The sequence below is a fragment of the Nelumbo lutea genome, chromosome 3, assembly GCF_056320005.1.
Source record: "Nelumbo lutea isolate HS-2025 chromosome 3, American lotus-T2T, whole genome shotgun sequence".
Lineage (NCBI taxonomy): Eukaryota > Viridiplantae > Streptophyta > Magnoliopsida > Proteales > Nelumbonaceae > Nelumbo > Nelumbo lutea.
Genome location: NC_142686.1, coordinates 4028565 through 4083412, shown reverse-complemented (window position 1 = coordinate 4083412; position 54848 = coordinate 4028565). Strand labels below are relative to the sequence as shown.

Genomic DNA, 54848 nt, shown 5'->3' with positions numbered 1-54848 from the left:
GTTAAAAAAATCTAGAACGCTGTGAAACCATAATCATTAAAAATCCAAAAATTTAAAAAAGCTTACATGAATTGCGTAATTGACTTTTCCGAAGTGGCTTAGGCAAAGCAGCTCAGTGAACGTAGACGGCCACCCGAATAGGCTCTAAACCTTGTTTACTTACACAACTCGTAAGGTGCTTGCAAACTTATTCCGGTCATTTATTCCCCATTGAGGGAAAAGCTTTTCTAGTTCTTTGTTTGTCTTTTTGGCTAAGAGAATATGGGTTGTAAATACTCTTTTACGCCACACCCATGGTAACTATTGTCATGTGTAGAAAGCTTCCAAAAGCCAAATTCTCCCCTCCCCCAACCCAATTGAGTATGCATATGTTAATTGTGATCGTGAACTCTAACTTTTTGCTTCAAACTTCAAATCCTGAGACAAGTTTTTACTAAACTGCATCTTTATTATAGGACCCATTTGATAGTGAATCTATTCGTGCAATACTGGACTCTTTTCCGTGAGCATCTTCCAAGTAATTGCCTAAGGCTCAGTTTGAGAAGAATACAAATGCAAATATATACAGTATAAGTATATACAAAATACAAGGTTTTGCTTCTATATATTTCTATTTCTACTCTTCAAACTGAGTTTAATGAAAATATACAAGAAAAGTAAGTTATAGGAAACCCTCTAATGTGGAGGTATGATACTTAGTTCCCTTTATCAACTTTTACAACACCTAGCTCCCTATACTTTGAATTCATAAGGACATGATGGTGAATGAAAAAAACACCTAATTTCCTCATATACTACTTTGTAGGGGTGTCAATGGATTGGTTTTAGGTTGGACCCGTCTAACTGAAAATCATTTTGAACGACAGATTAGATGGATCAATAAGACATATTGAATTGGACCAGTCCAAACTTAATGGTCCAAAGCATTTATTGGATTGGATTGGCCTGCTCTAGCCCAAATGGATTTATATTGAATTGGGTCACATTAAACCAATATCCAGTATTTAACTTTTGATCTTTTGATCTCAAAATAGGTATATTTAACTTGTTCAAAGTTTTAGTTTTTCTTTTGATGTTTACATGCACATTAATTTAGTCCCAAGGATATATGTGATTTAGTATGGTCATTTTCATTATTTTGATATTCTATACTCTCAATTTATCAAAATTTTTTTAAAAGGTTATTTTAATAATTTTATATTTATTTTCAAGGAGAAGGCATTACCTGCAACCAGAGTTCAGTGACATCCTAGTGAAATGGAAATACGCCATATTTGAAATAAAAAATTGCAAACTTCAGCATATTCACACCATGCACGTTGCTAGTAATGCAAGTTCATTGTTAAGAATTCAGATTTCCTACCCACAAGAATACCACCTATATGATACTACATTCAGAACAATCTTTCCATGAATAATAACATTTAAGTTATTTTCAATATATAGCTGTAGTGAGGCATGGGTAGAGTTCTTGTGGGCAGAAGATCCCAACCCCATTGTGAAGTCCATAAAAAGAGCAGGACAAAGTGTTGGAATCTGAAAATTATGGATGGATCTTTGTCATGAGACCTGATCCTCTGCCAAAAAAATGCTTCCAACATATTTCAACGTGATATGATACTGCACAGTATACATCTCAAAAGTCAAAACATAATTTTTTAGCTCCCACGGTGTGAGATGCGCGGTGTCAGATCATATTGAAATGTTGGGAGCAGATCATGAAAGTAGGGGGTTAAGTGTCATTGGCATCCAAGCCGAAGCACGGATAAATTAAACCTTCAAGTTATCATGTTCCTCGTAGTTTCTCATTTTTCGTCACTTTCCTATCAAACCTTGAAACGCAAATTTAAAAGCGTCCAACTCTACTTGTTTGGGACATTATAACGCTATCTAAGTTCCTTCTGGGCATCTCATTCTTGTCAGGGGGGGAGAGAGAGAGAGAGAGAGAGAGGAGAGTGGGAGAGATGAACTGGGGACCAGTGTTCGTGGCGGTGTTTCTGTTTATTCTGTTAACGCCGGGACTAGTTTTTCAGATACCGGCCAGGAGCCGGTTGATTGAGTTCGGCAACATGCACACGAGTGGGGCGTCCATATTCATTCATTCGCTGATCTACTTCGTCCTCATCGTCATCTTCTTGATTGCTATACGAGTCCATGTGCACCTGGGTCTGGGTGAGTCGGTTCTTGATAGTAATTGTCTTCGTCATCCACCACTATGAAGTATGAATGATGCATGCTGGAGTGGAGTGGAGTTGCGTCCTTTTCGCTTCGCTTACCGGGCTTCTGTCTGATCACTTCCGACTTTGCCTTGTTTTCATGTATTATTTAATTGTCCTTCAATTTGTAATACAGCTAGCTGAGAGAGGGAAATTAAGGTCTCTATTATATTAGGGATTGTTGGGATCATGCTTGTGATCAGGTTATTGATGTTATATGTTGAATGTATGTGTATGTGTGCGCTCGTATGCATTGCATACATATTACACAAGCAACCTGACTAATTACATCCTATACTGCTAGTTATATTTATATGATATAAAACCATTAAAATATCATCTCTATTATCGTTTTTTCCTCTGCTTGGGTTTAAGCAATTCCAAATTGCTGAAGCATGCTAATTGATAATTAATTAATTATACATGCATCCAGAGTTATTTAGTTTTTTGATAAGCATCCAGAGTTAATTATGCCTGATCATTTTGCTAAACCGGTGCTGGCATTGCTATAATACTAGTTTATTTTGTAGTTGTAGGAAAATAATTGAATTCAATATTCAATTTTGTATGGGTTTTTTTTACCTTTTCTTTCAAATTAAACACAACCTAAAGAGTTGCACTTGCATATAAGACCCATTGAGTGATATGCCTGCCTGAATCCCCCGTGGAGGCCGTTGAATAGCTTAGCACCACACTAATAACCTCCCCTATCCGTAAAAAAACGGTAATGAACCGAATCTGTTACCCGAACAAATTAGTTTATATACCAATTGAGCCACCTCTTAATATCTATTACTATATAAAATGAATATTTAGATTAAGTATGGTATAGTTTATAAAAGTTAAATCTAAATATCATATATCACATATCATTAATACTTATACGATCTAACATTAATAATTAATATTAAAGAATAAGGTTATCAATGGATTGGTTTGACCCCATCAACAGTCAAATTTGGACATCAATTAAGTTCGTTCGATTGAATTGGACTTAAAAAGTATCAGTGGATTAAAAATTGGAAAGTCTAATAACCATCGTATAATTCAAATACAACAAGAATGTTGGTGTTTTCTTTGTGATTAAACAAGTACTGCTCCTCTTGGATGCCGAACTTGCCAAGATGCAATTATTTATCCTCCTTTCTGGATCTCAAGATCCTCTGTTCGAACTTTGCGGCTGATATTTGGAATTTTTTCTTCCTCTTGCCATCACGTATCAAAGATGATTTCTCTCTCTCTCTCATATCTGCCATGATTTATTCTTCATGAATTTCAATTTTTCTGACCAAAGAAAATTAGGGGTTATATACTTTCAACATGCGCTGTATTAATGAATACATACATAAGGGGTCCTTCTCAACCTTCGAAAGCATTGCATAAGATTGAACCCAACTCCTTTTCCTTTGAAGCCCCCCGTTCAACAAATGCACAAAACTCAATTTACTAATCAGAACACGGTGTTATTGAATTCAGCTCGAAGCTAAATCTCTATTTACATTAACTCATGAAGTGCTTACAAACTTCTAATCACTTATATTCCCTACTGTGATTGTGAAATTGAACTTTTTGTTCAGGGCTTCGGATATGGTGACAAATCAATTGGCTTTTAAGTTCTTGAGTCTTAATTCTTACGAAAAGGAGTTTAAACTAAACTACTACATCCTTATCGAGAATAGGAGGACCTATTTGATGGTGGATGAGTGGATCCACTCGTCCAACTCTCAACTCTTTTGCGAGCATCTTCCAAGCAACTGCTTGAAAACAGACAATAGGAGAATCTCTAGGGTGGCGGCTTCATAACCAACCTCTTGAACCCGCCCAACCCACCCGAACCAAGGCAGAAGGTTGGATTAGAGGTGTAAAGTGGTCCATCATGGGCCGTGTCACCCTCCCTAGTAAATAGTTTGGGGGTTGGCCCGGCACGATCCACAGCCCAATTGGCCCATGACCAAGCCAAAGTTATTTTTGTCTATTTATTTAAAAAAATTGAAAAAACTTAAAATTTTAATTTTATATGAACTTTGATGTATACAATTGCTTGTATATACAACAATTAAATAAATTAGTATAATAAAATTGAAAATAATTGTTTATTTTATTAATATATTATATACTATATATTATTATATAATTATAATTTATATAATATATTATATATAATAGATATAAATAGTATATATGGGTCATGCTACGGGTTGGGCCGCGGGCGGCATGACCCGCTTGGTCGTGCCGTGCCGACCTGGGCCATAGGCCTAAAACCCTAGGCCCAACACGACATGGACCACTGTGCTGGGCCTAGCACGACCCTCGTGTCATCGTGCTGGGCTGGTTCAAAGTTAGGCCAGGCTGTGGACGACACGACCCAATTTACACCTCTATTATTAATGATACATGTATAAATTGCCTAACCATTTTCTCATTTTTTCCATTGTATTTTCATTTAAATGATTCATTAATTTCAAATTATTCATTAATTTATAGTTAATGCAATTAATTCTTAATTCATAATTAATGCATTACTTTTTTATTAATTATTAGAAATAATTATTAAATGAAACTATTAATACCTAAACATCAACTCAACATGTAATCAATTATTCTAAGTGGAATTTGGCACAAATACGATTCAATCCATATTCAACCCTAATTAGCTTGAACCCGAACCCAGTAAAATGGTTTAGTGGTCCAATTTGGTTTGGACCAGTTTAAACAACTAAGGCGGTGTTTGGCATGTCTTTTGGTTTGTAGGAAGCTCAAAAAACCAAAAAATGGTCCTTTTTTTTTTCATTTGGTATTGTGCGGACTGAAAGACCTGAAGACAAGCACGTGGATAGACTGAAAAAGCCAAAAAATTTGGGGAGCTTCAAATGAAGATTTTGGTCTTTCCATGCTAAAAATAGCCATTTTATCTGTTTTTAAAGCCTAGTAACTAGACCACAATGCGGACAAAATAGTATTTGTCTTTAAAGACAAGGCCCCAAAATCCCAATGCATCTTCTTGCTTATTGGGTTGTTGAAAGATCTACCTATAAAGACTTGCCAAACAACCCATAATTTAATTGGCTGATTCAACTATGGTTTAGTTTGGTCAATTTTTAGACTACTAACAAGCTTGGTTGGTCATTTCAACCATGGGTTGAATTTTCATTGTCCTTCCATTAAAATTCAACTGCATTAATTATAACTATTAACTTTTTTAATTACTAAGGTGCCATTTGGCAAGTCTTTTTTAAAAGATCTTCTAGCAAACCTGATAATCAAAAGACGATGTGAGCTTTTGCATTAAGATCTTAGCAACCTGAAGATACGATAAAAAAGACCGTTTGGTTAAAGTGCATCTTTCCGCATGAAGATACGATAAAAAAGACAAAAAATGTTCATTTGGAGCTTTCCGAAAATAGCCCAAAATGGGCTTCACACATATTTTGGTTACTAGATCTTTTTCCAACCAAACAGGGGGAGTTAGACCAATTTTCTTGTGATTATTTGAGAAGAACACATTCTGGTTTGTAGTAAATAAATTTTATCAAGATAAACTTTTTTGGTCCTTTACCTTGGAAAGATCTACCCTTTTCCCAGGTGGATAAATTATTTTCTAATTAGTAAGAAAAAATATTAAAATTAATTGAACTAAAATGCTCTAATAAAAAACATGGATAAATATTTGAGACAAGAATAAAAACATTAACACAGAAAAATTTCACGATAAAAAACACTGTTAAATGCACTATCGAAAAGGTATTTTGAATGAATAAATTACCAATAAATGAAAATGGTCTAAATAAAATAATAAAATATCACCCAATTAATTAGGTGATGTTTGGCATCGATGATGATTTTTCATTGGAAACAGTGACTTTTGAAAAATCATCAAAAAATTGTTGTTTGGTATCATTTATGCCATATAAATTGATTTTTGAGAAATTGGCTTTGCTACTAATTTTTAAGGGCCAATTATTTTTATATTAGAGTTTATTATTCAATGCCATGTCATTCTTAAAAAGTCAAAATCATTTAAAAATAAGGAAATCACTAAAAAAAGATGATCCCTGAAAAGGATTGATTTCAATAATCGATTTTTAACTGATTTTCTATAAATCAGCATAATCAACCAACCAAACAAGAAAATATCGCTGATTTTTCAAATTATGATGTAGATCCTAAGTGGTGCTGATTTTTGGGAAATAATCATCGATGACAAACATCACCTAAGTCTCATAAAAACTGACAACCATTGTTGAATATGGTGTTTCTTACACCCACTCCTTAAAAGAACAAAACGAACTGCAAATTGGATGGCGTATCAAACATTTTTATCATTTTATTGATCTAATGTATATTTGGAGGGGTGATATTTGGGGTCGGGCGTATTATCCTGTGAGAGTTGGGATCACCACAAAATGTATTTCGACGCCCTACCAACGTGATCCGATAACGCACATCTTACCACGAGAATGGGACCCGCCATATAAGGTATTGGAAGGGTGTTTGTACACATTTTGTTGGTAGGTGATCCGTAATCACCTGTTCCTCCTAGTTAAAAAAAAAAAAAAGTTGAGCAAAAACCCATATCACGTGTTGAAATGAAAGGATAGCAAAAATGGAGCGGAGTGGCGGGAATGAATCAAGGTGACTTGATTCCCAAACCTTACTCATTTTCCCGGTAGTTTCTCTTTTTTCGTGTCTTTCCTACCAAACGCAATTTTGGGACATTATAATGCTATCTTCCTTAGTTCTTTCCCGGGCATCTCATCCTTGTCAGAGAGAGACCGAGAGAGAGAGAGAGAGAGAGAGAGAGAGAGAGAGATGGCGGACTGGGGACCAGTCTTCATGGCGGTGTTGCTGTTTGTTCTGTTATCGCCGGGACTGCTTTTTCAGCTACCGGCCCGAGGCCGGTTCATAGAATTCGGCAACTTGCAAACGAGTGGGGCGTCCATATTCGTCCATTCTCTCATCTACTTCGTCCTCATCGCCATCTTCTTGTTAGCTGTACGAGTCCATGTGTACCTCGGTTAGTCGGTTCATGATAATCGTCATGGACCACAATGATGATGGAGTGGAGTTCGTCCGTGGTTTCTCACTTCCGACTTCGCTTTCTCATTATCTTATTTATGTACATTGTTGCTGTTTCATGTGTCTGTTCCTTGTAATACAGCCGAATACTGATTCGATTGATATGCTTCTGTACCTTAAAGAATTCTTATGATTTGCTGGGGTTTGTGAAATCTTCTTCTTTTCACATATTGTGGATACATTATTTCATATCTTAAACTTCATTTCTGGGGTTTCGATTTACAAGTTGGAACTGAGAATAAGTTGATCAAATGAAATCATCAATGTTATTTTTTTGGGATTTGCTTCTACCAGGCTTTGGTTTGAAAGTATGTATCAAACAATTGGTTCCAAAATAATGTATCAACCGGTTTATCTCAATAGTTAGTCTCAATTATACCCCATCGAAATATTAAGGGTACGCTACATGAAATTTTCTCTGCCAGGTTAATGCTGTCATCCCTTATTTTATTATTTAATGGAATGTTCTTGCAGACTTTTAGTTACTTATCTTCCATTGTATGTGTTGTTTATCATACTGATGGGTCAGAGTTGGATTGGTTGGACCTTGACATGTTAAGTCCAAAAGGGGATCTCAACCGGATCGTCATCATCACCATCATTATCAATATTATTGCTAGCTACATAGGGAGGCAAATATCCCTTTATATTTATCTATATTTGAGTAATTGTTCTTTACTATTTTTAAAATTATTTAATTTTAATTGTAAGGAGTATTGATTACCACGGCTTCAGCTATGCCTTATGATCTTGGTATTTCATGGTAGGTTGATATTTTATTTTAAGATAAACGCTGGAGCAGGTTGAATTAAAATGTGCAATAAGTTTCTTACTGCATAGATTTAACTATTAATTTATTGCCTCTATACCAACATGGAATATCAAGATTTAACAACTGTACTTACTATGAGTTATAGGTGGTATTAATGAAGGCCATAGTATATATTTTGGTGGTAGAGCATGTAATTGTTATGTTTTGAGTTTTCTGCTGTCAGAGGGAAAGGGCTCTATTAAGGGATTGTTGGGACCATGCTTATGAGGTCATTCATGTTAGGCTGATAAGTAAGTTGCATGTGTGTGTGCACTCACATGCATATATACATGGCTCAGACCCAAATCTGTAGATTTTATGAAAATCCTACTGGCGTCTTTACTGTGACTCAATTTTACAGTCCTGGTTTCTGTACGTGAAAACATTGGTTATGCATCACAAGGTAGGAGTTTCTTGATTCTTGGTAGTTGGTATGAAATTCAGTTTTTATTGCATTTCTCTTATTTTCTATTCTTACCTTTTCTCAATGGGGATTATTCCAAATTGCATTTGTAACTCAAGAGTTAAGGCATACATTCTGAGTATGTTAGTAGAGGAGCTACTAGGTACATTTTGGGTCTGATTGTAGAATTCTTTAAGTCATTCCAATGCATTCTGTATGCCAAGAAATTTGCAGAATTTGTAAAATGGAACCAATTGAAAATTACTCAATTATTTAGACTGGAGATTGGATGAATTACTAGGATTGGTGGGATAAATCTTAGTCACCAAAACTATAGAAGAGATGATGGCCCTGTTTCAAGATGCCTGTAAAATGCATTCTATATTTTTATGGGGTAGGATTTTATATTTTTATGCATCCTGGAATGCCTTCCATATACACTTTGTAAATATTAAGAGTTTAAGACAGGGTGATCCATTATTACCTTCTCTTCTTGCTAGTCTCAGAAGCCCTGGCTTTCTTCTGAGGCTAAACAAAGAGATAAAGCTATTATCTGGTATCAAGTAGCAAATGTCTTGTCATCACCCACCTTCTCATTGCAAACGATATTTACAGTTTTTCTAAAGCTCTGAGGGAGGGTGAAGCCATCTTGGATGCTCTTAAAGTTTCTGAGGTTGCTTTCAGGGAAGAGGTGAGCATGCAGAAATCAGAAATATTGTATGCCCAGCAGGCACTGAAATAAATCCAAAAGTCGGAGGATCTTCGCTTGTTTGGTTGAAAGAGTCGGTAACAAAACAAAAGGACGGGAAGGGAAATTCCTTTCCCTAGCTGGAAGGAACTACTTATTAAATTGGTGACATCTATCTGCTCTCCCAATGTATATCTCTATCTTGCTTTATGCTCATAAAATCTCACGAAAGGGATTACCAGAGCATAAAGGAAATTTCGGTTGGGGTTGACCAATCAAAGGGAGATCAAAAGTTTTTCAACTTGGCTTACATTTCGTAGACTATGATCAATTTATCTTTACATCAATGGCTAGAAAACTGGATTAAGGATCTACACTTCACAGAAGCTGAATTGAGTTTGGCATGATTGCATTGTTTATTAGCAAAAACAAGTCTTGTCTTCAATAGTTTTCCAGTTAACTTAGCAATATCATGGGCTATGTGTGCAGGTACTTGAGAAGAATGGAGAGCCTGAACAGGCCTTTAAAACTGATCTCATTCCAACTCAGACAATAAGCAATAAGCGTATGAGTCCTAAAAGTTTCCTACAATGGATTTCCTGAATTCAAATGGATGACTTCTTTATGAAGTGTTTGCATGCTGGTTATATGGGCAATTATCTGGAGTGATACTGGTTTTTTCTGTCTGCTGTTTCTCAAGAGAACGTTCCTATTATCACCGTGCAACGGCCGTTTCTCATGGGTTTGAAACTAACTGGTCTAGAATATAGGGCGTTAGAACCTTGCTTTTTTTTTTTGAAAGCTTTCACCTTCATATGTTGAATATACGATATTCCATTCACTCCCCAATCCTACATCTGAGGCATGTTGAGTGCAACTCACTACTCAAAAATAAAAAAATGTTTCAGAATTATACGTTCCTTGAGCTTCCATGCTTCCATGTCTTCAGGAGGTAGCGAAGGAGAATCTCATAACATCAATCAAATAAAGCAAGGTTCAAAGTTTTGATATGATTGTTTTTAAGAAATTGTGTCTTCTAATGATTAAAACACAAAAAATAGACTTTGAATTCAAAGTCACCCATGCTTCAATGACGAATGTATGAGGTGTATTAATATTTTGAACATTGGTACAAACTCAAGCCCAAGTTTGAGTTATAGCGTGAGACTATACTAGCATGTCCAATGTAGATGTATTTTTTTTAGTATTAACCAAGGTTTTAAAAACCGACACAAATGGAACCGTTCTAGCTACCAGTTTCTGGCTCAGCGGTTTGACTGTTCGGGTCGAATGGTTTGGACAGTTTGCATTTTGGGCAAATATTTTATGAGTTATGAAATTTGAGAAAGGAGAGAAGAGATGTTGGCTGAGAAAGAAAAAAAAAAAAGAAAGAAAGAAGGAAAGGAGAAAGGAAAAAAAGAAAAGAATAGAAAGGAAAGGAAGGAGGGAAGAAGAAGAAAGAGGAGGGTGGTTGGATGCTCACTGGTGACGGCGATGGCGAAGTGATGGCAATAGACACAGATCTGAGTTCTCAGATCTTCTTCTTCTTCTTCTTCTTCAGATATGAGTTCGTGTGTTAAGTTTCTGCAGTTTTATACTGTGAATTGCTGTTCGGGTCAAACGAGTTGACACTTTGACAGTCCAAGTCAGCGGTTTTTTACCCAGGAGTGGGTTAAGGTGAAATGGAACCGGTTGTCTGGATAGTTTTCGGGCCAAATGGTCCAACCATTCGAGTCAATAATGGTTCAAAAACATTGGTATTAACAATTTAACATTAATCCTACCAGATGAAGTTGAGAAAGTAAACACCGTGTTAAGTTTTTATCTTGTTTTTGTTTATGCTCTAATAAAAAATGACAGCTCAGTGCATGAGGTAGATGCCAATGTATGGTCGAATGTACACATATACAGGCTGTTTTCAAGATTTGAACCCTAATTGCCCAGGTTTGCAATAAGAGTAATCCAACTCTTGCACCAAGGCCCACCTTCTTAGTTTATTACAAGGCGAAATAAGTCCAGCTCAACCTAAAGATAGGAGCAGTCGAACAGGATGAGAAGCAGACGATAGAGGCAAATGTATTGCTTGGTATCTTACAAAGTGTAGTAAGAATGCATGTGCACTGTACATATTTGTATCTGCATCTTTCTAAATAATACAAAATGATACAAAATACAATGTTTTGCACTCTACTTTTTACTTCTCCCATGGGAAGAATATAAATACAAATATATACAGTATTAAAATTATACAAAATGCCAGGTTTTACACTACATATTTATATTTATACTCTTTCCATTGGAATATTTGTCTTATTTTTTCTGTTTTTATAGTTGCTTAGAACCTTACGTAGAGGGATACTTTCAACCTTGCATAGAAAAAAAATGTATTGCTTGTTGAAAATGAATATTGATACTTTGAACTTTGCGTAGAGGGAAGCCTGCAATAAAATGGAGATCAAACGGCCCGGTTTCCTGGCATTTGAAAGGTCACTTCTGACCTGATATGAAAAATTCAAACAGAGCCACGGCTAAAATTGGAGCAGCAAAGTCCTTCATTAAGTGTCTCTTATATACAACGGTAGAACAACTTTGTCGTTAGGAACAATGTGTTAGAGAGAGAGTTCCATTTAGGCCCATCTCAATTAAAGAGGCTTTGGATTTAAAACTCTACATGTTTTGAATTGGTCGATAATCAAAGTCTATCTGTTAGATTAGCTCTAACGGGTCAAGTGGGTTGGACTGGGTTCATGGTCAATGCATGCCCAACCTTAAAATTTGAGCTTAAGGATTGAGCCTGATGTCAAGTCTGATCTTCCTAACTTGAGTCCAGTCCACACTGTAATTTGACTTACTCGGTTTGGGTTCGGGCCTAGGTCAGGTTCATGTTGGTTAATGAACTAGACCTGTCCATGGGCCGGGCCGGGCTCGGGTTGGGCTTTTACTCTTCATAAACAGGATTTTGTTAGGCCCAAGCTCGAGCCCGACCCCAATAAAAAGCCCGAAGCCCGACCTAACAGAAAGATGGCAAAGAGAAAGGACTTACCACTAGTGATTGTGTTCGTTGGTGCTGAGTTTGCGTCAGAGAGAGAGAGAGAGAGAGAGAGAGAGAGAGAAGACTCATAGTCGATCCACCGGAGTTCGCTAGTTCTATCTGCCTGAGAGTGTAAGATTGTACCGGTGAGTGTTTGACTACTGAGAAGAGAGAACTAAGGTTCGGCTAGAAAGAGATGAGTGAGAAGAGGGATTAGGATATTTAGGGTTTTTGATTTAACCTAAAAGTCGGGTTGGACTAGGCTTTTTTAACAAATCCCGAGTCCGACCCGCAAAATAGTTGGGCTTGGGCTTTTAGGCCCGAGGTCAAGTCCACGGGCTCAAATCTATGTTCAAGCCCGTCTGAGGGCCGGGCTGGTCCGTCAGGCTACTCGGCCCATGAACAGATCTACAATGAACCTATTCTAAAATTATATATATATATATATATATATATATATATATATATATATATATATATATATATATATATATATATATATATATATATATATATATATATATATGCATAAATGTATATAATTGGGGCAGGCCAGATTTAGGCTATCTAAGAGGTAGATCCAGGCCTGAGCCAAAAAAATAAATGTATATACATTTATGTATGCATACATATATACATTTATGTATGCATAAATGAATGGGTTCGAGTTAAAATTAGGCCCGCCGAAGTTGCGCCCGTAGTTAATAGAAGTTTCCTATACTTACCCAAAAGAAAAGGTGGGGCAAATGATTCATCGAATTAGAACGGTTTTGACAATCTCAAGAAAAAATTTCAAATAAGAATTGAAAGAAGGAAAAAAAAAAAAAAAAAAAAACAAGTTCCAGAGGCCGGAGATGTAGAATTAAAATATTCTAGAAAAAACCACCACAACAGTCTCGAATATTGAGTGAGACCCACTAAAAAAAATTAAAATATTCTATAAAAAACAGTGAACTTGTGAGGGATACAAGAAGGGGCCATTATTATCGTTTAAAATTGCTGGTTTTACTGTTTTTCATCTCCGCCCCACAGGAGCCGCCCCACAAACGCCCCACAGCATATTTCGCCGTATATTGTGAACATCTCCCGATGATACTACTACATCATCGGGAGATGTTCACAATACACGGTGGGATGTTCTGTGGGGCGGAGATGTGATTTCGTTTTTCACTGCTAAAATCCTTTTATTCGGAACTTATCTCCAGAAGTCCCTCTTTGGTGACCGTCTTTTTCGCGTGGTCTGAAAGCCAGCCCAGACATAGTTTCGATTCTTGAAGATCGGCGGGGGAGGGGGAAAATGGCGGACTGGGCTCCCGTTCTAATCGGTGTTCTGCTATTCGTATTGCTCTCACCGGGGTTACTCTTCCAGATACCAGGAAACAACCGGCCCGTTGAGTTCGGCAGCTTCAAGACCAACGGTAAAGCTGTTTTTGTCCACACCGTTATCTTCTTCGGCGCTTTTTCCATCCTGATCTTGGCTGTTGGTGTCCATATCTACACCGGCTAGCAACCTCAGGCTCAACGTACTGCTTCTGTATGAGCTTGATGGGTAGGTTATCGCCTTATCGGGGGTTTTCATTTTCGCCTTTTTATATGAGATCAATCTTGTTGAGGAAGGACATATTTATTCTCTTATTTTTCTTTTTCGGTTTCATTCTGCTTTAATTTGTTCTGTAGAATAAATTGAATCATATGGAGGGATGATTTTACTATTTTCTTTCTTTTTCCCGATCTAGCTCATTGGATCCGATCTGGAAGATCATAATGAATAACCAGTTTCGTTGTTGGGCAGTTTCGCCCGATCAAAGTCATTTCTATATTATCGTGTGACATAGGGGTAGACAACTAGATCTCGGAGCTCCTCCTCCTCTCCCCTGCATAAGGAAGCGAGCGAGAACGAAAACGATCGAAGTGTTTTTGGAGATTTCTCCATCCCTTTGGGAATGAAAACCACGGCAACCAGAGCTACAGTCACAGAAGGCACAAATGAATGGCTTTAACTTAAATGGTAATTTAGTAGAAAAAATCAGGTTCAGGAAAAAAAATCAAATAAGAAGTAGATAAAGGAGCATTTTTGATATTTTATTTTATTTATTTATTTCTTTGTTTTTTTTTCATGATTTATTTGAGTACTTGTACATATTATTAGCTTCGTTCTGTCTACTGAAACCAGGGCTATATATGCTAAAGTTTTGGGATGTCGACTCGAATCCCAGACCCAGAGCTGGATCGGTGGAGTCGAGTCGTACATCCATGATCATTACCAAATACCCAACCGATGAATCACCACTCAGTTCTATCAACTTTACAAGTTATTCCTTTGAATCTAATCATACATACCAGTTACGATTCCGAAGAATAAATGCTATATGTTTAAAGAAGAAAAAGGAATAATCCGATCTACTTTTTTTTCTTTCTGCAATTAGGATCAGATATTGACTGACAATGAAGTGATGAACATCCGGATATAAAAAATAATAATAATGTTCATGGAAAAGGAAAAAAGACGAAATAAATTAGGACAAGAATGGAAGTAACAAGAACACACTCAGAAAAAAAAAAAAAAAACAAAAAGAAGAGACTTAAACATGCTTCAGTGACTAGTTGTCCAGAGACAGGATTTACTTGTAAAGAAGGAAAGAGAGTTGAAAGGAAAGGGTGATGGTGAGAAAGATCAACCGGCATGTATGTGGACGCCGATAGCAACGATCAAGATAGTAAGTATACAGAAGTAAATAATGGCGTGTACTAGGATGGAGATCCCACTGGTGCACATGTTTCCGAACTCCACTATCCTTGTCCTCGCCGGAAATTGGAAGAGGAGTCCCGGTGATAGCAGTATGAAAAGAATCACCGAAACAACAACTGGCCCCCAATCTGCAGCCATCTTGTTTTCTTTCTTTCTGTCTCTCTCGAATAAAAGAAACTAGGGTTTTGGATGCGACTACGTAGAATGAGTGAGAATTTCTTGGTAAAGGATAATATGCCTAAGGAGGCTTTAGATAGAACAGAATTTGTAGATTTAGTAGTGATTAAAGAGCTATAGCGGTGAGTCTATTTTCTTAATAGAGAAGAAGAGGAGGATGCCAAACTTGGACAGGAAGGAGACAGTGGTCTTAGCCTTTGCTTTTATGATAGGAAGAGTATTCAAAGCCATCTTTGCTTCTGTTTTTTTTTTCGGGTTTAGTGTGTTTTTCTTAGTCTTTTCCTAATTACTGTTGCCTACTTGCCTTTGTTCTTAATTTTTATGGGGAGCTTTTGCAAACCCACCAAAGCAAAAGGAAATGGCATCAAAAAGTTGAAAGATAATGGAGGTAAGCAATACAAATCTGCCTGTAAGGGTGGCTGGGAATGGGGTGTATTGATAAAAGGCATAAAGCAAATGCCCCCCATGGCCCAAAGGAACTTTGCCATCCATGTAAGCAATAAGCACTTTGTTGGTATTTTCTTTTTAAGTAATGCTATTGTGCTTTATTCTAAAGCTCATAATATGCTTTTTCTCCTTTCTTTTTTGCATTCTGACTGTGAAAAAAAAAACTTCTTTACTACAAATTTTGCAATGGATGGATGCTCTTGTTGCATTCAACATAATTAAAATGGAGTACTGAATGAATTGATTCATATTTGAGCTGTTGTTCTCCCCATTGTGTAAGTTACTCTTATTGATAACTGATACCAAACTGTTCACACAAGCAAAAATCTTGAACCGTTAATCTTCCCTTGGTAATTAGAATCATCTTTGCTTCGTCCTCTAATAAACGTGTTGTAGAGATTGGAATGAAATGTTTGTCAAAACAAATCAATGGTTTGCTGAAAAAGGAAAAAAAGAAAAAAATCTTGTGGACGCTCAGGCGATCAATTAAATATATACTCCAAGTACGGGGCAGCTGCCAGGTGGCGAATTATGGGAAGTAGAAAGAGTCATTGCATGTTGTCTTTAATGGAATCCTAATGAATGGGTAAGGATAACACCAAAGATTTAGCTGAGGCCACAGATTTGCCAGTCATCTATCGTTGATTGATAACACCAAAGCTGTTGAAGCAGAATTCAGTGGTTCAGTGACATGTGACTATAAGATCTTGGTTAAATAGATCTTTCTTCCTAAGAATGATAATTGCGGTGATCTTCATGTAAATTGATATGAGAGAGAGTTTAAGTGTGGGAACGAGATCTGAGCCACGAACAGAACACACACACTCTCAGACACACCACCCGTGACCCTTCCGAATTCTAATCCAAGAGACGAAAGCGTAAAACGACGTCACGTGCGTTTGGCGGTCCGTTCGGTAGCTTCGTCTCGTTTTGTGTCGATTCCAACTTTCAAGGAATTTTTTTTACCATTTCCAGAGTCCCAGATTCAGATTTCAGGAGAGTCCAAGTCAGTCCACTGCCGCTTCTGTCTTTACCCTTCAACTCCACCCTCCTGTATATACATGTTATTCGAATTAATTAATGAGAAAAGATTAAAAAAAAAGGAAAAGAAGATGAGGAATTTTGTTCCCCGTGCCGGAGAGGGGATTTTCTCCCCTCCCTTTTTGTAGTATGTTCTTCTTGTCTGCTCTTTCCGTCCATTTCGTTGTCTTTATTTTTGATCGTTAGCTGTGGTTCTCTATCGCTTGTACGAAGAAGAGAGATATTGGAGAGAGAGAGAATGGCAGATTGGGGTCCGGTGGTTGTAGCGGTGGTGTTGTTCGTGCTGTTGACGCCGGGGCTGTTGTTCCAGCTGCCGGGAAGGAACAGAATAGTAGAGTTTGGAAACATGCAAACAAGTGGTGTATCCATTCTGGTGCATGCCATCATCTATTTCGGTCTCATCACCATCTTCCTCATCGCCATCGGTGTTCACATCTACACCGGTTAACCACAACTCTTTTCTTCTTCCTCTTGATCACTCTTTAAGTTTTCCTACTTTTCTCTTTGCTTTCTTTTTGAATGCGTGTATGTTGTCGTTACTCTGCCGTTTTTTTGGTGTTGGTCGATCTGGCTCCTCCTCCCCCTCCTCCTGCAGTCCTGCTCTTCATCTTTATTTATCCTTTAGTGGATTTGCTTTTGCTTTCTCTTTCTGTTAAATTGTACTGGATTGTGATGAATATTATTGGTGCTATCTTTGGAGGTGTTTTGTGATTTTGTTTGCCAGTGCGCCTGCAACTTTTTCCATCTATATTTTATTTTTGTCTCTAAATCCCTAAATCCAGGTTCTCAATTTTCGCCGGAGAAAAATTTTGCCGTTTTATTATCCTATTCTAACTGATCAACTATACGTTGCCATCTTCCTCTGCACTTTTTTTTTTAGAGAGAGAGTTCCTTTGGAGTTTGGGCTGCGTTTGTATGAGATGGTTTAACAGATAACAATGGAATTTAAGCAGAAAATTGAGATGGTCTTGTACAGTTCACTCGATAATCACGTCTTACAGTACATAGACACTATATTTCTAGGTAGGGAGACGGAAGGATTCAATCTCCAGAGTTGGAATCGTCTTCACCCTCTCTTCTTCTTCCAACACTGTTGAGGCACACCTCACTAATAAACAACTCCTCTGTTGATCCGTCGAGGCACACCTCTGGTATATTACCATTACTAGTTGTGGATCAAACAAATCTTTATATGGTTAGAAAGGCTAAGAAGATACACTACTTCATTGTCATATTGGATTTCTCCCATTATATTAAATTGTTCGAAGGAATGCCTTTTATTGTGTTCATGGGTATGCAAAATTTTGGAGATGTATGGTGCCAGTAAAGTGTTTTTTAGTTTTTATTTGGTAAAGAAAATGTTGTTAACACTTCTTAAACTATTCTTATGGTTTAGTTAATTGAATGACCCTATCCTTACTGTTTACACATTGCTACAGTACTCTATTGTTTTTACAATTAAGTAACTCTATTCCTGTCATTAGTGGATCCAAAAACAGAGGAGAATGGGGGCAAAGGATTCAGGGGAAGAAAAAGGAGAAGGGTGTAAGGGGTTCTCTCTCCGGTTTATGGGCACCCTCTTTTCTCTCTTTATTATTCTTTCAAATTCCGACCTCCTCTACCTCCCCTTCATCAGAAAATAACATTAAATTACCCTCTCGCCACTACCGGCACTTTCAACTGCTTTGCCAGCTTGCAGGAGAGCTAACTCAAGACTTATAGGGGTGTTGCAGAAATATACCCCACCATTACCCAATGCAAGTAATGGACGGTTTAAGGAGATGGTTCTCAGCAGTGGACGGTGTATATTGAAGAGACAGCAGACGTGAACGCATTCGATGGAAAGCCGAGATAGTAGCAATCTGCTTCCTATTCTTAAAATTTTTCATCAATTAGATTTTATTTTAAAAAATTTGAAGAATAATGAAGAACAAATTAGATATTTCATTTTTTCTGTTAACACTTGGTACTTGTATCAATTGTCAGAAACAAGAGAGATATTCTAAGACCATAAGTAAAAGTAATAATAGAATTAATGAATTTAACTAAACCACAAAGGATAATGCCATTTTTTTCTTATTTATTTTTTTAGAAGAAGTATATAAAGGAAGTTTTAATGCTCCTCCATTAGTCATCACACGAATTTCAATGATGTCATATACACACGGGGAGAGATGTTATTTTGTCATTGGATTAGTACTACTTAGCAGGAAGGGTAGTAGGAACGGGTTATTAGATCTGCCAAGTCTGTGAGATTGTGACAGATGTCCCGTTACACTTGCGATTGAGGGATTCTAGTGAAAATGCCAGCTAACATGCTGCTGCTAAAGTCTCTAGCTGGTTTCAGAGGATACCTAGGAATGAGTTCCGCCTTTACCTGGGTTGAGGGTCTAGGTAAGTCTGTTATGAGATCGAACTCGGGTTGGATGTATTCAAATCTGAGTGATTCGATTACAAACAAAATTGCTTTTATCTTAATTCGATTAGAGAAATTAATTGGAATTCGAATAATCCAGTTGGATTTTCGGATTTCAGATACTTTGGTGCTCTTACAGTCACAAGGAATGAAGAATGGAAACAGGCTCAAACAGCTATAAAACGTTCTTTGATTTCTTAAAGATTAAAGAACTTTTCCCATGAATGCTTGAATGAAAAAAAAAAAAAAGGAAACAGTTTTTAGTAGTTTTTATTTGTTTCTCTTTCTAGAGAACTCTTGATGGTGATGATGAGTAAAGAGTAGGGAAGGAGACTTTCAGACCATTTATTTGATAGAAGCTTGTTTTTGCTAATTCCTGGCTGATAAAGTGTCTCGCATGGCAATTTGGAGGGTGGGGTGGGTTATGTGGTCACAATTCCTTCTCATGGCATAAAAATTTACAATGTTTTCCACCAACCAGCAATAATCGTTTGCGAAAATTAATTGATCTGAATTCTGAAGATGATGACGACCTTCACCCTCCAAGGCTTTCTTTGCCATCTGTCAACCGCATGGACTCGAAGGGGAATCTGAATCCAAACCTAAATGAGCATCAGTGCAAATCAGCCATGTAAAGAACTCTCAGTAGAGTCGTTGGAAGAAATCCTGTAATTCCGTCCCACCAAAGAAAAAGAAGTAACAGCATGGGTGTGTCTGCAATCTGCATACAAGTTTCTAAGTTTACAAGAGGTAAACAGTATAGGGAGGAAATTAGTGCTCCTGTGCTCCAACTGGATTGGGTAAATATATGAAGGGAAAATAGTTTATCAGTATCCTGTAATTTAGGGGTGGTTTCTAGGGTTAACAGTTCTTTAGTTATTTGTATCACGTGATAATATATGCCACTTAAAACTTTTAAAAATGTCAAAACTAACCTTCCCGTTTATTATTTTCTATCTTTAGACTGAACCAAAACATGAACTGAAATTTCATTCCCTCTTGGCTTGCTATAGCTTGGTATTTCAACCGGATTTCAAGGAAAAATTTTCTGTTCAAGGGAGAGCAATTAAGCTCCTCAAAAATTTTGAGGCAAATCGATCAAGTTGTTTAGGAGTTGCAGAATTCTCTTAACTTCGAGCAGGAACCCCTTTAGATCACTTTCCCTTGGACAACCAAGAACCAAGTAACCCCCATCAAAATTCTTGGTTGCCTCACACGCTTGCCCCCTCCCTCATTCCCTATCTCTCTCTTTCCTTCCCTCTTCTCTCATTCTTTGCCCTATAAAGCCACTCTTCTCTCTCACACCCTCCGCCCTTCTACTACTTTTTCTTCTTATAAGTTATTGCTATTATCTATCCATTCCATGGTGCTCTCTGGGTTTGAAGGCTTTGAGAAGCGCTTGGAACTCCATTTTTCTGATGACAACCCCCGGCGGCCCAGCGGATGATTTGCATCAGCCTTTGACAACTTGACGTCAAAGCACTAGAAGTTCTCGATGTTATGCAATGCAACGTTGTATCGGTTGTCGGAAACCGATACTTGGACGCCTATGCGTTATCGGAATCAAGCCTGTTTGTCTATCCAACCAAGATAATCATCAAGACATGTGGTACTACCCAGCTCTTAAAATCAATCCCATCCGTTGCTATTTCATGCTTGTCAGGTGGGTCTTGTCTTGTGTCGGTGCAGGTACACTAGAGGCAACTTTATATTCCCCATACTTCAGCCTTTCCCTCACACCAACTTTAGAGAGGAAGTGATGTATTTAGAACATGCGAAGGTTACCGAGTAATCTCTATTACAGAAAAGCTTGTTTTATGCCTTCCAAGGCAAATACGTCATCAGTCCACTCGTGGCATGTGTACTCGGTCAGTGATGAACACCGCATGGAGTTGGAAATTTTTCAAATATGTTCACTATAGAGTATAGAGGTATGCATGACTGAGCATGATCATGTGTTTGCATATAAATTCTACCGACAGCCAGGAGACAACAACTCTGGCGATGTGGCTGGGAAGGAGACGACGGAGTTGACGGGCATCGGCAACATCAACTCGCACCCGCTCGTGTGAGTTGTTAGATTAGTAACAATCTAACATTTCTAAACTATAAAACTTGTTAAATTGGTAATCGTAGTTTTGATATTTCCAAAATTAATTGTCGAACTGTTAACGACAAAGACGTCTTAGACAGTTTTTATAAGTTCAAATACTGCATAGACATTTTAAAATTCGGAAAACAACCCTTAAAATACAGTATACTAATAAGGAATTGATGTCAAACGACAATACACCCACCACCATTACTAACCACAACCACCACCAGGTCCACCTCGTGCTCGTGGTGACATTTCAAACTCACGTCATTAATGAAAAGTAAAAAATATTAGTACGATCCCAACAAGCTAAGTTTGTGTCAATATCCATAATATTGACTATCAACCATACGTGCTTTGTTACTTGCAAAGACAAGTAACCAAATAGGTGGGCACCCTCCCTCCGGCGAACAGGAAGAAAATTGGAAGTCATTGTTGCATAGAAATAGAATAGAGCTGAACTGAAATGGATTGGAGTGACGTTTGCTGTTTCCAACTTTGTTACGACTTTATTGCTTATAAAAAAGTTTGTACGAGTTTCAATGCAGTGAAGATCCAAATGTTCTTCATGAGAAAGGGGAACAACTAGAAAACCTATTATAGATTTTTTTTTTTTTATTTAAGTTATAAACTATACTAGGAAATAGGAATCCCTCATAGTAGTGTAGCTGTAGCGGCAAGCAATGCACGACAATGGAAACATTTCCACAAAGAAGTATCCCTCCCTTTATATCCATCCACTGCGTTGGCATCAACATTCAAGTTCAACAAAGCTTGGAGAAGTTCAATTTTGCGTGTTTGATGTAAAGATCAGGGCAAAGCATATATGAGAGAATATATACATATATATATATGTAACTCTTTACATACTGGGGTTCCTCCGACGGGATCACATAGAAACAGAAGCCATTTCCCATCTTCAGTTAGCAACTTATCATACTTCATGTTCACAAGCAATTCCACGCTGCAAACATTACATAAACGGCTGGAAATTAGCATACTATGTAATAAACGTAATACCTTAATCACACGTAACAACTCATATAGACCAGGGTGTGTAAAAACAAACATGGTTGAAAAATCCACAATAGAAAGTTAGCAACACTGGAAGTAGTATCATAGTCGGACATTTTACAAGCAACTCAAAATATATTTGCTTCAGGCAAAAGTATTGTTTTTCAATTATAGTCCAAGCAAATTTAAGTACAAGAGACATAATAGTACGAGAAATATCACGCAGTTATATATTGCTTCATCTTGATCCATGCATTCTTTACATCATTTAAAGTAAACCACCACTCCATTTTATTTATATGGTCAAATGGTCAGCCACTGCAATTCTTAGAACATTTGAAAGATGCCCTTTTCACAGGTTTGGTGAGAGGAAAATTAGGGCTATAAGCCTGTGTTTATTGGATTACAAACCAATTATTCATAGGCAATTCACTATTGAAAGAAGATTGTGTCCTTTGAGTTAAAAACTTGTGGCCACAGCACACAGAATTTGTTAGCATAGTTGAAAATTGGTGGAAAGATACAACAGAGTGGGTGCATGGTGAATCAATCTTCTTTGGTGGGAAGCTGCAATGGCTATAAAAAAATTGGAAATTACTGATAATGGCATTTCTAAATTTTCGATCACAATCAGTGAATGTGGACCGAAATCCTTGCAAAAAGTTGTCATATCAGAACATATTCCCACTAGGTCCTCTTTTATTCAACCTCTGCCAGTTACTTCTGGTCTTTAGATATCCTAAGACCCATTTTCTTGATTGTTTTTGTTGAGAAAAGCACTTCATCAACTTTAGTTTTAACTTTCCTTTGTTGTTGTACTTCTGCACCTAGCCAAGTATTTTTCTTTTTTTTTTTCTTTTATTTCATTTGTCATATTATTTAACTAATCAATCATCTATTTAGGTTTTTGTAATATAATTCTAGAAAGTTAGGTTTCAATTTAGTAACAGGGAGAACAAACATAGAATACAGACTTTATAGTAAATACTGAAGTAATGCAAAATGGGGTTTGTGCTTAATTTACAACTTTAGTGGGAATAACAGTTAAATGCAAAGAGTTTCCCTCAAACAACTGTGGAAAACAATGAAACAAAAAGTAAATTTGGCAATATAGATATGAGTAAAAGAAGCATGGGAGAAACTCTCCTCATATGAGAAGCTAAAATGAAATTCGTTACTTGTTTAGGAGGCTGATCTGGAGGAGGAAGTTGCCTTTATTATTCACAGAACAGAGATTCGTCCGAGACAAAATCAAGAGCCTTATTAACTAAAAGCATGGGACCAAAATACAGCACATTTCAGGTCTGCACAAAACCTAGAAGCATCTAAGACTTAAAGTGAGGGAGAAAGCTTAATGCAGAAGTGTTATATATTTTTTCTTTTCTTTTTTTTATCAGTGAAAGATGAGATGTGTTATGTCTTATCTCCCTAGAAATCAAGCTCATAATAGTTCCTAAGGCTCACTTTGGAAAGAGTACAAATGCAAATATCTACAGTATAAATACATACAAAATGACACAAAATATAAGGTTTTGCACTCTACATATTTACATTAGTATTCCTTCCAAACTGAGAGTACGAATACAAATATGTACAGTGTAAATGCATACAAAATACAAGGTTTTGCACTCTACATATTTATATTTGTACTCCTTGAAAATGACCCTAAGGCGGTGTTCGTTTTTTGGACATTGAGAGGGGAAAGTTAATTAATGGGATTCCAGGACATCGGTGTTTTTTTTTTCCAGATTTATATGGGGACCAGGGAAAATTTATTTTCTTGGGTATCACCTATCCCATCTCCTAGGTGGGCAAATAACTTTCCCACCTAGGAGAAAGTTGCCAAGACTTGGACGGGACAAAAATGCCCCTTTTAATAATGGACTTTTATGGCTAAAATGGTCATTGGATTATTTACTAGGAAAATAAAAGAACATGGGTAAATGCAATTACCCGGGTAAATAACCTACCTATAAGCGAATGGAGCCCAAGTGTTTTAGACACTTTGAAGTTTGAACCAAGGTTCAAAATATCGATATGCCCGATATGCCGATAGGGGCGTATTGGGCGAATCGATACTGCATTTTTATATATTTTTTGCAACCGGTTTGGGGGGCCAGTTTAGGTCTCCTCCACCGCCTGAACCGGTCAGACCCCCAATACACCCACTGTAGGGGCGTATCGGAGGGGTCCCAGAATGATACGTATTGGCCGATACGTGTAGATACTTTGAACCTTGGTTTGAACCATCAAACCAATAACTTGCAACCAAAACGATTTCTAGGCTGTCTGTGTTCTTAGATGTGTTGACATCTACCTCAAATGCGTGTATAAAGGTCTTTTAAACCTGCAATATTTATTGTTGTAAGTTTATTTTGATATAAGATATTTTAAAATATAATTTGGAACTATTCATTGGTTTTTTTTTAACTTTTCATATTTTTATTTTTATATGAGTGAAACGAACGGTCGAACCAAATGGTTGGACCGTTCTAGCTGTGCGGCCAAAACGGTTTTGTGTTCGGTCCCAAACTAACAACAATTCTAAGAAAGTAAGAATCAGGGTCCACCAGAACTTGCAAAATTCAGAAATTACCATGAAGATGGAGTCTGACGAAGGAGGATTTGGCCTGACCCCTCTATTACATGACACATGGCAGAAACAACAGCTCGGCAAAAGGGGCCAAGCCTAGGCGGGAACAAGGGGACACGAGCGGACTGAACTCCCTACCGGGGGCCCGAACTCACCCTTCGTAACAGCTCAGGATACACTTCGCCGAACTGACCCACCTTGTAACAGCTCGGATACACTTCGCGTAACAGCTCGGGATACACTTTGCCGAACTGACCCTTGTAACAGCTCTGGATACACTTCGCCGAACTGACCCTTGTAACAGCTCGGGATACACTTCGCTGAACTGACCCTTGTAACAGCTCGGGATACACTTCGCCGAACTGACCCTTGTAACAGCTCGGGATACACTTCGCCGAACTGATACACCTTGTAACAGCTCGGGATACACTTCGCCGAACTGACCCACCTTGTAACAGCTCGGGATACACCTCGCCGAACTGACCCACCTTGTAACAGCTCGGGATACACCTCGCCGAACTGACCTGCCCTATAGGTACCTCCGAGCTCAAGACCGCCTCGCTCAGCACTTCGCATTGCTTGGCACCAAAACCAAACAAGTCGTACCACGCCTGACACTAAGGAAGTTCGTGCCCAAGGACGCCGCGCCTGACTGACTTGGGATCTGACGTTTGGCGACAACACCCTAAACGACCACCTACCACCGCCACTGACACCGCCACCTCCAGTTAGATGACGGTTAGGCAGTGACGGTTCTGTCTCAGCAGAAAGGACGACGGTCAAATTGACAAGCACAAGGGTAATCATACCTGACCTAACAAGGGCCCCGAGACGAGTGCACAAAGAGATTATAAGAGCCCCCTGCCCCCCGACAGCAGAGGTATGCAAACTTTGCGCTATCTGGTATTACCTTGCTTTGAAGGATTCTAACTTGAGCTTCGAAGCCTCTACACCGGGTTCCCCCCGGAGCTTCCCCATCTCCTCTGTTTCAGGTTCCCTGCTACCCCGTTCGGAAGCAAGGCAGCGGACAGCTAAGACCGGCTGGATCGCGCTCCATCAATTGGCGCCGTCTGTGGGAACGCTTCAAAAGCCTCCCTCCAAACTTCGATAATCCCTTTTCTTCGAAAAAAAAAACCCAACACTCATGGCCTCCTCCAGCAACACCGGACGTGGCACGGAGACAAACGCCACCGGGGAGCAACTTCAAGTCCCCATAGTGTGCGTTGGACAGTTCACCATCCCCCTTTCGGCGGATGGGATCCCCAGCTTGAACGCGCCACAAGCAGTGGCACCCGTAAACCCTCCTACCACAAGCATCCCCTTTCCTCTCCCCATTGAGACAACCTTCACTGAACCAATTGCCGTCCCCCTGGCAGCTAGCCAAAACCGGTTGGAGGACCTGATGCAGTGCATGCGGGCAATGCAAGCCCAAATGCAACAGTTCCAGCAACACCAGCACCAAGTGCTGCACAACATCTCCTAGTATCATTATCAACAGCAGTTCCCCCAACTGCCACTGAACCAACCACTACTTCCGCCTCGCCACCCTGCTCCGAGGCCGGTCAAGGCCTCCCCGCAGGATGGGCGCCCTCACCAGGCGAAGGCCTCCCGACCCCAAAACCATCCCAACAGCCAGCCCTCGTCCCCAGGCCGAAGAGAGAAAAATGTCATCCCCGCCTCGCAACCCGTGGGCGGGTCGGGAACCTCGCCCGCGAGGTCGGCACCCCGGCGCTCCGAGCCCGAGCTCCCGCTCACCGAAAACCAATTCGGCGCCCTGGCGGCAGACTACCAGCATTCCGGGCCCATCAAGCTCGGTAATACGGAGGCCAGCAGTGCCAGTACAAGGCCCGCTCAACAGCGAAGGCGCCGGCGAAGTCGCCGAACCACCACCCGTGCCTTGTCGGAATTTAGAGGCAAAGACATGAGCTCGAACGAGGTAGGGGCTGCCCCGGCTCTCTCCGTTCCTTCCCCCCTCGCATCGGAGCTCCTGGCGGTACCCTTACCTAGAGACTTCAAGCTCCCACCTTTGGACAAGTACGACGGGTCCTTCGACCCCAACGACCACGTTGACGCCTTTCAGTCGCAAATGCATCTCGCCAGGGCCAGCGAATCATGCATGTGCGTGGCCTTTCCCACCACCCTCAGGGGGGTAGCCCGCACTTGGTACAGGAACCTGGCCCCCGGGTCGATAAAGTGTTGGGCCCAGTTCGTGCAAGTCTTCACCACACACTTCGTCACCAGCCAACGGTGCCCCAGAACAGAGGAAAGCATCTTCGAAGTAGTCCAAAGAGAAGGAGAATCTATTCGGGGCTACATCAAGCGATTCAACGAAGCATGCTTGCAGATACCGCAGTTGAACCCCGCAGTGCAGCTCGCGGCGGCCAAAAGAGGGGTGACGCACAAAGAATTCAAATGGCACATGGTGGCCAACCAGCCCACAACCGTGGCCGAATTCCTCAAACTCGCGGATAAGTTCATGAGGACAGAGGAAGAAATCAACCAACGAACCGAAGACGGGAACGAGAAAAGAAAGAGAGAAGGCGAGCTCTCCAACCCGGTGAATAGAAAAAACCCGACCCGGGAGCCGAAGCCGAACCAGTCATTCCAGGCCCCCTAGCAGTTCGGACGGACTACACGCCGTTAAACACGAGGCGGACAGAGATCTTAATGACGATCAAAGACGCCCCATACATTAAGTGGCCACCTCGCCTAAAGGGAAATCCGAACGAGAGAAATAAGAATTTGTATTGTAGTTTCCATAGAGACCATGGTCATAGCACCGGACAGTGTAATAACCTCCGGGACGAGATAGAGGGGCTCATCCGTCGCAGATACTTGAGAAACTTTGTATAGCACAACAATAACAATAAAGCAGGTCGGCAAGGGGAGCACGAAAAGGATGCCCCAGAGTCTAGCAACAGACCTGCCGAATTGTTGCAGAAGCAGCCTACGGAAGAGAAGCCAGTTCGGAGAACCATCCATGTAATAGTGGGAGGTTCGGTGGTAGCGGGGTGTACCTCGGCAGCAGCCCGGACTTCAGTTCGCGAAGCGGCCCTCGAAGAACGGAACCCCCCAAAGAGACCAAAGACCGAAGAACCAATCTTTTTCACGGAGGACAACGCGCGAGGAGTCCACTACCCTCATGATGACGCGCTTGTCATTAAACTAAGGATCAGCGACTTCGAGGTCAGGCGCGTACTCGTAGATTCAGGCAGCTCAGCGGACATCCTCTTCAAATCAGCATTTGACCAGCTGCAGTTACAAAGGAGCGAGCTGAAGCCCGTGGAGAGAGGAAGTCTGGGCCCCTCGGAAAAGTAACTGTCCCTGTGGAAGTCAGCACATGGCCTTGTGCGGTCAGACTCAACCATGATTTCCTGGTAGTCGCGACCCCCTCCCCATACAATGCCATAATAGGGCGGCCGATCACGCATATCCTACGGGCGGCGGTCTCCACCTACTATTTGGCCATGAAGTTCCCTACGGACTTCGGTATAGGGGTAACGCGGGGCGACCAGCTCGAGTCGTGCAGTTGCTATGTTGCCACCCTGAAGGGAAAAACCAAGGCGGCCGACGACCTCGAACTGGAGCAGCCTGCGGAGCAAGGTGAGGAACGAACTTCGCCCACAGAGGAAGCGGCCGCAATCCCGACTTCAGCTACGGACCCAACTCGCACACTAAGCACCGGAGCTTCCATCGAAGACCCCCTACAAGCCGAACTGGTGAGTTTTTTACTTCAAAATTTAGAAATTTTTGCCTGGTCCGCAGCCGACATGCCCGGCATTAGCCTCGGACTGATAACTCACAAACTTAATACTGACCCTGTAGTCAGACCCGTTAGACAGAAGAAACGCAACTTAGCCCTAGAACGCTGGAGAGCGGTCGATGAGGAGGTCGAGAAGCTCCTCGAAGCAAACTTCATAAGGGAAGTCCATTACCCGAGCTGGGTGGCCAACCCGGTGTTGGTAAAAAAGGCAAGCGGCAAGTGGCGCATGTGCGTCGACTATACCGACCTGAACCGAGCTTGCCCAAAAGATTGCTTCCCCCTCCCCAGAATTGACCGCCTAGTGGACGCGACCTCAGGAAACGAGTTAAGCTTCCTGGATGCCTACTCGGGCTACAACCAAGTTAGGATGGACCCATCCGATGAGGAAAAAACCAACTTCATAACCAAGTTCGACCTGTATTGCTACAAAGTCATGCCCTTCAGACTAAAAAATGCCGGAGCTACTTTCCAAAGACTTGTAAATAGGCTATTTCGCACCCTGATTGGTACGAAGATAGAGTGCTATGTAGACGACATGGTCGTCAAGACTCAGTTTTCACAAGAATTAATACAAGACTTAGATTTTGTTTTCCAAATCCTGCGTCGGTTTAGCATGAAGTTGAACCCCAACAAATGTGTCTTCGGTGTCACATCGGACAAGTTCCTAGGCTACATTGTCAATCGGCGCGGTATTGAGGCCAACCCGGACAAAATAAAAGCCATTGTAGATATGAAACCACCTCGGAAAGTAAAAGAGGTTCAGAGGCTAAACAGCCGCATAGCCGCTCTAAGCCGCTTCTTGTCTAAGTCAGCAGACCGCTGCCTACCCTTCTTCAAGGCAATCAAAGGCAAAGGGTTCGAGTGGACCCAAGATTGTCAGTTCGCGTTCGACGAACTAAAAGGTTACCTCACTAGTGTGCCAACCTTAGCCCGGCCCGAGGTGGGCGAGGTCTTAGAACTGTACCTCTCGGCGAGCGACGAGGCGGTCAGTTCGGTACTGATAAAAGAAACAGACCGGGTCCAACGACCCATCTATTATGTTAGTAAAATTTTGCAGGGAGCAGAGGCAAGGTATCCGGAGACAGAAAAACTAGCATACGCCCCCAGTAATAGCAGCTCGGAAACTCCGCTCATACTTCCAGGCTCACACTGTCATCCTCCTAACTGACAAACCTCTTAGACAAGTTTTACTCAAACCCGAGGTTTCCGGATGACTGACGAAATGGGCCATCGAACTCGGCGAGTACGACCTCCGGTACAAACTGAGAACCGCTATCAAGGCCGAAGCTTTGGCAGATTTTATCATCGAGTGCACTTTCAGCCACGAAGCCCCACAGGTTGAGCCCGAGGTCCCCAGTTCGGGCGAACCCGGAGCTCCTGAGCCCATAGAGTCCGAACCCCGTGAAGTAGCAGCCAGTGTGGCATCTCTCCTGGTCAGGCGAAGCGCGAACTGGGATGAGGAGCCTTGGATCCTTCATGTGGACGGTTCCTCGAACCGGCAAGGCAGCGGAGCTGGAATAGTCTTGTGCGGCCCGGGCGGCATAAAATTAGAATACGCACTACGCTTTGAGTTCGCGGCATCCAACAACAAGGCAGAGTACGAAGCACTGATCGCCTAGCTAGACCTAGCATGAAAGGTAAAGGCAAAACACTTGGTCATCTGCAGCAATTCTCAGCTCGTGGTGAACCAAGTTACCAGTGAGTACGAAGCACGCGATCTCTCCATGATTGCATATTTGGAAAAAGTAAAAGAAGCCCTGCTCAACTTCCGGTCACACATCATCAGGCAAATCCCGAGGTCAGAAAACACTGAGGCCGACGCCCTGTCCCGGTTAGCCAGTACAAGTCACAACAATATGAGAACTATGTACATAGAGGACTTACCTCGGCCTAGTATTCTCGGGAGGACAGAGGAGGTCGCTCCCGTCTTAGAGGCAGAGCCGAGCTGGATCGATCCACTCGCGAGCTTCTTGATAGACGGAACCCTCCCTGCAGAACGCAATGCGGCCAAGAGGGTGCAGCGCCAGGCGGCCAAATACGTCATAATAGACGAACGGTTATACCGACGGTCGTACACGCTCCCCTATTTGCGTTGCCTGCGACTTGCCGAAGCCGAGTTCGTACTCCGCGACACTCACGAAGGCCTGTGCGACGGACACTTGGGGGGCAGAGCACTCGCCCAAAAGGCACTTTGACAAGGATACTACTGGCCAACGATGAAGGCAGAAGCTGTCGAGCTTGTCAGAAAATGCGACAAGTGTCAGAAGCACGCTAACATCCACCATCAACATGCCTCCGACCTCAAATACCTCACCAGCCCGTGCCCCTTTGCACAATGGGGCATCGACCTCCTAGGGCCATTCCCAAGGAAAGCTACCTGAAGGAATAAAATATGTGTACTCCCCAGGAAGATTGTAAGACAGAAGTATAGATTGAAGCCCCTCAGGCGACATGGTCGAAGGACCAAACCTGTCTAGCATCCGACCTTGACGGGAGGTAGACGCCAAACTGCCCGAAGCAACTCGGCCTACTGGTTCATAGTCCTCAAGCTCCACCTCAGGATCACTGAGGCAGTCTGGGGACACGACTCGGTTGGTGGAACCTACGTCGGCCCTACTCGAAGAATCATCTGAGCTATCAAAGCTAGACATTGGGGAAAAGATGGATTCAGGAAAGTACTCATCGGAAAGTTTGAAGAACAAGCCAAAGAACCGTGAAGACTGTATAACCAGCCTTGACGCGAGCTGGAAAAGACTTGGACGTGAGCTGAAAGGTTAGGCGCGAACTCAGTAGACAAACCGCAGAAGTGACAAACCAACCGGGGTCCCCCACTATTTATAGCTACAGTAACCAAGAATCGACCGCGCAGACCGAAGACGATCCGACGGCCCACATTCTTACTGACCGCACAAACCCTTAAGGTCGAGACGTGATTGGCGCACGTCTTTCCGAAAAAAGCGAAACGTCAGCGCACGTCTTTTTGAAACCGACGTCGCTTCGACACGCGTCTTTCCAAAACTGACACGCCGCACGTCTCCCTGACATTCGCCCGCGCACGTACCGCAGTGGCGCGCCTTTTTGAAATGACCTGCTGTCACGTCCCAACGGCGCGAATCGGTTTGAAATTTAAAAGGCACGCTGTCACAACCACCGGCGTTTTTGAGTAAGCATGTTTCCAGCCTTCTCGGAAACCGAAAGAACCCTGGCAAAAGCATCTCGTGCAAAGAAGGTTTGAAGGACGGGACAAATCCACCTGCTACCTCGCAAAAACTCCCCGCACCATGGCAAGACCCCAGCGCAAGGAGTGGGGGGCAATTGATGGAGGATTTGGCCCGACCCCTCTATTACGTGACACGTGGCAGAAACAACAGCTCGGCAAAAGGGGTCAAGCCTAGGCGGGAACAAGGGGACACGAGCGTACTGAACTTCCTACCGGGGGCCCGAACTCACCCTTCGTAACAGCTCAGGATACACTTCGCCGAACTGACCCGCCTTGTAACAGCTCGGATACACTTCGCGTAACAGCTCGGGATACAATTCGCCGAACTGACCCTTGTAACAGCTCGGGATACACTTCGCCGAACTGACCCTTGTAACAGCTCGGGATACACTTCGCCGAACTGACCCTTGTAACAGCTCGGGATACACTTCGCCGAACTGATACACCTTGTAACAGCTCGGGATACACTTCGCCGAACTGACCCACCTTGTAACAGCTCGGGATACACCTCGCCAAACTGACCTGCCCTATAGGTACCTCCGAGCTCAAGACCGCCTCGCTCAGCACTTCGCATCGCTTGACACCAAAACCAAACAAGTCATACCACGCCTGACACTAAGGAAGTTCGTGCCCAAGGACGCCGCGCCTGACTGACTTGGGATTTGACGTTTGGCGACAACACCCTAAATGACCACCTGCCACCGCTACTAACACCACCACCTCTAGTTAGATGACGGTTAGGCAGTGACGGTTCTGTCTCAGCAGAAAGGACGACGGTCAAATTGACAAGCACAAGGGTAATCATACCTGACCTAACAAGGGCCCCGGGACGAATACACAAAGAGATTATAAGAGCCCCCTGCCCCCCGACAGTAGAGGTATGCAAACTTTGCGCTATCTGGTATTACCTTGCTTTGAAGGATTCTAATTTGAACTTCGGAGCCTCTACACCGGGTTCCCTGCTACCCCGTTTGAAAGCAAGGCAGCGGATAGCTAAGACTGGCCGGATCGCACTCCATCAGAGTCAATCCATATAAACATATTGTTCCAATCGGAATGAAGTAATAAACAAGAACAAAATAGGAATAAGAGAAAGAAAAGATATTATCATGAGAAACGGAATCCACAATCGAGATCCACAAATAAAAGGAAATCAAATAGAAGAAGACAGGCGAAGAAAAAGATGAAATTGCACAGGCAGTCTCAAATCAACATCCTTCATCCGAGTATATTAAATCATTCATGCTAAAAACAAGGAAAACTTAAAAAAACACAACGAACAGCAAAATCTCTTACCAGGCATCTCCTTCCTTGACGAGGACGATGAAGGGGCAGGACAGAGAATCGCTCGACCCAATCCCGAGAGATTCGATACGAACCCAATTAGGTTGAAAACCATCAGTAGCCCTAGAACCCAAGGCATCAATATGAATCCAATAAAAAATGTAACCGAGCCGCAAAGCATCAAAGCAATAGAAACCCCGAGAAGCAGAGAAGCAAAACTTGCTGGCGAGACCTGCGCCGTCGTCGGCGAAGCTGCCGGCGCCATGGCAGAGGAAGGAGAAGAATGAGAGAACGGAAACGGAGCAGATCTAAGGATGTTGAGAATCAGAGCACAGAGCTCGTAAAAAACCCTTGATTGCTGATCCTGATCTCTCATCTTTCGATATAACAAAATACTAAAACGTGAAACCCTAGGCTTGGTCCTAAAAAATAAAGAAACGAGTCGAAGATAATTGTTTGGATGAGCGCCTTGATGTTTCGGAAAATAAAAAAGGGATTTTTCTACAATACTGGAATCTGGAAGCAAGCGAATAATAGTTGTTTTGATGGAAATCTTTGTTTGTTTTCTTCGCAATTCTTAATTCTATTTCGTTATTGAGAGAGAGAGAGAGAGAGAGGTGGCGTATTCAGTATTATTCACTCTCCCCTTATCCGAGTTTTCTTACGTCTGTATGACTGTATATCCTCATACCAATCAATTAATCAATCTCACGTCAAAAGATACTCCACGTCGGATTAACGACGAAGTAGAAAAATTTGAGATCAAATCAGCCCGTTATCCCCCACATTGTCCCACAGCACATTCAATCCGTATATTGGGAGTATCTCCCGATCATGATATTAGAAATGATGATGTCATCATTGAAAAATGCTTATAATATATGCAGGAAATGTACTGCGATGTCGTGATGGAGAATTTGGTGGGGGCTGATTTGAATTCAAGAAACTTAGGGATTATAATTGATAAAGCAACTTTTAGATCCTAATACCAATAAAAATAATATTTTTAAAGATAAATTATAAAGACCCCTGTATTAGGAGGTTTGTGACAAAGACCCCCTGTACTTTGTTTTGTGACAAAGGCTTCTCTCTACTGTGACTATGAGACAAATACCCCCTTAACCGTTAAGTCATATAATAGAATATATTAAATTATCAAAATACCTATTAAACTTATTCTATTTTCTTTTTTTTTTTTGCCCTTTTTCTTTAAAAACCTATTTAACCTATTGTTTTCCCTTTCTTATCTTATTTTCTCTTCCTTCATTCTCTCTCTCTCAAATCTCCCAAATGAAAGGAAAGAAAAAACCCATTTCTCATCTTCCCTTTCATTTCTTCTCTCCCTCTTCAATCTCGTCTCTATAGCCATACTAACCGAATGCTTTTTGCATAAAGGAAAGGAGGACAATGAACAGAGCGAGTGCTACCAGTACTCCAAAGATTATTACCATCTTCTTTTCGATTTGGTCATCGGTGGAGGTATGTATAGGCAGCCATAAAAAGCAAAAGTAGTAAAGGGAATTTTTCTACAATTAAGCAAGTCTACTAGATGCCTTTCTCTCTCATCCATTGGTTTGTTCGGGTGCGATGAGAAAGCCAAAAAAACATTTCCTCAGAGAAAAGGAAATGCAGACACATATACGTATCTTTAAGAAACACTAATTAATTATTTCGATATTTGAATGAAAGTGGAGGAGCTAATTACTGCCTTGAACTTTATAAAAGAAATTCAGTGGTAACCCTTCAAACATAGTTCTCTAAGCTTTTTCACTGCGTACCTTATTGATCATCAACTGAAGCTTAGCCGCTTCTACGTCTAGTGGTACTAATGTCTCTCTCTGTCTATGTGAGATTTTTCTGAGATTTCTGCTTAATATACTCACAAGCAAGGAAATACAAGGAAAAATGCAAAAAAAAGTAATACGAAATTATGAATTGCACCTGAAGGGGAATCATAGTAGCCAGAGGCCCAGTATCGAGCATAGCACTGGGCCAAGTATACATCGGTTGCTGATGCCGACCCGCATGCATTCTTCAGCTTCGGACGGCTTCCGAAAATCGGCAGAACTAAGATCCCCAAAACAGTGAGCAAAACCCTCCACAGACCCCAGGCTGCTAATTTGAAAACCATTTGCTCCCTGCAAGTCAGGAAGAACATCGTCCCTGCACTTAAAGAACTCAACATTATTACTAGAATCACGACTGCATTTTTTGTATACCAGTGTCATGTCCAGTTTCCCCACGAAGTTGGTGATGAAGAAAGATTTGGCCCGATCTCGTAATTAAGCAATACATGGTAAAGGCAACAACTCGATACAACAGCACGCCTAAGGCGAGAGCATCCAAGGGAAGAACCAGCGGTCCGAACTCCCTATCAACAATTCGAATTCCCTACTAGGAGCCCGAACTCTCCCTTAGGCCCCGAGCCACTCAAAGGACAGTAATCCAAACTGGCTTGCGCAAAGGCAACAGCTCGACACAACAGCGCGCCTAAGGCGAGAACCCCAAAGGGAGGAACCAGCGGTCCGAACTCCCTACTACCAGTTTGAACTCCCTATTAGGAGCCCGAACTCTCCCTTTGGCCCCGAGCCACTCAAAGAACAGTAACTCGAACTGGCCTGCCCTATGGCAGTTCGGGACACTCCTCTCCGAATTGGCCTGTCTTATGGCAGTTCGGGACACACCTCCGAACTCAAGACTTTACCTCGCTCACCACTCCAGCACTTCACCTCTAGGACGTCAAACTGAACAACCGTACCACGCCTGGCACCGGGGAAGTTTGTATCCAGGGGCGGCGCACCTGACTGACTTGGGATCTGACGCTTGACAATCGCAATTCAAACGGCCACCTGCCACCGCCATATCCAGTTATAGAGACGGCTCCGACAAGGAGCAGTGGCGGTTCTATCCCAGCAGAAGGGATGACACCCGAACTAGCAGAAACACAGAAGTGATCATATCCAGCCTGACAGAAGCCTCAGAGTGAGTGCACGAAGTGGTTATAAAAGGCCCCCTACCCCCAACAACAAGGTATGCAAACTTTGCGCCATTTGGTTTTATCTTACCTTTGAGAAAATACTAACTTGAGTTTCGGAGCAATCTCACCGGATTCCCCTCGGGGTTTTCTCATCTTCTCCATTTCAGGCTCCCCATTGCTCCAGTCAGAGGCAAGGTCGTTGACAGTTAGGACCGACCGGATTGCGCACCATTAATTGGCATTGTCGTATCTTAGAAAAACACCCTTCTAACTTCCAATCATACTTCATCAGGCAAATCTCGAGGTCAGAAAACACTGAGGCCGACCTAGATATTGGTTGGATTCAGCTCTTGATAACCCTCTTGAAGGTGTTATCACGAAGGCTAATCCATGACCGCTTAGATCTTGATAATTGGGGACGATCCCGAATACAAAAGTAGTAGAGAAAGTGAAAATATCACCATCCGTAGGTTCTTGAAGTGGAGCGGATAAGGATAGAAAGCATGGCCCTTCTGTTGTGTAGATTGGTTGGTTAGCATCAAGAGGCCGTTGCCTGTGATTTGTGCTACGCCATCCTGGCTAACACTAGCACCTTGGGAACCATTATAGGTAAAATCTGCATATTCTGAGGCAACCACCCTGGCGGCAACGAGAAAAAGTAGTAACAGCGGGGACAGAAGAAGCTGCTCCGGCTTCTTAAACAATAACATGGTCGAGAGCTTGTCTACTGACAACGTTCTTCTGTCTAATTTCGTTTTCTTCTGTATATCTCTTATTTGGATAATTTCATCGGTTCTATATATACAATTCCGAACTGATTAAAACCTGACCCGAATAATGTAAAGTTAAGTTTATAGGTTTAACTATATGTATGTATATAATATATATTACCAACTCATATATGATCCCCTTTTACCCTAATCTTTTAATCTAAAATTGAAACTATCAAACCATTTGAACCTTTTGACTTAAATCGGTTGAATTGTTGATCCAAAAGCCGTTGGTCTAAGCGGTTCTATTTCGAGTTGGTTTTTAAAAGCTTGAGGAATCTGCAACAATAGTGGGAAGGTGTGGAAGTGAAACAAAAGAGACAAAGGCAGTGATGACTGAATTGACTCAGCCTTAAACTTCTTCCACGCTTCATGTCCCGATCATTTTGCTTTACGGTAATAAATAGAGAAGGCAAAAAAAAAAAAATTGACTTTTACCTGCTGTATTAAATTTGTAACAAATGGCTGACGAGATGTGGGACCACGTATGTTAAATTGCTAATGGGTCGATAGCTTTCTGGTCAATTTAAAGTTTTAGCTAATAGTCCATATAAGACTCAAGAGGGTGGGACTCATTTGTGGTCATTCATGTGGAGCATTGTTTATTTACCAACTTAATAAAGCTGTCTGACAGGGAAATGAAACCAAGGCAGCAGTTCCCTTACGCGATAACTCAATCTTTCATCAAGCCTCCACATGAAACCAAGGGCAGCAGTTATCTCTCTCTATCAAATATATTTAAAATATTATTTATGTTTTAAAGTTTTTCTTTTATTTCAAATAAAGCAGGAAATAGAACAAAGAATTATTTCAAAATTGAGGTCGGGGATGAGGATTATTGTCCTCATCCTGAACTTATATTTAATAAATTTTCTACTTAGAAACAAGAAAAGAGTTCAACTCAATTTTAGATTCTTGGAATCTAATCTCTGCAATTATAGGCAATTTTACTTGCCAAATACTGAATTTTACATTTAATACATTCATTAATTCCTAACAAGATTCAATAAGTACTCCTAATAACACTTATTCATCAAATATCTTATTATCAGTGTTTTAAAACATAGAGGCGTGTCACATGGTGTTCCAATACTTAGAGACATGAGATGTAGTTTAAAACCTGGGAAGCTTTTGCCTCCGAACACAAGGAAGCACACCTCCTTTAAAGGAAATGGATGAGGAGGAAGTAGAGGGGGAAGAAGATGAAAGGAGATCTCATTTTTCTTTATTTTTAATAAAAACTTTTATATTATGAAGAATGAAGATGCATAGCACTAGTTGAAGAAGGGGTGTCTTGTCAAAGCGGTCTCCTTATTTTTCTTCCCTTCCCTTACTTTTTCCTTTTTTTTTTCTTTTTATCTTTTTTTCTTCTCTTTCCTTTCTTTTCTTTTCCTTTCCTTTCATTTTCTTTCCTTTTTGTCTTTTTTTTTTTTTTATATGATATGTGCACGAGGAACATGAGGATTATGTACGTCCCTAACACCTCATGGAAAAAGTCTATGAAGCATACACCTCAAAGGTATCAAAGTCTCTAGCATACACCTCAAGGTGTTTAGGCATGGCGTAGCCAGGAATTTTTTTTTGGGTGGGGGGGGGGGCAAAACTTATAGATGGGCCATAGGGGGGCCAACCATTAGGTGAAAAGTGAGGGGAGGGAACAAACATACATATAAAAATGTTTTGAGTGTGCAAATTTCTGGACCATAGGGGGGCCATGGCTCCCCTGGGTCCCCCCTAGATCTGCCCTGGCTGAAGGTGCACCTTCAAGCATATACCTCCGATGCCTTTTAAAATATTGATTTGATATTGAAAAATGAATGAAAGCCCTGTTATTATTCATCAAAAAATAACAATACTTATTCATCACTAGGGGTGGATTCGAGCCGAGCCAATCTGAATAGTACAAGGCTCGATCTCGGCTCGTTAAGGTTGTACAAGGCTCAAGCTCGAGCTAGAACATTGAGCTTGAGCTTGGCTTGAGTAAAAAACTCATAAGTTCGAGTTCGAGCTCGGCTCGACTTGAGTTCGATTTGAGAAAAAAGGTTTTATAAAAATAAAAAATTATATATAAAAATATTTTTTATTTGATATTTAAAAAATTAAGAATTATAAGATTTTTACTATATATATTATTTTCTATAATTTTATTATATATATCCGAGCTATTTTGATTTATATTGGGACTTCTTCTTCCTCTTCTTAGAAAAATGAACCATTCTCCATTTGACATCAGTTAATTTGGAAATGACCCAAGAGAACGGTGGCCTCTCAGCTCACACCAGCCTTTAGTAGCAATGAGGCACTTTCCTGTGCCTTTCACTCTCGGACTGAAATCTCTGTTTCTCTTTCCAATTGTTGCGGCCTGTGAAAATGTTGGTTTCACTTTCAATGGATTCCAAGGTGCTAACTTGAGCCTGGGAGGTCTGTCACGGATAACACCAAACGGCCTATTGATGATGACCAACCTCACCAGACTGCAAAGAGGTCATTACTTCTATCCATACCCACTCCACTTCAAGAACCCATCGGACGGTGAAGCAGTCTCCTTCTCTTCCACTTTCGTGTTCGCTATCATACCCGAGCCCGAGTACCCAAATCTAAGTGGCCATGGAATAGTTTTCATGATCGCACCTTCAAGAGATCTCCCAGGATCTCTAGCAAGCCAATATCTAGGCCTCTTCAAGGTATCCAACAACGGAAATCCATCCAACCATGTTGTTGCAGTTGAGCTCGACACAAACCAGAACAAGGAGTTTGCTGATATCAATGGTAACCATGTCGGTATTGACATTAATAGCTTAAAGTCTGTAGATTCTAAACTAGCGTCTTATTTTACAGATGAAAATGGTGGATATAAGAAGAACCTAAGCCTCATAAGTGGGAAAACAATGCAACTATGGATCGAATATGATGCTTTCGACACTCGAATTAATGTCACATTAGCTCCGATTAATGTGCCTAAACCGGATATCCTACTCTTATCCTTTGTTTACAATCTTTCTCCGATCATGAAAGACCAAATGTACGTTGGCTTCTCATCGTCTTCGGGCTCATTTTTCACATCCCATTACGTGTTGGGCTGGAGCTTTAACATGAATGGTGCCGCCAAAGAGCTAACTCTCTCCCAACTTCCAAAGCTTCCTCGAGTAGGACCCAAACAACAATCTAAGTTTCTGACGATTGGGTTGCCCATTGTTGGCCTAGTTTTAATGTCCATCGTGATCTCCAACATTCTTTTCATTCTGTCGAGGAAGAGGAAGTTTGCAGAAGTAATGGAGGATTGGGAGACAGACTATGGGCCTCACAGGTTCAAATTTAAGGATCTCTACATTGCCACCAGGGGATTTAGTGAAAGGAGCTTCTGGGCATGGGCGGTTTCGGTAGTGTGTACAGAGGCATACTACCCACCTCTAGTGGAAATTGCATTGAAGAGAGTGTCCCATGAATCAAGACAAGGAATGAGAGAATTCGTCGCCGAGATTGTTAGCTGCGGCGGAACTTGGTACAACTCTTGGGCTATTGTCGGCGTAAAAGAGAGCTTCGATTATATGCCAAAATGGAAGTTTAGACAAATTCCTCTTCGACCAACCAAAGACTACCCTCAATTAGGGTCAAAGATTTTGATGAAGGAAGATTTGGCCCGACCTCGTAATTACGCAACACGTGGCAAAGACAATAGCTCGGCACAACAATGCGTCTAAGGCGCAAGCACCAAAGGGAGGAACCAGCGGTCCGAACTCCCTACCAGCAGTCCGAACTCCCTACTAGGAGCCTGAACTCCCTATTGGGAGCCCGAACTCTCCCTTAGGCCCCGAGCCAAACCCGAAGGGCAGTAACTCGAATTGGTCTGCCCTATGGCTGTTCGGGACACACCTCTCCGAACTGGCCTGCCCTATGGTAGTTCGGGACACACCTCTGAACTCAAGACTTCACCTCGCTCACCACTCCAGCACTTTGCCTCCGGGACACCAAACTGAACAACCGTACCATGCTTGACACCGAGGAAGTTCGTATCCAGGGGCGGTGCACCTGACTGACTTGGGATCTGACGCTTGACAGCTGCATTTCAAACGACCACCTGCCACCACCACCTACCACCGCCATCTCCAGTTATAGAGACGGCACTGACAAGGAGCAGTGATGGTTCTGTCCCAGCAAAAAGGATGACACCCGAACTGGCAGAAACACAGAAGTAATCATACCCGACCTGACAAAGGCCTCGGAGTGAGTGCGCGAAGTGGTTATAAAAGGCCCCCTACCCCCAACAACAAGGTATGCAAAACTTTGCGCCGTCTGGTTTTATCTTGCCTTTGAGAGAATACTAACTTGAGCTTCAAAGCAATCTCACCGGGTTCCCCCCGGAGTTCCCTCATCTTCTCCGTTTCAGGCTCCCTGTTGCTCCAATCATAGGCAAGGTCATTTAAAGCTAGGACCGGCCGGATTGCGCACCATCAATTGGCGCCGTCTATAGGAAACACTTCTAAAAGCTTCCCTCTAAAACTCTCTTAACCTCCTATTCTTCCAAAAAACTCCAACACCCATGGCTTCTTCCAGCAATGCCGGACGTGGCACAGAAACGAACACTACCGGGGAACAACTCCAAGTTCCCGTGGTGTGCATCGGGCAGTTCACCATCCCCCTTTTAGTGGATGGGATCCCCAGCTTGAATGCGCCACAAGCAGTGGTGCCCCTGAACCTTCCTGCTTTGAACGTCCCTCTTCCACTCCCTATCGAAGCAACTATTCGCTGAACCAACTGCTGTCCCACTAGCGACCCGCCAGAACCAGCTGGATGACCTAATGCAATGCATGCGATAAATGCAAGCCCAAATGCAACAATTCCAGCAGCATCAACTCCAGCAGCACCAGGTACTATACCACCTCTCTTAACACCATTATCAGCAGCAGTTCCCTCAGCTACCCCTGAACCAGTCACTACTTCAACCTTGGCACCCTGTTCCAAAGCCGATTAAGGCCTCCCCTTAGGGTGGATGCCCTCATCGAGGAGAAGCTTCCCAACTCCAAAACCCCCCTAATAGCAAGGCCTCATCCCCAGGTCGAAAGGAATGAAAAATTACCTCCGCCTCGTAGCTCACAGGTGGGTCAGGAACCTCGCCCACGAAATCAGCACCTCGGCACTCCAAGCCTGAGTTCCCGCTCACAGAGAACCGGTTCAGCGCCCTAGCAGCAGACCAACATTCTGGGCCCATCGAGCTCGACAACACAGAGGACAGCAGCGCTAGTACTAGGCCCGCTCAACAAAGAAGGTGCCGATGAAGTCGCCGAACTGCCACCCGTGTCCTGCCCGAGCTCAGAGGTAAGGAAGAGACGAGCTTGGACGAGGTAAAAGCTGCCCCAATTCTCTCAGTTCCTTCCCCCCTCACATCAGAACTCCTGGCAGTCCCCATGCCCAAAGACTTCAAGCTCACACCTTTGGACAAGTATGATGGGTCATTTGACCCCAATGACCACGTCGATGCTTCCCAGTCCCAAATGCACCTTGCAAGGGCCAGTGAATCATGCATGTGCGTGGCCTTCACCACCACCTTCAGGGGGTGGCCCGCACCTGGTACCGGAACCTAGCTCCTGGGTCAATAAGAAGCTAGGCTCAGTTCGTGCAGGTCATCACTGCACACTTTGTTACCAGCAAGCGGTGCCCCAGAACTGAGGAAAGCATCTTCGGGGTAGTCCGAAGGGAAGGAGAATCCATCCGGGGCTACATCAAGCGGTTTAATGAAGCATGCTTGCAGATACCGCGGTTAGACCCCACGGTACAGCTCACGGCGGCCAAGAGAGGGGTAACACACAAGGATTTCAAATGGCACATGGTGGCTAGCCAGCCCGCGACCGTGGCTGATTTCCTCAAGCTCGCGGACAAGTTCATGAGAATAGAGGAAGAAATCAACCAAAGAACCGAAGGCAGGGTCGAGAAAAGAAAAAGGGAAGGTGAGCCCTCCAACCCAGGCGACAGAAGAAACTAGGCCCGAGAGGCGAAGCCAAGCCAGCTGTCCCGAGCTCCCTTAGCAGTTCGGACGGATTACACGCCGTTAAACACAAGGCGGACCCAGATCTTGATGACGATCAAGGATGCCTCCTACGTAAAGTGGCCACCTCGCCTAAAGAGTAATCCAAATGAGAGAAATAAAAATCTATACTGTAGTTTTCATAGAGATCATGGTCATAGTACCGAACAGTGTAATAATCTCCGAGACGAGATAGAGGGACTCATATGTCGTGGATACTTGAGAAATTTTGTACAACATAATGATAATAATAATAAGGCAGGTCGGCAAGGGGAGTATGGAAAGGATGCCCCCGAATCCAGTAGCGGACCGGCCGAAGCCTTGCAGCGACCACCTCTAGAAGAGAGGCCAGTTCGGAGAACCATCCATGTGATAGTGGGAGGTTCGGTGGTAGCAGGGTGCACTTTGGCAGCAGCACGGACGTCAGTTCGCGAGGCAGCCTGAGAAGAACAGAACCCTCCAAAGAGGCCGAAGACAGAAGAACCAATCTTTTTCATGGAAGACGACACGCGAGGTGTCCACTATCCCCACGATGATGCGCTCGTCATAAAACTATGGATCAATGACTTCGAAGTCCGGCGCGTACTTGTGGACTCAGGTAGTTCGGCGGACATCCTTTTCAAGTCGGCATTTGACCAGCTACAGTTGCAGAGAAGCGAGTTGAACCCTGCAAACACTTCTTTGGTGGGCTTCAGTGGAGAGGAAGTCAGGCCCCTTGGAAAGATAACAATACCTGTGGAAGTCGGCACATGGCCTTGCACGGTCAGACTCAACCACGATTTCCTGGTGGTCGCGACCCCCTCCCTATACAATGCCATAATAGGGCGGCCAATTACGCATATTCTGCGGGTAGTGGTCTCCACCTACTATCTGGCAATGAAGTTCCCCACGGACTTCGGTGTGGGGGTAGCGCGGGGTGACCAGCTTGAGTCCCGCAAGTGTTATGTTGCCGCTTTGAAGGGAAAAACCAAGGCAGCCGACGACCTCGAGCTGGAGCGGCCTATGGAGCAGGGCGAGGAACGAGCTTCGCCCACAGAGGAAACGGTCGCGATCCCGACCTCGGCTACAGATCTGGCTCGAACACTACAGATCGGTGCTTCCGTCAAAGAGCTTCTATGAACCGAACTTGTGAGTTTCTTACTTCAAAATTTAGATATTTTTGCATGGTCCGCGACCGATATGCCCGGTATTGACCCTGGCCTTATAACTCACAAACTTAACACCGACCATGTAGTTAGACCCATTAGACAGAAGAAACGCAACTTAGCCCTGGAGCGCTAGAGGGTGATCGACGAGGATGTCGAAAAGCTTCTCGCAGCGGACTTCATAAGGGAAGTTCATTACCCGAGCTGGGTAGCCAACCCAGTGCTGGTGAAAAAAGCAAATGGCAAGTGGTGCATGTGCGTCAGCTACACCGACCTGAACTGAGCTTGCCCAAAAGATTGCTTCCCCCTCCCCCGAATTGACCGCCTAGTGGACGCGACCTCGAGACATGAGCTACTAAGCTTCTTGGACGCCTACTCAGGCTACAACCAAATCAAGATGGATCAGTCTGATGAGGAAAAAACTAGCTTCATAACCAAGTTTGGCCTGTACTGCTACAAGGTCATGCCCTTTGGACTAAAGAATGCTGGGGCGACCTTCCAAAGACTTATAAATAAGCTTTTTCGGCCCTTAATTGGCACGAAAATAGAATGTTATGTAGACGACATGGTTGTCAAGACGCAGTTCTCACAGAAATTAATACAAAACTTAGATTCTATCTTCCAAATTCTACGTCAATTTAGCATGAAACTGAACCCTAACAAATGTGTCTTCGGTGTCACCTCGGGTAAGTTCCTAGGGTACATTGTCAACCGGCGCGGTATCGAGGCCAATCCGGACAAGATAAAGGCCATCCTAGATATGAGACCACCCCGAAAAGTAAAAGAGGTTCAGAGGCTAAACGGCCGCATATCCACCCTCAGCCGCTTCATGTCCAAATCGGCAGACCGCTGTCTCCCTTTCTTTAAGGCAATCAAAGGCAAAGGGTTCGAATGGACCCGAGACTGCCAGCTCGCGTTCGACGAACTAAAAAGATACCTCGCCACTGTGCCAACCTTAGCCAGACCTGAGAAGGGCGAGGTCTTAGAACTGTACCACTTGGCGAGCGACGAGGTGGTCAGTTCAGTACTAATAAAAGAAGTAGATCGGGTCCAACGGCCTGTCTATTATGTTAGTAAAATTCTATAGGGAGCAGAGACGAGATACTCGTAGATAGAAAAGCTAGCATACGCACTGGTAATTGCTGCTCAGAAACTCCGCCCATATTTCCAGGCTTACACCATCGTCGTCTTGACTGACAAACCTCTGAGACTAGGCTTACTCAAGCTCGAGGTTTCCGGTTGGATGACGAAGTGGGCCATCGAGCTCAGCGAGTACGACCTTCAGTACAAGCCACAAACTGTCATTTAGGCCCAAGCCTTAGTAGATTTTATCACCAAGTGCACATTCAGCCTCGAAGCCCCTGGGCCGGTTGAGCCCGAGATCCCCAGTTCGGGTGAACCCGGAGCTCCCGAGCCAATAGTCTAAACCTCGTGAAGTAGCATCCAGTGTGGCATCTCTCCTGGTTAGGCCAAGCGCGAACTGGTATGAGGAGCCCTGGATCCTTCACGTAGACGACTCCTCGAACCAGTAGGGCAGCGGGGCTGGAATAGTCCTATGCGGCCTGGGTGGCACGAAATTGGAATACGCACTACGTTTTGAGTTCACAACATCCAACAACGAGGCAGAGTACGAGGCACTGATAGCCGGGCTGAACCTAGCGCAAAAGGTAAGATCAAAGCACATAGTTATCTGTAGTGATTCCTAGCTCATGGTCAACCAGGTTACGGGAGAATACGAAGCACGCGAGCTCTCTATGATCGCATACTTAGCAAAAGTAAAGGAGGCACTACTCAACTTTTAGTCACACTTCATCAGGCAAATCCCAAGGTCAGAGAACACTAAGGCCGACGCCCTGTCCCGGTTAGCCAGCACGAGTCACAACACCATGAGAACCGTGTACATAGAGGACTTACCTTGGCCTAGCATTCTCGGTGGGGCAGAGGAGGTCACTCCCATCCTTGAAGCAGAGCCGAGTTGGATCGACCCACTTGAGAGCTTCTTGCTAGACGGAACCCTCCCTGCGGACCACAATGCAGCCAAGAGGGTGCAGTGCCAGACAGCCAAATACGTCATAATAAACGAGCGGTTGTACCGACGGTCCTACACGCTCCCCTACTTGTGTTGCCTGTGACCTGCCGAAGCCGAGCTCGTACTCCGCGACACTCATGAAGGTCTGTGCGGCGGACACCTAGGGAGCAGAGTCCTTGCCCAAAAGGCATTTCGACAAGAAGGGAGTGGAAAGGCAGTCTCAACCTTGCAGTGAGCTGCTACCGAAATATCACGATCTCATCAGGACCGTGTTCCCAAGGAAAGCTACCCGAAGGAATGAAATAAGCGTACTCCCCAGGCAAATTGTAAGAGGTAATAAGGGATTGGAGCCCCTCGGGCGTCATGGTCGAAGGGCCAAACCTGTCTGGCATTCGACCTCGACGAGAGGTAGACGCCAAACTACCTGAAGTGGTTCGGCCTACGGGTTCGAACTCATCCTCAAGTTCTACCTTAGGTTCGCTAAGGCCATCGAGGGATGCAACTCAGTTCGTAGAACCTGCATCAGACCCACTAGAAGAACCGTCTGAGATATCCAAGTTAGACATCAAGGAAAAAAGGTGGATTCTAGGAAAGTACTCACCCAAAAAAGGTTTGAGCAGACTCTGGAAACTGGAACAAGCAAAAAATATTGAAGGTGAGCTAAAAAGCCTGGACGCGAGCTAAAAGACTTGGATACGAGCTGAAACTTGGACGCGAGCTCAAGAAGCAAAACACAGAAGTGACAAAGCGAATGGGGTCCCCTACTATTTATACCCATAATAACCGAGAACCAACAGTGCAGATCAGAGCCAATCTGATGGCCCGCATTTGCGCTGACCGCACGTCCCCTGAGACCGAGACGTGATTGGCACACATCTTTCTGAAACTGATGAAACGTCAGGGCACGCCTTTCTAAAACTGACAAAACGCCACGCACGTCTTTTTGAAACTGACAGAACGACCAGCGCACGTCACCTTGCCTTTCAAACGGCAATGGCACGGTTTTTCAAAATCGAAAAGACTCGCTGTCACCTCTCCCAGTGACGCGCCTTTTTGAAATTTGAAATAAGTGCGCGCCACCACGTCTGTCAACATTTGTAAGCAAGTAGGCGCGTCTCCTGCCTTTTGGGCACTCGAGAAAGCCAAAGAAACCTGACAACGCACCTCGTGCTATCAAGATTTGAAGTACGGGACAAATCCACCTACCACCTCACGAAACTCCCCGTGACAGGGCAAGACCCTTAGCACGAGGAGTGGGGGGCAATTGATGAAGGAAGATTTGGCCCGACCTCGTAATTACTCAACACATGGCAAAGGCAGCAGCTCGGCACAACAGCGCGCCTAAGGCGAGAGCACCAAAGGGAGGAACTAGCGGTCTGAACTCCCTACCAGCAGTCTGAACTCCCTATTAGGAGCCCGACCTCTCCCTTAGGCCCCGAGCCACTCAAAGGACAGTAACCCGAACTGGCCTGCGCAAAGGCAACAGCTCGGCACAACAGCGCGCCTAAGGCGAGAACCCCAAAGGGAGGAACCAGCGGTCCGAACTCCCTACTAGGAGCCCGAACTCTCCCTTTGGCCCCGAGCCACTCAAAGGATAGTAATCCGAACTGGCCTGCCCTATGGCAGTTCGGGACACTCCTCTCCGAACTGGCCTGCCTTATGGCAGTTCGGGACACACCTCCAAATTCAAGACTTCACCTCACTCACCACTCTAGCACTTCACCTCCAAGAGGCCAAACTGAACAACCGTACCATGCCTGACACTGAGGAAGTTTGTATCCAGGGGCGGCGCACCTGACTGACTTGGGATCTGATGCTTGACAGCCGCACTTCAAACGGCCACCTGCCACCGCCATATCCAGTTACAGAGACGGCTCCGACAAGGAGTAATGGCGGTTCTGTCCCAGTAGAAGGGATGACACCCGAATTGGCAGAAACTCAGAAGTGATCATATCCGACCTGACAAAAGCCTTGGAGTGAGTGCGCGAAGTGGTTGTAAAAGGCCCCCTACCCCCAACAACAAGGTATGCAAACTTTGCGTCATCTGGTTTTATCTTGCCTTTGAGAAAATACTAATTTGAGATTCGGAGCAATCTCACCGGGTTCCCCCCAGAGTTCTCTCATCTTCTCCATTTCAGGCTCCCTGTTGCTCCAGTCAGAGACAAGGTTGTTTACAGTTAGGACCGGCTGGATTGCACACCATTAGTTGGCATTGTTGTATCTTAGAAAGCACCCTTCTAACTGTAAACTAGCTGCTATTGAGTAAGGGCACACCAAACTAATCTGGCTAATGGCGTTTTGGACACACCACGAACAGTCACTTGTCTTCAAATCACCTATGCATTGGTATAGCCCATAGACTGCTGCATCCGCCGGCATTGAGGTGCCATTTGCCACTGTAAAGCTGTTATAAGCAGACTGAGAAGCTGAGATTGCAATGGAGGATAGTAGGGAGTTGGAGAGCAGCCCCCGTAGATGAAAGTATGAGGATTACTGCATCACAATCGCATTCCCATTTAGGGATTACCACTGCTCCAGTACATGAAAGTATGAGCAGCCCTGGTGAGGTCGGGGAAGATGAACGGTATTTTTCTCATCCAAAATAGTTATTACAAGGGTAGTATGGGAATTAAAAAATATTGCAATTGCCTTTTTGGATGGAAGGCTAACGGAAAGGGTCTTTGTCTTACCGTCATAGTACAGGGGGTCTTTGTCACAGATCCCATAGTGAGGGGTTTTTATAATTTACCGTATTTTTAATATAATTTTTAGAATATATTAATTTTAAAAAATATTAAATAAGAGCCAAAACACTTTTCATCTTTTGTTCCTAATCATTTGTCAGTGCGGCCGCCGCAGCTGCATCCAGCAATGCCTCCGCCTACCTCTACCACTTCCACTCACCTCCGCCTCCGCCTCCGCCCCAGCCTTGCGAATCTCTCTCTCTCTGTTGTGTGTATCCACAGCTCTGTTCCTCTAATGGCTCTTGCCTCTTTTTCTCCTTCACCTCGATACGTTGTTGGGTGCTGTTTATTGAGTCTATACTTGATTTTGGTTCAAACTCACGTAGCTATGTCGACTCTACTGGTTGGTTAAGCACCACAAGAATAACAACTAAAACTGCAGACCATATTATCCAATCCAACGAAACTGCCTGTAACCCATTCGTTGGCAATGGGATTCACGATAAACATACCTGATATACCAGTCCTCCAACTATCCCATCATCGACCCTGAATTCAATTGTCAAATGTACGGTTGACCAGACACTGATTACCAGAAATAACGTTAACGTTGGAAGCCTCTCGACTTTGAGCTCCCCAGATACGTAAATGTTTATCTCCACCATCCCATTTTATTTTGATCATGCATGAGATATTGAGACGATACCTCTTTAATTTCTACTTTTTGATGATGAGTACGTGGGGGTTGTAGGTTCGATGGACTTGATTTTCTGGTGAGGATGAGAGGGAAGACGGTGATGTTCGTGGGGGATTCGTTGGGGCGGAACCAATGGCAGTCTCTGATTTACATGATATCCACAGCGGTTCCACGGTCTCTGCTACTGCTCTAGATGCTAGACATTCAAGCTTTCTCCTATTTTGTTTATATTAGGCATTAGCGATAGAAATAACCTGAGAGCTGGCGGAACATCCAAACAAATCTTTAATCCAAATCATATTTCTCGGTGATAGGAATACGGAGTGTCTGCATCGTTCTACAGAACTCCATATCTAGTGGACATAGACGCGGTGCAGGGGAGGAGAATTCTAAAGTTGGAGGACATTTCCGGTAATGCGTACGCCTGGAGGGATGCCAACGTTTTGTCTTTTAATTTTGATACTGGTGGGGAGCTCTTCAAGGGTAATTATAACAATACAATTCCTTCCAAATTAAATTATGGGATTTGTCTGAGGCGGAGGAGGAGGTGGGCGGAGGTGGCGGTATTGGGCAGAGGCGGAGGCGAAAGTGGGTGGAGGCGTTGACAAAGGTGGGCAGAGGTGGTGGAGGTAGGCGAAGGCATTGTAGGAGGTGGCGGCAGACAACAGTGCTAATGAGTGATTTACAAAAAGAAGAAGACGTATTTTGCTTGATATTTTTTTAAAAGTTAACATATTTTAGAAATTATAATAAAAGTAATAGTTTTATTGATATTAAAATCCAAAAATTATCCTTATCAACTATAATCTCAAAGATTTAACCCTAATTCCCATTAACTGCGTTGCGCTGTGAAATCAATGGTCAGGTTTCCTATCAACAATAGGATTTAGCCATTTAGGTGAACGCTTTAACTGTTCAATTGGCTGTGGAACCACTATCAACATTCCGCATCAATAATAAAATACATTGAATCTACAATAAATTTCGATTAGCCGAACGCAATGGCTGTGGACGCTAATAAAAAATTTACGGGCCTTATTGTGCCCATGTATGTATTATCAGTGTAAAGCCTATCGGTTCCACGGGTCCGCTGAACAGCCATACCATTCAACTAATTTTTATTCACCCACAAGCCACAATCATTCTAACCTCTCAGCGTGGGATATTATTATTGGTTTCAAGCACAACTAAAGCTTTCAGCTAATGGGATTCACAATGAAATTCGTAGGACACATGCTGAGTTGAATGTTGTGAGTCCCACGTATTCTATGATTGGTGTGAAATATTGTTGTTGGTTTCACAATTTGTTAAACAAGAGTTGGGATCACTTGCCAATAAAAAATGTTCCACCCTACCAATATCATTTGACATTACACATTTCATATATGATTAATACTTTCATTTATAGTGAGATGTGTGGTGTCAGATAAAATTGATAGGGTGTTAAAATTTATTTTATTGGCAGATGATCCCAGCTGGTTAAACAACTATTGCATTCAATCCATCCTATCTCTAAGAATCCTCTCAAACCTATCCTAACATACTGCAGCCATGCATCTAGAATATCTTATAAATGGGATGTTTCAGATGTATACACGTAATGTCTTTGTAGGTAGAATTGAATTGGGATGGTACAATTGCATGCAGGGCCCACCACGAAGAGCCAACCTTTACGTATCTCCATGCGTATCCTAAATGAAGAGTGATTGGTAGTTTAGCATTAGTAGATAGGACTCTACTTAGCCCTTGTTTGGGAATGGGAGGGGAGGCGAGTTCTATTTCTCAGTCACATTTATATTTCTTGATTATTTTCCTTTCCATGTTGCTTAAGAAATAAGATTAACATATAAAAACCTTCCCCCTGTAATTTTGAGAAAAAGGTAGTAATACCCCCTTTTTATTAGTTTTGGTGATTGAAAATATAAAAGCAATGCTAATACATTAATTGTCTTTGTTTAGATGTACAATTACTAAAATACTCAAAAAAAGAGATTTTCCCTCTTAATATTTCTCTTTCAATTGCAATCCCCTCATAAAACTCTTAGATATCGGACGGGTTAACTTTGGTTGTTGGGGCTCAACAACATAGACTGTTGAGATAGTTTTTGGGCTAGGCACGTTCTAGACAATTCACTTATTCACGCCCATGTTTTCGTGTTTAGTGAAAATAAGTTAATATATAATTACTAATTTATCCATTCTTATGGTAAGTGGTGATGAGGGCAGATTTGGCTCTCCACTGGCATCATGACGCATGGCATTATCAGAATAGCTGGACTATATTTCAGCATCACCTAGGCGACAACTTGCCTTAAACAAAATGGGATCCCAGTTGGTGACCTGCCTCTATCGCCGACTTGGCGACCTACTTCTGTTGCCGATCTAGCGACCTGCCTCTACTGCCGACCTGGCGACCTGGCGATCTGCCTCTGTCGCCGCCTTGGCGACCTACCTCTCTAGAAGTTTGCTAGTTGTCTCCGAACCCTTCAAGATCATTACGCGTAACCATAGGCATTATCTTCATCCTGCTCGAATAGGAGGGAAATGACAAGCCTTATTTATTGGCACGTTATCCTCTTTCCAAGGAGGAACGGACCCCTACATCGTTGGCCGAGGATTTTGGGAGTGTTTCGCGAGACCCACGACAACCCAACTATATAAGGGCATCAGCCCCTGAGACCCAGGTAGATGTGCAATTTAGTTCTTACAGCTCTCCATCTCTCTCACATTTTGGTTATTTTAAAATCTCTGATTCGCTAACTTAAGCATCAGAGTGCCCACCCTAGGTAAAGCAACCCGGGCACTCTGACATTGTTTCCTTGCAGGTCGCATCAGAGCCACCTCTCCAGCTCGTCACTATTCAGATAGGCATCACAACCACCTCTCCAGCTCATCACCACTCAGCTAGACATCAGAGCCACCTCTTTAGATCGTCACCTTCAGTTAGGCATCAGAGCCACCTCTCCAGCTCGTCACCATTCAGCTAGGCAACAAACCCACATCTCCAGCTCGTCACCATTCAACTAGGCAATAGAGCCATCTCTCCAGTTCATTACCATTCAATTAGGCATCAGTGTCACATCTCCAGCTCATCACTATTTAGCTAGGCATCCAAGCCACATTCCAGATAGAAATTATTCAGCTTGGCATTCGAATCACCTACCAGCCGGGGAATTGCCAAAATATGCATCATCAAGTGGCATTTCCAAAAATTCTATCAACAACATAAGTTATTGGCCCCAACAGCTAAAGTTTTTTCGCATTGGACTGGATACTTATGATTTTACATCTACGCCCCCACAAGGAGGCTTCTTACAATGTCTCACCGCACATTGCCACTGTATATTAGGAACATCTCTTGATGATACTATCAGAAATGATGATGTCATTATTCAAAATTCTCAATACACAGCGGAAATGTGCTGTGACACGTTGTGGGGCGTCCCTTTGTGGGGTACAGATCTGAATCATATGATCCTCCCTTGGAGACCACTTGAAGAGGTCTCCCAAAACACAAAAAAACTCCCCAATGAAACTACTGTCTGTCTTCCGGTTCGTGAGGTGTCTGACTTGGAGGAGGCCAAAAAGATGGCTATGCTTCCTGATGCAACATGAACCTCGTCGCAGTAGTTCCATGGTTTGCAGTTAGAATCGGCATGGGAATCAAAATTTTTTGGAATCGGAATTCAAATAATTTGTTTCCGTAGGCTGATTGATATAGATAGGAATCAAAATGGAAAATTAGAATAAGCTAAAATGAGATTTCATTCCTAAAGAGGGGAGATAATGGCCATTTTCTTAAAAGAGGACCCTTTGATTCCGATTCCAAATCCTTATTCTTGTAAAGTAAATGGGCCTTGGACTTTTTTTAGAGGTGTAAAATGGGTCATGCTGGCCCATGCAAAGTGCAGGTCAGGCCGTTCTGGCCCGCGGGTTGTCTTGGGCCATACCTCCCTCCCCTGAGATATTTTGGAGGGTCAGTCTAAGCCTGTATGGGATCGTGTCATGTGGTGTCGTGCCATGGGCTAGGTTGGTTTGTAGATTGAGCCTTAGGCCCGATTGGGCTATGAACCAGACCAAAACCATTTATTTAAAAAAATTGAAAAAAATCTTACAAATTTTATTTTATATAAATTTTGATGTATACAATTGTTTATATATACAATAATTAAATAAAATAGTATAATAAAATTGAAAATAATTATTTGCTCAATATATTATATATTATATATTATTATATTATTATAATTTATATAACATATACCGCAGGTCACAAGTGTCCCGGCCCATGGACATGAAACCCCAAACCCGGAATGGCCCATACAATCATGTCGGGCTGCAACACGACTCAATTTACACATTTAACTTTTTCTGTTCATACCTGACATTTTGGCTCAGCCTCTATTTTGGACTAGACATTTTTTTTTACAAACAAAAGGGGCAAAACCCAGCCTATAAACAGGTCTAGTACCGATTAGGCCTGTTCATGGATTGGGTAGCCCGATAGGCTGGTCTGGTCCTATCCATCCTAAGTCGGGTTTGGACAAAATTTTAAGCCCCGGGGCTCGAGCTTATTGGGCTCTAAAAATCAGGTCCAACTATTTTTTTGGCCGAGTTCAGGCTTTCCCAAATAAGCCTGAGCCCAATAATATTAAATATATAATAGAAATATAATATATTTCTTAATAATATATAATATATATTATATAATAATAAAATTAATTACAAAAAGTATTATATATATATTCAATGTATAAAACATTTTATTATATAATATATAATATACTATTAATAATATATTATAAAATACCTGTCAAAGTGGGGTTTCGGGCTTTATATAGGGCCAGGCTCAAGTCTGATAATTTTCTATCTATAATGAGGCAAAACCCGGTCCGAACCCGGCTTGACCCAGCCATGAACAGGTCTAATATCGATACATGCTCTTCAGGTATTCTTGTTGCTGAAATAAAATGCTGAATATATAAGATCACGAGGGTGGCAATTAACGTGTCTGAATTTTTCCATTGCGTCCATGGAGGTGCGCAGCAGAATATACATCCGTTGACGGCAACGGAAGAGTAGCTGAGAAAAATTAACTGCATGTATTACTTCAAATGTTATTTTCTTTTCCTTTTTGACGGAACAGAAATTAAAAAAGTGAAAAACAAGAAAGCAGAGAACAATAATTGATTTCGAATAACCAATGAAAAAGGGGTGCTCTGGAAAAAATGGTGATATCTGAAGTCTGAACCATTGTTATATAGATTTGGGAAGGGTCATTTTAACTTGTTACTTGCAATTTCTGCATATATCAAGTAAAAATTGCAATTTAAACAAAAAAAAAAAAAACGAAACTTTCTGAACAAAGATGGAAAGAAGTCCGTCATAATCAAGACCACATGAAAACCTCAGAAGCCTGAGAGAGGGAAACAAAGAGAAACGAAACAGATTTTGAGACGGACAAGAAAGAAAGAAATCCAGATATGTAGAACATTCATCT

General features: G+C 42.6%; 6 protein-coding genes and 2 pseudogenes across 6 annotated transcripts; 5 read left to right on the top strand and 3 right to left on the bottom strand.

The window, feature by feature from the left end:
* The first annotated feature begins 1871 nt into the window (after window positions 1-1871).
* On the top strand, window positions 1872-2561 carry LOC148862451 (uncharacterized). The gene has a single exon (XM_088976126.1). The coding sequence runs from the start codon at window positions 1965-1967 to the stop codon at window positions 2217-2219; it is 255 nt and encodes an 84-aa protein (XP_088832252.1). The 5' UTR covers window positions 1872-1964; the 3' UTR covers window positions 2220-2561.
* A 4343-nt stretch (window positions 2562-6904) lies between these two features.
* LOC148862450 (uncharacterized) lies at window positions 6905-7444 on the top strand. Its single transcript, XM_088976125.1, has one exon. The coding sequence runs from the start codon at window positions 7026-7028 to the stop codon at window positions 7233-7235; it is 210 nt and encodes a 69-aa protein (XP_088832251.1). The 5' UTR covers window positions 6905-7025; the 3' UTR covers window positions 7236-7444.
* A 5998-nt stretch (window positions 7445-13442) lies between these two features.
* LOC148862448 (uncharacterized) lies at window positions 13443-15437 on the bottom strand. Its single transcript, XM_088976122.1, has one exon. It carries the CDS (start codon window positions 15110-15112, stop codon window positions 14900-14902), a length of 213 nt encoding a protein of 70 aa, XP_088832248.1. The 5' UTR covers window positions 15113-15437; the 3' UTR covers window positions 13443-14899.
* LOC148862449 (uncharacterized) lies at window positions 13523-13937 on the top strand. Its single transcript, XM_088976123.1, has one exon. The coding sequence runs from the start codon at window positions 13523-13525 to the stop codon at window positions 13730-13732; it is 210 nt and encodes a 69-aa protein (XP_088832249.1). The 3' UTR covers window positions 13733-13937.
* A 438-nt stretch (window positions 15438-15875) lies between the features above and the next one.
* On the top strand, window positions 15876-17350 carry LOC148862447 (uncharacterized). Its single transcript, XM_088976124.1, has one exon. The coding sequence runs from the start codon at window positions 16878-16880 to the stop codon at window positions 17085-17087; it is 210 nt and encodes a 69-aa protein (XP_088832250.1). The 5' UTR covers window positions 15876-16877; the 3' UTR covers window positions 17088-17350.
* A 2864-nt stretch (window positions 17351-20214) lies between these two features.
* LOC148862446 (S-adenosylmethionine decarboxylase proenzyme 4 pseudogene) lies at window positions 20215-21127 on the top strand (annotated as a pseudogene).
* A 725-nt stretch (window positions 21128-21852) lies between these two features.
* Window positions 21853-33601, bottom strand: LOC148862445 (uncharacterized). The gene is made up of 2 exons (XM_088976121.1): window positions 33037-33601; window positions 21853-22114 (listed from the first exon to the last, which is right to left on the bottom strand). The coding sequence occupies exons 1-2, from the start codon at window positions 33398-33400 to the stop codon at window positions 22098-22100; spliced, it is 381 nt and encodes a 126-aa protein (XP_088832247.1). The 5' UTR covers window positions 33401-33601; the 3' UTR covers window positions 21853-22097.
* A 793-nt stretch (window positions 33602-34394) lies between these two features.
* LOC148862444 (plasmodesmata-located protein 8-like) lies at window positions 34395-49316 on the bottom strand (annotated as a pseudogene).
* Between the last annotated feature and the right edge of the window lie 5532 nt (window positions 49317-54848).

What these genes read in the sequence shown, in the direction of transcription:
- LOC148862445 (XM_088976121.1), bottom strand. Translation starts at nt 33,400, where the DNA reads ATGAGAGATCAGGATCAGCAATCAAGGGTTTTTTACGAGCTCTGTGCT.
- LOC148862449 (XM_088976123.1), top strand. Translation starts at nt 13,523, where the DNA reads ATGGCGGACTGGGCTCCCGTTCTAATCGGTGTTCTGCTATTCGTATTG.
- LOC148862450 (XM_088976125.1), top strand. Translation starts at nt 7,026, where the DNA reads ATGGCGGACTGGGGACCAGTCTTCATGGCGGTGTTGCTGTTTGTTCTG.
- LOC148862451 (XM_088976126.1), top strand. Translation starts at nt 1,965, where the DNA reads ATGAACTGGGGACCAGTGTTCGTGGCGGTGTTTCTGTTTATTCTGTTA.
- LOC148862448 (XM_088976122.1), bottom strand. Translation starts at nt 15,112, where the DNA reads ATGGCTGCAGATTGGGGGCCAGTTGTTGTTTCGGTGATTCTTTTCATA.
- LOC148862447 (XM_088976124.1), top strand. Translation starts at nt 16,878, where the DNA reads ATGGCAGATTGGGGTCCGGTGGTTGTAGCGGTGGTGTTGTTCGTGCTG.